Here is a 71,540-nt window from a genome sequence, read left to right as displayed (position 1 = left end):
TTTTTAAAATAGAATTTCATTACCTCCAGAAGGTAGATTGGTGATTTAGAAAGTGTTTTCTAAAATGTTTCATGATAAATGTTTTGAGTTCTCAATGTCAATAATTAACTTTAAAATTATTTAATAAAATTTGGATTATTTCTCAAGCCACTTAGCATAATGTACATATTTACCTAGGCTTTAGAGAAAGTTAAGAAACTAAAAGCCTTTGACATATTTTTAAACAAAGCAAAATTCAAATAAGGTGCTCAAACACAACTTAGAAGAGAAAAAAAACAAAAAACAAAAGCAAACAAACAAAACAACAGGTCTCAGAGGGAGGCTGTGTACCTTGAAAAGAAAATGAGAAAATGTAATTTATCATATTTTCCTTTCCGAAGTCAGATTTAGATCCAAATTTCCTATGGCTCCCATATCTGTATCCTAACTCTATCCTCCACTTTGACCTATCTGCAAAACTTTCCAAGTCTTCATTTAAATTTGTCTGGTATATTGTATGTACCCCATAAAGCATCTCAACTGAGATATAGGTAGGTATAAATAGTGTGTATGTCAGAAGCCTACTTGCATTAGCTTAATATTAAAAATATAGTGAACCCAGGGCCTGCCAAGTGGCTCAAGCATTATCATGTAGGGATTAAGAGCAAGGGCTCTAGAAAATTCCATCAGTTCTGCCACTTACCACATGATGCTAACTACACTTAATCTCAGGGACTCTTTTCTCTAATCCCTCCTTCTTCATCAAGTAAACAAGGTAGATTAAGTAAGAAATTCAAAACACTCAGCACAAAGCCTGGCAGTTTGCTGTGCCAGGCAATAAATGGTGGCTACTATGTAAACATGTTGTTTAATATGGTGGTAATTACTATGTACTAATCAGTTATTTGTAAGACTGTGTGCCATTTAGATGGTTGAAGTGTTCAGGGGATAAAAAAGGGAAGCAGGATAGGCAGCTGGCGGGTCCTGAAGGGTGAATGGTATCTGAGGCTAAGCACAGAGAAGCCAAACCATACAGGTCCCCCAGTGGAGAAGTAACCTCATGAATACAGTCTGAGGAGAGGGCACAAGGGCACAAGGTGGGGAGACTTGGGATATCCATGGCAAGAGAAATTCGACCTGTTCCCTTCCCTCCCCAAATTCTATAACCTAGAAGATATTGTTAATATACAATTATACCCTAAGAGTGCTAGGCAATCTTGTGATACAGGGCCAAAATAAGTGGGTAGATGATGGATGTTCTCCCCACAGGCAGGGGAGGCAGTGTTGGACAGGAATAAACAGAGCTAGGGAGCTGAAGCTGACAGAGGGTGTGCGGGACTCAGATGTTAACGTCTCCCTTGAGAGCAGTGGCAACAAATAGGCAGCAAATGAACACAAACGTTCTCAAACCCAGAGCTGTTATTGCCTCTCACCTGCATACTGAGAAGGAGGTAGAGGGGAGCATATTACTGGCACCACCTTTATCAGAAACTTGTCTCCCATCTTCCCCCAAAGTGAATAGACTCAATCAGCATGATTCACCCATGATGCATGTGGAGATGAACTACCAGGACTTTCCAGAAGCAAAACAAGGGGACTGGGACTCCCTATTTTTAGTCTAGAGCAACGGTTCTCAACCTTCCTAATGCTGCGACCCCTTAATACAGTTCCTCATGTTGTGGTGACCCCCAACCATAAAATTATTTTCGTTGCTACTGTATAACTGTAATTTTGCTACTGTTATGAATCGTAATGTAAATATCTTTTTGTTTTCCAATGGTCTTAGGCGACCCCTGTGAAAGGGTCGTTCGACCCCCAAAGGGGTCGCGACCCACAGGTTGAGAACTGCTGGTCTAGAGAGTACTGATCACAAATCAAACTAGGTAATTTCCTTAACCACCCTGACAGTAATCCCGAGTGTGGCTCGGGGTTAATTTTCACTGCCAGAAGTGATAACCCCGAGCCACACTCAGGATTACACTGCAGTGTCCCAGAGAAGTCCCTTACCTGCTCCCTGCGATCCTGCGGTGTCCTCCTGTGATCGCCGACGAGAACGCCAGCCGATGACAAATTGCAGTGTTTTTATTTGATTAGATTATTGAATAAAATTATATCATTTTTTATAATTATTATATTATAATTTATGATTTTGTGTTTCAAACTTTATCATACCTGAGATGCCTACTAGACTCTTGTTTGGACAGATTTAAGTGAGTAATTCCTAAGAATTACAGGCCTACAATATAAAACAACAAATTTCCATGCAAAACAATGTACCGCTTTGGGTACAAAATTACTGACATAATCAGACCGCCAGGGAAGTTAAACAAAGGTATTAAACAAAGGTATATTCCAGACTCCCCTCCCCCCTAAGATGGGGAAGCTAAATGAGTGAACTTTTGGAGCTGTATTTGGATTGTTTCATTGATAAAAGGGCAACTTAGAATCAATTAGCTAAGAATTTATTAAAATCACATTATGAAAGACTGTGAGGAGGAAAAAAAAAGGAAATCTAGAACAGCCTTTTTATTTTTAATGTTCTTCATCACTTCTGGTATATTTTACCTCTGAAAAGAGGAGGAGACAAAGTGGAAATAACATTCAAACCTTTGCACTGTGTGAGCAACTTTTATAAAGCTTTGTGTGAAGTCTGGTTTTTTTTTTAAAGAAGGACTAAACATGTAAATCTGTTAACACAGAAAAATATCTAGGATATCCACCCATCTTACTAAGTAAGGGCTACCTAGAGATTGTCAACAGTGATTGGTCCCTTCACAAACTCACTCAGCACTATTATGAGTATTTCTACTGCCTGTTCTTTCCGATTTTTACTGAAGTCAGCTTCAAGAGTTGAAGTGTGTTGAAGCACATAGTTTTACAACTTTATAGTTCTTTAATAACGATGCTATTAGTAACAAAGTATCGATTTCCTCGGGGCTCCAAAAACACGGAGTTTCAACATTTTTGCTACCGCGTGTAAAATGATCAAACTTGCTTCAATTAATAAAGCATTTGCCAATACAGATGCATTTATCTACTAGGTGATTTACTTGTTTTATCTTTGGCAAACTGCTTATATTATACAGCCACTAGAACCCGAACACCGGTAGTAACCTTATATTAGCACCATTCATTCATTACACAACTATTTATTGAACACCTTTATTCAGCATTTACAGAGTACAAGATATTAAAATCGAATAGTCTTTAATAGTGGAAAAGCCGTCCTGGAGTTTACAGTTTATAGAGGTAAGTATTTGTCAGCAGGGAGGCACCCCGAACACTTGTTTCAGGACTAGTAGCCACAGAAACTCAACCATAGTGCCAGCTCTCCCACTACCTAGCTGTGTGACCTTGGGGAGGTCTTCACCAATCCCTCTAAGCCTCAGATGCCTGATCCGTAAAACGTAGGTTTGAATCTAGGTAGTCACATCCTTCCCAGCTCTAAACAGTCTGAGCGTGAGCCATTCGTGGTTAGCGACAACAGCATCCCATTCCACTGTGCTGTTTGTTCAGCACCTAGCAAAGTACTGTAGTAAGCTGGATTAATGAAAAGCAGCAGAGGGCCCAAATTCCGCAGCCGAAGATTCCCTGATGTCCCTTCTCACTCTTCTGCTATAGCTGCAGGACATCTTTAGCAGGGCCTGGGCTGGGATACATGCGGTGATGGAGCACAAACTGCGCAGCCCCCAGAGGAACAGCTCAAGGAGGCAGCCCCTGCCCTCCCTCTCCGGCCAGAAAGAACTCAGCGGTCTGCCCAGGGAATTACAGGGAGGGTTGGCTGGCCTCCTTCGCAACCCCGAACTGCGATCCGGTCCACTGCACCTGCCAGCCGGTCACTCGGAACCGCACATCCACGCCCAGCCCGCGTCACATGGCCGCCGGCCAGCCTCCTCCCGCGGGGGCCCGTTTTTTGGCGCGCGGCAGTGACGTAAGTGTCCTGTCACTCGCTACCGCTACCGCCCCCGCCGCTGCCCCAGCGACCTCGCGTTTTAAACTCAGCCCCGCCCCGCCCGCCGCGTCCGCTGGCGCTGCCGGCTCCTGGGCTGCGCCGTTAACCGTCGGGCTGCCCCGCGCCCCGCCCGCCCGCGCCGCTCACCTTGAGGTGGCCGCTGTCCGGGCTGCTCGCTTCCTCCTCGTCCTCACCTCCAGAGGCGGCGGGCGGCGGCGCGCCCCGGCCCCGAAGCCCCGGGTGCTGGGAGGCAGCGGCAGGCAAAGCAGCCGAGGCGGCGCCCCCCGCAACCCCCGGGCTGAGCGTCACATTGTGCGCGTTCTCGCCCCAGCGCCACGGGTATACCATGAAGTCGCTGAAGCCGGGACTAGTGGGGATGAGCGGCGGCGGCGGCTCCGGCTCCCCTCCGCCGCCGCACGTGGGCTTGATCGGGGTCGTCCTGATGACCGACACCAGCACCCGCTTCGGGGAGTCGTGACAGAAGATGACGGGCGGCGGCTGCGGCGGGTTGTCCGCCATCGGCGCCTCCACGCCCCGGATCATCGCCCAGCCCCGATCCGCAGCTCGGGCGGCTGCGGGCAGTAGTCCCTGAGCCCGGGTCTGGCCCTTCGCTCCACTCGCCCGCGCTGCTCCGAGTCGCTGGCTTTCAGTCCCGCGGGCTCATGGCAGGCGGACGTTTCCCGGAATCTTCCTGCGCGGCCGCCAGTGAAGAAGCGGAGTAGCTTGGCGGGCACCGGGCATCCAGGGCCGGACCCCAACCTCTGGTCAAGCCCGCCCTCCGCTCCTTGTACTCCCCAACGCAGGCTGCAGCGGCGGGAAGTAGCGAGTGGCCTGCCTTGCGATGACAGAAAAACAGGACTCACGGCGCTGAACCCCTGAAAGTAACAACCTGCCACCGGGGTCCCTGCTCGGCTTTTCCCGCGTTACATTTCGCGCCTGGGCGGAACCAATCACCGCAAGGCCCCTGCCGGCTGGCCGCAGCGGCGAGTGACAGGCTGCGTGAGCCAATGGCCGGGCCGGGACTTCTTTCTAGCAAAGCGGGGCGGGGCCAGGGCAGCGCGCGGGTCCTTTCTGCTGAGCCATTGGCTGCCGCTCTTGTATTTTTTTCTCCCTGGAGGGCCAGCAGTGTTCGAAACTCCGGGGGAGCGCGCGACTTCTGCACTAGCCCAGACACACTGCCGGGAGCCCCGCCCCCGCTGTCCCTTGGCTCGGGTTGTCAGGAGCGGAGGTGCGCGGGGCAGTTGGGGAGGGGTGTGGGCGGGGAACAGGGGCGGGCGGCAAGAGAGTTGTTGATTGGGCAGGCGTCGGAGGGAGGCCGCTGGGCCCAGCCGGTCGTTGGCCCGCGGGGGTGCGCGCCCGCCCGCGCGTCTGGCCGCCAGGGCCCGCCCGCCTGTGGCTGTTAGGCTGCGGTTCCCGCGCGCCCGGAGTTTAAAGGGCTGGGGCCCCGGGCGCACGCCTGGCGTTTGGCTCCCGCCACCGGTTCGGCAGGTCTGAGGCCTTCCTATTGCACAAATTTCCGGTAGATGCCCAAAGGTGCCCAGTTTCTTAAAAGGCTTTCGTCTGCCCAGCTGTTGAATTCGCTGTGAATTAACTCTGTCCGCGCTCCCCCCAGGCTAAGATGGGCATCATCCTGGACCTTCGCCATCCCGGGCCTTCGTTTCCTATCTGTGTCAAGTGTGTAGTTAAGGAAGCGGTTGCCAAGGTACCCTTGTGCTGCTTGTGGCGCGAAGGGGACACGAATGCAGGCGTGTGTACACTCTCACACCCGGGACCCATGCCCCAAAGTCGCCCCGAGGACCCCCGCCTCCGCCGGCGGCCCGCCCCACATCATACACACGTCCCAGGACCTCCTGTGTCTGCCTGCCCTTGCCTCAGAGACCCCACCCCGCACCACAGGGAGGCTGGACAGTCTGATGAGTCGAAGCCTGTCAGCCAGCCACCAAGGGCTAGCGTGAGTCTGAAGCACCACACAGCCGAGGGTGGGGCAAAATGCACTGTCCAGCCTCAGATTCACTAGAATGGGAAAGAAGTGACTGTTTTGTTCTTGACTGTATTACCAGAGCCTAGCCTGACTCATGGTAGGCCTTAAATATTTGTTGAACGAGTAAAATAAATGGATGAATGAATATCCAGTAGTTAAGAGTTAGAATTGGTCATTAAATTAGAACATGCCAGCTAACACACAATTATACAGGCTATGCCTAAGTTAATTTAGTCATAATTGTTTAAAAACATTTAACTGATATGAACAACTTCTAGGATACATTTTTTAAGTGATAAAAGAAAAACATGAAATAGTATGATTTCTTCATGTTTTTTAAAAAGGCAGGGAACATCTCTAGCAAGATACACAAGAAACTGATATACATCAGCTGACTCCAAGGAGGGGAATTATGTGGCTGGGAAACAAGTGAAAAGACTTCAAATAATACAACAAAATTTTGTATCTCTTGAACTTTGAACAAGTAAAAGCATCTTTTCAATAAAATAGCATATTGCTACCATTTCCTGGAGGCCTACTATAATAATATATATCTACTGATATACAATAATATGAATGGATGCTTCTCTTACAGTCTACTATCAACAATTCTGTGAGGTAGATGTTATTCCCATTTTACAGATAAGAAAACTTGAGGCTTGTCCAAAGTCACATAACTGGATAAATAAATCCTTTGGAAGGATGGCTCTGAAAACTGCCCATGGGTTATACCTCAGATCTGCTGAACAAAAGGAAGAGGCTGAAAAATGAGTCTGAGTCAACATTTCTCATATTGCAAAACATTCAGGTTTTAGGGGTTAAATGCAATTTGATATTTTAATAAGTAATTGATGTGGAAAGCTGAAAGTTCACCTCTCATTTCACTTAATTTAGTTAACATTTATTTTGTTTTTACAATTTAATACCAAATGATTGCACCATATGCTTCTGAATCAGTTGGAAGAGAAATGTAACCCATCTATTTTATGCTTGAAAGAAAGTAAAAACAAAAAAGTGGATACTCAAAAAAAAAAAAAGTGGGTACCCAAATTATGGGTTGAGCAAGATTTAACAGATTAAGCACCAACTGGTGGACACAACATGTCCCAGAGTGCAAGATGAATCATTCAGAACCAGGACACTGACTCTGTTTCTAAAAATTACTCTTCATCAACAGTAACCTGGCAACTCCACTTGCTTTCTGCCACAAAAGAATGAAAGACATGCCAAGAATGTGTGAAGAGGGCAGAGGGTGATTCCAGAAGCAAAGCTGAGATCATGCAAGACCCACTTGTTTGGCTCCATTTTAATGCAACTAGAAACTGTATGATGTGTATGCTTTATCATTTCCCTGGTGTCTTTGTTCTGCCCCAGACATGGTCAATAGCCCATACATAGTGTATACTAACTCTGAAGAATACTAAAACCCATCTCAGAACACTTACTATATTATTACAGTAGTTTTCCAACTGTTAAAAATGTAGGCCTTTTCTGAGAAAACTGTATACCTCAAATCCTCTTTTTTAAGTGTAAAATTTCAAGATAAAATCTGAAAAAGCGAAATTATTTTCACTTTGAAAACAATATCAATAAAAGCATTTGAAGCTGCTTGGTTGCTACAAAATCTTTTATCCTCATTAGTGTGGGAGACTGAACATAGCATAAATCCTTTTCAGTGATTTGTCTTCACAGCTAAAAGTGCAGATAAAACAGCTTTGCAAACAGTTGTAGATGAAATAGGATAAAAATGTCTGAGTACATGTTTTGAGGTTAACAAGAAGATATTTTACCATAGGAATTCACCAAAATAATTTTCTCAGTGTTTTATTTGGCAACCAACTCAAACTTGAATTCCAGAAAATCCCCTTACAAAAGACAGAAATCTAGGGGGAAATTTCCACAGGGTCTTTAAGCTCTGATAATGGGAAAACATCTGCACAGACCAGGTACATTTTTCAACCAAAAGAGCCTTGCCCACAATATTTTCCAAGAACCTTGATGGAGTTTCATCAAGTCAGGAGAATAAGGAAACAATTTTTAGCATCAATTTGTCATATCTACTGTCACAAATACACAAATATCTCATAGTGAGCAATGATGGTATGGCTACTTTTCTTAGAAATAGCTCCTTTGGTTTTAAATGGGAGATCTAACTTGAATTGCAAGGAAAAGTAAGCCTGTCAATCCAGGTTAGAGAACAAAGAACAAAGACAGAATTACTAAAAGGAAACAGGGGTGTCTAATGGACTCAAAAGTCAGGATTAGAACCTGGAATTTATCAGAACTGTCTGGGGACACATGGTTTCTGGCCTCAGTTCCTCTCTCTATAGATATACTTCATTCCACCAATCCCAATATATGTTATCTGATCCTTACCCAATTCTAAGCAAGTCTCTGCATTAGAAAACCTACCTTAAGCCAAACTTCAAATTCTCAATAAGTTTTAACCTGACCTTCCCCTCTTTGAGACACTGCCAAAGCTGTAAGAAGGTGTGGTTCCCCCTTATCAATGTCAGTAATAAACTCAGCCTTGTCTTAGCAACAGATTGTGTTGGTGACATTTAGGAGTCATCACTCAACAGGGCTCGCAAAATACCACTATATCTGTGAGTTGCTTTTAGTAAATAGGACAAGTAGAAATCATGTAGATTGAGAACATATAATAATTTATGTCCTTATAACTAGAAGAACTGAAGTTGCGACCTCCCATCCTCCCTAAACAGAGTATGACCTTGGCCAAGAATTGAATCAACAACTTACAATTACTGATTTTACAGCCTCACCTAGGTCAAGGGAGCAGCCAGAAAAAGGCAGAGTTGATGGAATAACAATAGGATTGCTTTGTTTTCCTAGAAGACCTGAGTGGTCATAAGTTGAAAACAGAGTGGAGAAGAGTGGCGGGGAGGCAAGGGGGAAAAAACCAATAGTGCTTGTATTAGAATGTCCAGTAACTAATGTACAGGACAGATTCCATTGATAGAGAAGTGACATAAATTACGAGTCAGCAGGAAAATACTTCTCTTCCTCCTCATAGGTTTACTGCACTACTTCTGAGAATTAAAATTTGTCCGTAGGAGATGGTACGGTGGACATGATTATGTATTTGTGTGTTTTATTCAGTAGTTAGCCTGGACAATCCAGAGAATAAGACATGTTCAGCTCCTACAGATATAAGAGAAACAGATTGTAAGTGACCCACAGCTACTCTAAACTGCTTCTTGAAACTTGGAGCACTGATGTCTCCCCTCACTCCCATCCCCAACTATTCTGTAGGGGACTTGGAAACCACCAACTCTTATTCTCCAGACTCCCTTCTGTGGGGTGTTATTCTCATCTAGACTGAATAACTCATACTTGAGGACTTCAACTGCTACTAGAGAACTTATTCTCTCTACACATAAAATTGAACATTACTGGTAGACGAAGACATTGTGAGGGCTCCACAAGCTATAAAAATGTTGTTGTATGAAATTGCCCTTTCTACAAACCTACAGAGACAGAAAATAAATCAGTAGTTGCTTTGGGCTTAAGGTGGAAATGGGATTGGCTGCAACTGGGCAGAGGGGTCTTCTGGGGATGAAGGAAAAGCTCTAAAATTGGATTGTGCTGATGAGTGCACAACTTTTTAAATTTATTAAACTGAATTGTGCACTTAAAATAGCTTAATTTTGTGACATGTAATTTATACTTCAATAAAGCTTTTTAACAAAACCCCAAATTGCCCTTTTCAGTAAAAAAACAAAAATACTTATTTAAAACCCTCATATTACCAAAGAAACTCTCATATGAACATGCATCCTAAGTACTGCCTGGCCTTCAATCAGAGAAGAAATTAAGAAAAAAAAAATTCCCAAGCATTCCAGTTGAAGTGCCAAATTGATGACTTAACTGAAAATATTGTAGTATACATCAATTTTTAAATAAATAAATAAAGTCATGCTCACTTTTGCAATTGGTTGTGAAACACCTACTAATACAGAAGATTGTCCTCAACTAAACTGTTAAAGCTCCTATAACATAAACTTATTATCATGATTTCTTTCAAACTTTGGAAAACAGCTAATGCTGATGAAATCTTTGAAGCTATCTCACCTCAATGCTGACTGCAATTGAGTTCAGGAACCCCTTTATCTTCAGACATCATCAGCTGGTCCTCTGAGCTCGTCTGCACCACCATGGCCTTCCTGTCTGTGCCTTGTGTTCAGTGTACATTTCTATTCTGTTTTGTCCAGCACTTTGCATCTTGGTTTTTTCTTATACTCACTTCCCATTCCCATCTCCCTCCATTCAGTCACTTCTCCCATTTTGTTTCTAGTCTTACAACTCTCATAAGACTTGATCTTCAAAGGTCAATGATATCCCAATAGCAAACTCCAACAGTTTTTTTTTAATTCAGTTTCCATGCCCATCTCCAGACATCACCTTTGTTGTTGGTTTAGTAGTATCTTTCCAGACCATTTAAAATGTACCTCAGGGGCCGGCCGAGTGGCTCAGTTGGTTAAGAGCATGAGCTCTGAGCAACAGAGTCACAGGTTCTATTCCCACACAGGCCTGTGAGCTGCTCCCAAGCTGAGCTGCCACTGAGCTGCCAACAGGTGGCAGGATAGCTTAGCTGGTGAGAACACGTGCTCCTAGCAACAAGGTTGCTGGTTTGACTCCCGCATGGGATGGTTGGCTACGCCCACCCACAACTAAGATTGAACATGGCACCTTAGCTGAGCTGTCGCGAGCTGCCAAGGGGCAGTCGGATGGTGACTGAACTTGGGAGCTGAGCTAGCTGCGCCCTCTACAACTAAGATTGAAGAACAACAACTTGGCTGTTTCCCTCCCCCAATTCCCCAATAAAAATCTTTTTAAAATAATAATAAATAAATAAATAAAATGCACTTATAAGCATGCTCATATAAAAATGCATGAGGGGGCAGCCGGTTGGCTCAGTTGGTTAGAGCACAGTGCTCTAAACCAAGGTTACTGGTTTGATCCCCACATGAGCCATTGAGTTGCGTCCTCCACAACTAGATTGAAACAAGTACTTGATTTGGAGCTGATGGGTCCTGGGTAAACACACTGTTCCCCAATAAAATTTTAAAAATAAAAATAATGCATGGTATATTTTGTGACTTTTCCTAAAAACATAAAGATTAAACTGTTTCTTGCTCTGTGGCTTTTTCACTTAGAAAATTATGCCCTGGAGATCTCTCTATGTTTTACACTGAGCTTTGCCTCATTCATTATATTCACTGCCTAGTATTCCACAGTATGTACAGTTCATTTGACAATATCATTCCATATTATTCTTCTACTGATGGACATTTAGCTTGTTTAATTTTTTTCTAATATTTTAGGCAATTGTGCAATGAGCATTCTTAGATGTCCCTTCTTAGGTGCATGTGCAAAAATGATGCTGGATTGGAAAATTAGTGGATTCAAAGATATAGAGATTTTTAACTGCTATAGCCAAATTACGTTTCTAAAATGCTGTGACAATTAATACTCCTGCCAATACTATAAAAGAATTCCTATTTCCTCACATTCACTTTAATCCTGAACATATTTTTATTGCTACAAAACTGATGGTAAAAGTCATATTATTTCAATTTGCATTTCCTTGATTGTTTTGCATTTCAGCACCCTTTTCTATGTTTGCTAGCTATTTGCTTTTTTTTTTAGAAAATTTTCCGTTCACGTCATTGGTGAATTTTTCCGCTGAGTTGTCTTTTGCTCAATGATCTGTATAAGTATTTGTATAGTCTTATTTATATCTATTGTCAATTATATATGATATAAATATTTTCTTCTGATCTGTTCATTTCTTTTACATTGTTTACAGTATCTTTTGTTGTCCTACAGTTAAATCGACAATCTTTTCCTTTATAGCTTCTGGGTTCTATGATTTGTTAAAGGTCTTTCCAACCCAACATAATACAAAAATATTTTGTTCTGATACTTTCATAGATGATTTTGGTGTTTCCTTATTAACCGACCTTAAATTTGTTGTTGTGACTATGATAAGAAGTACAAATCTAGCTTAGTTTTTAAATCCCAATGGATAACTGTTAGGAGCTGGCTGGGATCAGCCAGGGACACTGAGGCTTTAGGTTGGCAAGCTTGGGTCTCCAGGTAGATACAGGTCTGGGGTGAGCGGCCTTGGAGCGGTTTGGTGGGGACCTTTGGGACAGTGCTTCTGCCTTAAACTGCTTCCAGGTAACGCAAGTGTGAAGAGTAAAGATCCCAGCTTGCTGATAGGAAAAGCTTATGGACAAAGGGACTCAGTTGCTCATGGACTATGGATTTGCAGTTTCAATATGCATCACCGCTCTGGGACTTTCCATCATGGACCTGCTTCACATGCTTGGGACTTTCTACTGTGGACTTGTTGACAGTTTCTGTTAGCCTCAGTTTAACCTTGCCTTGCTATATCATTGGTTTATATTGAATATAACATAGCTTGTTGCTGAGGATAAATTGTTTCTCCTCAGCCCATAAGTTTTAGCTTTAGGGAATTGCTACCTAGAATGAGGAAATCGCTTCCCCTTAAAAACTATATATATCCAATAAATGTGGTTCTTAGTCTGTTACCAGCAGGCTGAGGCCCTCCTGATCCCAGCTTATGTCTCTCTTTTCTTTATTTCTTGTCTCCCACCCAATCCTCTCGGGGACCCTATAGCTTCTTGGCGTGTGCAAGCCAGGTGGTCACTGGGACGAGCTGGTCTCATTCAAATGGCGCCCAACGTGGGGCCTGAGCATGAATTGAAGGCAACTGTCGAGTGGAAGATCCCGTTGGAGTCAGCGCGCTGTATTGGTGTCAATAAGGGGAAAATTGGGTTTTGATTGAGCAAGAGACAGGATTGGACATCCTGTAACTGCTAAAATCTGGGTTTCAGCAGGAGTAAAATTCGGGGAAGGCATACATAATTAACTAACAAACTTTGTGTGAAAGCGTCTGAGTGTGTGAGTGATTGATTACGGTTCCACGGCCTTTTTTTGCTACAGAACTTGAGTGGGCTCTGCCCTGCGTTTCCATAATTTGTCATATGGCATAATGGCAATTGGGCTTTTGTCTCTGGACATTTGTCCACCTGGCCAGGGGTTTATACCGGTGGGCCTTTGCCAAGACAAACTCAGTCTGCAAGGGGTGTGGCCAGACGAGCATCTGAGTGATTTTGAGTGAGTGAAAACTTCCTCTTTCCTTATCTCTACTAACACTAGGATTTCAGTGGGGTAACATAGTTAATAGAAATTTTAAAAGGAGGATCAGCCGAGTGGCGCATTGGTTAAGAGCTGGCTTGGGACACCAGAGGGCCCTGGTTCAGATCCCACATATGAGGGCCAGTGACACTGTCCTCTACAGCTAAGATGCTGAACAACAGCTCAACCTGGAGCTGGGCTGCCATAAGTCACCAGCCACGGCGTGGGCTGAAGCTCCTGCTGCAGTGGGTTGCCATGGGCTACCGTGTGTAGCCAGCAGCCAGTGTGAGTGGCCAGCAGCCACCGTGAGCAGCCACCCAGAAGCCGGTGACTGATGTGCCTCGCCCAGGAAGAGTGCAATGATGGTGCCAACTTGGGCCAGTGAAGCAACGTCCTCCATAACTAGACTGAAGAGCAAAAGGACAGCAACTTGTCTGTTCCCCTTCCCCCAATTCCCCAGCGCTGTTCCCATCTCCCAATTACCCAATAAAAAAAAATCTTAAAAAAAAAAGAAAAGAAAAGAAATTTTGAAAGGATAAGTAAAGATAGATTAAAATAGGACAAAATCATGGGACAGTCAGGGTCAAAGGACCATCATCTGTATTTGCATTTGCTAAAAACAACACTCCAGGAGCAAGGCAGATTTGTGGAAAATCGGCAGGTAGAGGAGTTCTTGCTTATGTAAAGGACACCTGCCCTTGGTTCCCCGAGGAAGGCACCCTCGACTTGGAAGTCTGGGAGAGGATCAGAAGGTAGCTTAGAGAAAGGCTAGACGGTGAGGAGGCAGACAAGCCTCCGAACGAAACACTTTTACTTTGGGAAGTGGTACGTAACAGCCTCATTGACAGCTCAGAGGCCCCGTACGCCTGGAGAAACAGGAAGAACAGAAAGAGCAGCTGCCAATAGTAGATAAGTTCAGACAGACAGTTCAGGAGATTCAGGAAACTAGATTTGAGCCTCTGGTCAGGTGGCGGCATAACCCCAGCCCAAAGGACACTTTTGAGGAGGAGGAGGAGGTCCCTGTGGGTGAGGAGTTTGCTCTCACCGACTGGGTAGCATATTGGTCTCGGCACTGGCCCCCCTCTTCCCCATCCCCCCTCCCCAAGGATCCGCCTCCGCCATCTCAGACACCCCTGCAGCCACGTCTGCATGAGCGACAGTTTATTTCCCAACAGCTTGATAAGTCTGCCTTGGGCTCCAAGAGCAGAGCTCTGGAGTCAGGTGTACTCCGGGGACTAAGACAGGCTTTGGAGAGGGGTGAGGATATTGGGGAACTTCAGCAGTTTTGCTTTCCGGTGATAGAACACCTGGACCCCAATCCGGGGCAGATGCTTAAAGATCATGAGCCTATTCCCTTTAAGACACTTAAGGAACTGAAGGCTGCAACAGCCCAGTATGGGCCAACTGCTCCTTTCACTATAGCTTTACTTGAGACCATCTCTGCAAACACTCCCCTTGCTCCTAAAGATTGGATTATGATAACTAAGCCTTCCTTAACTGGAGAGGCTTACTTACTCTGGAAAGCAGAATTTGTTGATCAATGTGAACAACAGGCAGAAAGAAATGCTGCACATCAGATACCTATCACAGTAGCCATGCTTAAGGGTGAAGGAAATTATGTAGGAATACACAATCAGCTAGGGTACCCTCCAGTAGCCTACCAGCAAATTAATTTCTGTGCTATTAGGGCCTGGAGGTCGCTTCCTACTGCAGGAGCTAAAACAGAGGGTTTGTCTAATGTCAGGCAAGGGCCAGACGAGCCTTATCAGGAATTCTTCTCCCGGCTCTTGCAGGCAATAGGTCGGCTCATCAATGGCCCCGGAGCAGCGCAGCTCCTTGCCAAACAGTTAGCATTTGAAAATGCCAATACTACCTGCAAGAATATCATACAGCCTTATAGAAAGAAAGCCAATGTTTCAGATTTTATTCACCTTTGTACAGATGTAGGACCGTCTTACATCCAGTGCAATACACTTGCCATGGCGCTGCAAAAGATTCTCAGTCCAAACCCAAAGCTGCAGCAGAAAAGAAATAAGAACCGGAGAGAGGGAGGATGCTATACTTGTGGGTGGGCAGGCCATTTCTCTAGGGAATGCCCTAATAGAGCTCCCCAGGGAGGCCCTGTGGCCGCTGGACAAGCAGATCTGTCTGGACGCCCAACTCAGATCTGCCCCATGTGTAGGCGTGGAAAGCACTGGGCTAGAGAATGCAGATCCAAATTTGACATCAATGGGCAACCGCTCTCGGGAAACCATGGATGGGGCCAGCCCCAGCCCTGTCAAATAATGGGGGCACTGGCTCTTATATCTCTGGTGCCATAGACAGCCACCAATCATTTACGGCCCCAGTGTCTCAGAACAACCCATTCCACCCCCAGGGAGACAGTCAGTAAGGTGCACCATACAACAATTATGCCATGCCACCCCCAGGAGCACAGGACTGGACCTCAGTCCCTCCTCCAGGTTCATACTAACTCGACAAATGGGTTCACAGGCCATCCCCACTGGAGTTGATGGCCCTCCTCCACCTAACACAGTGGGGCTTCTTCTTGGCCTCAGTAGTTGGACCATGAAAGGACTTCAAATCTTTCCTGGAGTCATAGATTCTGATTATACAGGAGAAATAAAAATTATGGCTGGGGCTGTTAGCGATATCATTCAGGTCCTCTCCACAGATAAAATAGCACAAATAGTACTTATTCCCACTGTAACAGCAGGAGGAACTGCTTCTCAGCAGGCACGAGGGTCCCAAGGTCCTCAGATGCATTTTGGGTACAGAGAGTAGGACAAGAGTGTCCCACTTTACAATTAACCACAGAGGGAAAGCCATTCAAAGGTCTCATTAACACTGGTGCTGATGTATCTGTAATTTCCAAACAACATTAGTCTTCATCCTGGCCGGTACAAGAGGCTTTAACTAGTCTCCAGGGTATAAGGATGCAAACAGGGCCTTTACAAAGTTCCAAAGTATTAACTTGGAGGGACCCGGAGGGGCACTCTGGTACTTTTACTCCATTCGTCCTTGAAGGTCTCCCAGTAAATCTTTGGGGATGGGACATTTTAAGTCAGTGTCTCTTGGTACCTTGCAGCCAATAAGTTCTATAGTTGGTGTTCCCTCTGTTCCAAAGCCATCATCTCACTTCTACCCCCCAACTTGGTGTGTGGGAACTGACCCCCAGGAAGGTTGGTCAGCCAGTGACGGGTAAGGTCCCTGGGTGAGGGACAACCTAAGACAGGCCTAGACAATCTAAGGTCTGTTTCGGACATGGCCTAGTTAATTCAAGGCTCTTAAAAAGCAAAAAAAGGGGGAGATATTGGGAGCTGGCTGGGATCAGCCAGGGACACTGAGGCTTTAGGTTGGCAAGCTTGGGTTTCCAGGTAGATACAGGCCTGGGGTGAGTGGCCTTGGAGCAGTTTGGTGGGGACCTTTGGGACAGTGCTTCTGCCTTAAATTGCTTCCAGGTAACGCAAGTGTGAAGAGTAAAGATCCCAGCTTGCTGATAGGAAAAGCTTATGGACAAAGGGACTCAGTTGCTCATGGACTATGGATTTGCAGTTTCAATATGCATCACCGCTCTGGGACTTTCCATCATGGACCTGCTTCACATGCTTGGGACTTTCTACTGTGGACTTGTTGACAGTTTCTGTTAGCCTCAGTTTAACCTTGCCTTGCTATATCATTGGTTTATATTGAATATAACATAGCTTGTTGCTGAGGATAAATTGTTTCTCCTCAGCCCATAAGTTTTAGCTTTAGGGAATTGCTACCTAGAATGAGGAAATCGCTTCCCCTTAAAAACTATGTATATCCAATAAATGTGGTTCTTAGTCTGTTACCAGCAGGCTGAGGCCCTCCTGCTCCCAGATTTTGTCTCTCTTCTCTTTATTTCTTGTCTCCCACCCAATCCTCTCAGGGACCCTCTAGGTACCTGGCATGTGCAAGCCAGGTGGCCACTGGGACGAGCTGGTCTCGTTCAGATAACTGTGGCAGAGATGGTTAGATGCTCACTAAAAAATGTTTCTTCTTCTTCCTGGGCATACAGCAACCTGCCTTTCTTAGGCTTCTTTGCAGTTAAGAGTGACTATGTGACTAAGCTCTAGGGAGGAAATGTGGGTAGAAATTATGAACCCTCATTTAGGCCTGGCCCATAAACACTTCCTATCTCATCCTCTGTGCTTTTTCCTCTCTAGCTGATGTTGTCGAGCATAACACTCTTGGAAATGATGTTTTGAAATATAACTATCTTAAGATAGAAGAAGTCTTGATCCCTGAATCACTATTTCGAAAAGAACAACCACCAATCAGGAACACACATTTTGGACTTTAAGTGAGAGAGAAATAATCTCCTATCTTATTAAACTACTGAAGTTCCAGCTAGTGTTAACTGATATGAGCCACTTCTTCCAACACAATTTATATTGAAAAGTGTATCCCTTTCCCCACTGACTTGAGATGCTTTTACCTTTATCATAGAACAGTCAAATGGTTAAGAGTACAGCCGTGGCACTGTTTTGTGAAGTTGGACATTGTACTTAACCTCTCTAAGTCTCAGTTTCCCAATAAGTAAAATGGGGTCAATGAGAATATGGTACGTAGTGAGCTCTCCATAGACGTTAGTTCTCAATGTTGTTATAATTATTATATGCTAAATCACATTGACCGTGGGTCTATTCTATTCCATGATATAGTTGTCTATTTCTTGTTCATTTATTGTGTCCTATGTCTTTTTTTGGAATTCAGTTCTCATTTTGTTGAACTTAGTACCACCCTTAGACCTTAGACTTGGGGCCTGGTTTCAAATTCCAACTTTACTACTTGTTACCTCTATGACCTTAGGCAAACCCTTTAGGCTTTTTTACTATAATTTCCTCTTGGATAAAATAGTGATAGTAACACCTATCTTTAAGGATCCTTCTAAGGATTCCCTGGCACAATGTGACTGCTCAGCTGATTAATGGATTGAGGTATTTTTGCAAGAAATGAATACTACAGGGTTAGCTTAAGGCAACGGTTCTCAACCTGTGGGTCGTGACCCCTTTGGGGGTTGAATGTCCCTGTCACAGGGGTCGCCTAAGACCATCGGAAAACAAAAAGATATTTACAGTATGATTCATAACAGTAGCAAAATTACAGTTATAGAGTAACAATGAAAATAATTTTATGGTTGGGGGTCACCACAACATGAGGAACTGTATTAAGGGGTCGCGGCATTAGGAAGGTTGAGAACTGCTGGCTTAAAGGATTTCTAGGTAGAAACTGGGGTTTCAGGGGTGGGGAAAATAGAGGACAAGACTTCCATGCAGTAGACTGATGCTAGAGAGCTTTTATTTCTATTTACAAATATCATTAAGTGTGGAGTCTAATCTAACAAATTTAAAAATATTCCCAAGGAGAATAAGCAAATCTCCTAAGTGTGTGTGTGTGTGGGGGGGGCGAGGAGAGGATGGACTCTTCAGGTGCCAAGTAAAGAAGGAGCGGAAAGAGCTCTGGTTCACACGGTGACCAGGCAGAGGTCTGTTACACTGGGAGAGACCTGAATGGCTCTGAGCTTGGGTTTTGATGACCATTCAGAGGTGGAAGATGAGGCTTGGGCGTACAAAGAGTCCTTAAGTAGAAGTTCTTCCTGGTAGCTACAGTGATTCTTAGAAAAGTGGCTGTGGCCAACACTCGAGGAAGCTCTTGGTCACCTCTGAGTGACCCAGGCAGCTGCTGATTTCCACAGCATTTCCCTAAGCCAACCATGGCTTGACTAACCCAAGAATGGGATATAAATCTCATGTTCATCTCTTCAATTTAAAACTCTCTTCTTATAATCAAGTGTTAGACTATGTATGTCTAGGGTCACACATGCCAGCATTGTTGAAAATGGTGAAACACGGGAAACACCAAAATACGCATTGATAGAAAACTGATTAAGTACACTATAGTGTGTCAGTTATTTATTGTCTCAATTTCCAAATCATCCTTCATTGCCTGCCCTGCAAAAATGGATCTGGGCTCTTTAAATCATTTTCCGTTGCCAGCAGATGTGAAGCTCTGGCCGTAGTGGCTGCTGGAAGGACACTGGAACAAGAAGAGCATTTCACTTTCTAGGTCTGGGGTGGATTGTACCTGGCTACTGCAGAGCATGCGTTTTTCTCCACTGCCTAACTCCAAGTGGTTTATTTCTCTATTGTCTGCCAGGCTCCTGCTGTTTCCAGCTGTCAACATGGGCAGTGGCAGGATAGTCAGAAGCCCCAAAATGCATGGGCGTGTGTCCCAGCCCTGGTGCTGCTCCTGGTACCCTCGCCTTTGCCCCTAGTGTGCACACACCAGGGCCCCATAGGGACTGAGAAACCATCTAGTGGGCCAACCACCTGAACTTTTTTCCATTCGGTGTCTGGAGTCTCCCCAGCCCAAGCCACACACAGAAGTGAACCAGGTTCCTGCAGAGTGGGATCTCCCAGCTTCTGGTTCCAGCAGTGTTGAAAGCGGCCCTGGACTCCCTTTGTGCATCCTCCTTTCCATCAGCCTTGACTTGCCTGAGCCCTGGAGGGCTTCTCCTGCTTGCCCAGTGATTGTGGACCATCTCTGCCCTGACAACCCAGCAAACCTCTCCACCATGCACTCGGCTGCAACCACACCCTCCTCAAAGAAGTCTGAATTCCCTTCTAATTTTGTCCTTCCTTGGGTACCCTCTCTCAGTCCTAGGGTACCCTTCAGGATTTTTTTTCTTTCTTTATAATTACTCTCTTGTCATAGTTTAATAATTCTCTATATTAAGCTTCCCGTTTAAATTACTGTGGGTTTCTGTCTTCTGATTTGACCCAGACTAGCATATAAAGCATTAGCATACAATAGAATATTTTGTGGCCACTAAAATAATGACATAAATGTATTTCTTGACACAGAACTATGTCTATGACATTGTTGAGCCAAGAAAACAGATATGTAGCATTATATGCGTGTCTACATGCATGGAGAAGACTAGAAGGATGCTTAGAAAATTCGTCATTTCTCGGTGGTGAGGTGTCAGATGAGTTTTACTTTCTTTGTGCTTTTTACACTTTTAATTTCTTTCAACGAGTTTGTATAATTCCACCCAGCCTTCCAAAACCTGGGGACACACTCTGGGTTTAAAAGGCAAAGTCTAAACTCCTTGCCATGCCACACAAAGTAATTCAAAGTCTGACTCCAACCTATTGGTGTAGCCCCATATTTTGCCATTCTGCATAGAAATCCTAGCTAATCTCAAACTCCCAATTTCATATCTATGTGCACATGCCATTCTCCTTGCAATGGCTCAGTCATTCATCAAAGCCCTGGTCTGAGCTTTCCTCCTTTCTGGAGGCTGTCCCAATTCATTCCACTTAACCTTGTTTTAAAGCGTGAGTTCATCAGAGGACATGTGGCTAGAGGACTTGGCAGTGGAAGAAGTGGCCTGAGCCCCTGCAATGTAGGATCTCTGTCCTTCCTTGGGAGTCAGGCAGTCTTATTCACTGTGTGCCTTAGTCCTAGGCTGAACACTTCAAGTGCACCAACTGCTAGACAGCCCTAAACATGTCAGTGGCAAAAGACGACCGGGCTTTCCTCAGATGATCCTGACAGATCCAACTGCTGGTTTGTAGTTTTACTTTAGCTCAGTGCTTCTCAAATTTTACTGTGCACAGACATCCCTTAGGGGTGTTGTCAAGGGCAGATTCTGATTCAGTAGCTTGGGACGGGCCTGAGATTGTGCATTTCTAACAAGCTCCAGGGTGATGTGGAGGTGTTGTTCCCAGACCATCCTTAAAGAGGGAGGTGTTAGCTTGTCTTTTTAATACATTTCCAAAATATAATTTAAGCAGAGGAGCAGCCCTATTTCAACATTTTAGTCAATTCAACCTTAGCATGGACACAATATAGCTTTTACCCCTCAAAACAATATGGGGGGGAGGGTGGTCTAAGTATATCATTTCCTCTCACTAGTACCTTAGTGAGCACTCCCGTATATAATTTCTATTAGTGATATAATTAGGGACTCCCACTCAGCTCCCTTGTAGCACTTATCTGCATAATTATATCATCCCCCTGCTTATATATCTCTTTAGTTAAGGAGAGAGGTGATGTCCTGCTCACATTCAAGCTGTTAGCTCAATGCTTAGCAGGAAAGCATAACGGTTAGGAGTGCAGACTGCCTGCATTCATGATCCCAGCTCTACCAGCTCATCTCACTGTAAAATGGAGACAGCAGACACTTCTATCTCCTCAGGTTGTTGTAGGGATTAAATGAACAGAAAATGCTTAGAAAGATAGCTAGCACTGAGTAAACACTGTATAAAATTCAGCTGTGATTATTAGTAAATGTGTAGAATAATGAATCTTTCAGTAAAAAAGAAATGGTATCACATCGATTCGATCATATAACATGTATTAATTAATTTTCACACATTAATCTGTTGCCCTTTAACTTTATTTTTAACATGCAGGAGCACATGTATACAAACAAGAAACTCATTCATTGACACAACAAATATTTCCTGAATGAAAGGTACCTTTCCAGGCACTGGAGATAAGAAAAGAAAAAGGGAAGGATGGGGTACCAAATGAATTAGATACAATCTCTGGCCTTCAGGAGGAGAAATAAGGAGAAAGAATTATAATGCAGAGCACAACAGTCCAATGTCGCAAGAGGTGTACTGATAACATGCTCATGCTAATCAGGAAATTCTGTATGTTACCGGCCCAGCCCTCTATTGGAAAACTTATTTTCCTGGGGAACCACCCCTCTTCTACTCAGTCCCAGTGTTCAGAGGGTTGAACCAATCAGACTACAGCTTGACCTGGTGATCTGGGCCTGGTTGATCAGATAATTAAATACCCCCCACTATAGCAACTAGTTCAAGGTGTACACATGACCCCAGACACACTTGTGATTCAATTCTGGGACACCTGCCAGTGTTGACAGGAAAGTCTTCTTTCTTTTCCTGCTGGGCTTACAACTGCAGGCCTTTAAACATGGCACTACTGGGACCATCTGTGGAGAGAAACTGGTAAATGGGGAGCAAATACAGAACAAAATAAAGTGGGAGGGGAGAGGGTCAGAGAGAGAGAGCAGGTTCTGATGTGATTTATCCCCAATCTGGCAATACCGGATTCATTTTTGGACTTTTTTTTTTTTTTTTAGCTGAGCCATCCTGCCACCTTTTGGCAGCTTAGCAGTGGCTCAGTTCGGGCGGGACTCGAACCGCTGTTGCTCAGAGTTCACACTCTTGAGCGAGTTCTTAACCAACTGAGCCACTCGGCCGGCCCTTGAACTTCTTTCTTGAGCCAACAAAATCCTTTGTTACTTATTCCGGGTGGGTTTTCTGTTGCTCACAACTGGAAGAATCCAGAATAAATGTGGAACTACAAAGTTCTAAATTCCAAATTATTTTATTCAGCCTTGATGAAAGTTATAACCAAGATCAAAGTTTTAATAATAGGAACTTTGAGAGAATAAAAAAACTGTTCTATTGGCACAGTGCTCTGAGGATACGAAGCACTGTGCTAGCCAGTAACATCTCACCACCAGAAGGAAAGTGGAAAAGAACCTCAATGACAAATACTAGTAGGTTGGGTACAAATGTAAATATTCTGTATTTGGTCATCATAAATGGATTTGGGCTAGCTAGAAGTTTTCCTATAGCACCTTGGTTATTAATGATTTATGGTTGTATGACCCCTAACTATGAGATTATGAACTTGCTTTATTCATTTGCTGTGGGAAACTGAATTTGAATTCACTTATCAACCTTGTAATAACTCAACCAGGAACTATATTTTCATTGATCTTGTCACAATTGACTCAGCTGACATAAAGGACAGATGAGATCCTTTTGGATGTAGGAAAAACATATTTGTTTTTGCATATATTATGCAAGTAGAAATAATTGTAAGAAATGAAATTTTAAAAAATGTTTTCAGTTTACTTCTTGGATTTCATCTTCCCATCAAACATATGAGGAGCCCAGGACAAATTATAATCATCTAATTTTATGGAGGAGAAAATGTAAGTAAAGAGAGAACAGTAATCCAGTTGCAAAATACAGTATATGGAATGCAACTCTAGTGATTCACAAAAACTCACAACTTTTACATGTAATTAAAAGTAGTAGAGCTACATGTTTTTAACTCTCAACAAATCTGTGTATTTAAGTCCATCTAGAAGATTTCAGTGTATTTTATTATTCCTAATGGAATTTATATATTAAGTAATTCAAGGTAACATACTTACATTTTTTATGTAGTTACACTTCGCTGCATTTCTACTGGTGCCAATAAATAACAGCTGTGGAAGGGCTGGTGGTATTATCCAGCATCCACACCTCACTGCTTTTTTGGTATGCCTTACTGTATAAGCTATATGGATGTGCATGTGTGGTTTTCATTTTTTCCTGTTTGGTATTATAATTACTCAAGATAATTTTATATCTTGGACTATTAGAAAGATCTATTAAACTGACCACTTTAATCATAATGTTGCAAGTAATTTATGCTAACATGGTGAAGTTATATTTTAGGAATGCACTTATGGATGCAATCTCCCAGCAGAAAAATGGTCAGGAAAAAAATGCGAGGCTGCTTAATAAGTTACCATTAGTAAGTTCGACATTAATCAATAGCCCCATAAGAGCTAATACCTGCTAGAGGCTACTCATCTCTATTCCAGTGGTTCTAAAAGTGTTCTTAATCCTGAAGCAACCAGGATTGATTGATTTACAACTGTTTCAGGCAGTTTTATTGGAAATTAGGATGCAGTGCTCACAGGGCATGCCTTAAGAACTTGCTGTGGTTGGCTGTCAGAAGGGATAGGAGGAAAATGGGGCAGTGAGAAGTCTCTAGATGTCCAGTATGGAGATGACACATCTTTCTCAAGTGGTAATGGTTCCTTGGTGTTGTGGTTTGGTGACGGGCAGCTTAAAGACGCTAAGGACAACTTTGGCTTGAAGCAGTGCTTCTCAGATTATGGTCTTAGGTGCCATAACCTGGTGATTCTGATGCATGAAGAGTAGTTGAAACTTTCATTCACATCATAATGATGAGGGGTTGTTATAATTCCACTTAGGCCTGATTCAAAATGATGGTGTTTATCATCTTACATAATAATAAGTCTGAGGTAGGGAGGTTACCAAGGGCAGTAAGTCAGCAGCTCAACATCAAGAAACTAGGTTTTCTCCATCCCTCTGCTCTGTCATCCTCATAGTCACATTAAGCAACAGTAACTCTAAGCGTCAGGTCCTCCTCAGATAAAAAGGACCAAAGAAGAGAAATGGAAAGATGGCAGAGTCCTTCCCAATCCCTTTTTAGGTACAAGAAAAACGTTCCCAGAAATCCTCCAGAATACTTCCCCTGGGATCTGTTCTGCCAGATTTGCACCACAAACCTATTCCTACACCAACCACTGGCAAGGAAATGGAATTACAATGCATCATTTAAGATTAATCACCTTTGAGGCTGGAAGGGGGCCCAGATTCCCCTGGGGCATACAGACACCTGATGCCCTAACAAAATACAGGTTCTCAGGGAACAAGTTCTGAGCTCTAGACCTCAATTGAATATCTCAAAAGAAAAACAAAACCCCAAACCTCAACATATCCAAGACTGAACTCATGATTCTCATCAAAGCTGTCTCTTCTAGTGCTCTAATTCTCTATGAATAGCACCAGCATTCCATCTGCACCAGCCAGAAAAATAGGAGTTCTCATAACCCTCCTTCTTTTCCTCCTCCTCATCCATATCTAGTGCATCACCAAGTCCTGTTGATAAAACCTGAAAAATAGCTCTTGAATCTACTATCTCTTCACCTCCACGGCCACCATTCTTGACCAAGTCAGACAGTAGCTCTTCCCTGGAGCTCTGCAACAATCTTCCGCTGGTCTCCCTGCATCCCTTTTAACCTCCCTCCAAGTCCTTCACATCGCAGCCAGAGTTGCCTTTTCAAATACATGCTCATGTTTAAAGTTTTCTTCCCACTTCTCCTAGAATAAAGGCCAAATAAGGCCCTCTCCCAACTCTTTGCAATCCAGTACACTGGTTTTCTTGGAGCCTGTGAATGGGTTGTGCTACATCCCACCTTAAGACTTCTGCCTTACCATTGCTCCTGCTCCTTGTCATCCTTCAGATCTCAGCTTTTTAACCATCACTTCCTAGGGAAAGCTTTCTAATTAGGTCAGGTCCCTTTGCTATCTCATAAAGAAGTCTGCCTTTCCTTCAGGACTGTTTTCTGTAAGATTCATAAAAACATGGAGCAACATGCCGGCACATAGTAAGTGTTCAATATATAGTTATTCAATGGCTAAATGAATATATAAACTTCAAAGAGGAGTGGCCATAATGAACGTGGATCCAGTCCCAGAGAAAACACAGATAATCGCTGTGACCTGCCGGCACTGGGCAACCAGCCTGGACCACAGGACTCAACTGCTTCTCCCAGTAAGTAGCTCCGCCCCTTGGGCTCCGCCCCTCCTTGTGAGTCGGGGGAGGGGCATAGAGGTCGGGTGACGTGACAGCAGACGGCAGCTAATTGGGCTTCCAGACGTGCCGGCTAGGAAAAGAGGCGTGTCCGCATGCTCTGATTGGCTGTCGGACGGCGGCGGGGGCTGGCGCCAGGAGGGTGGGGAGCCGGCAGGGCAGGGAGGGCTGAGACCGCAGGCGGGATGAGGTCTCGCTGCCGGCTTAGCTGAGACTCGCTCGCGTGGGCTCCCGCCGCGGGCCCGCAGTGGCCGCGGCGGCATGAAGGGCGCTCTGGGGAGCCCCGTGGGCGCCGCGATGCAGGAGAGTTTCGGCTGCGTCGTGGCCAACCGCTTCCACCAGCTGCTGGACGACGAGTCTGACCCGTTCGACATCCTGCGCGAGGCCGAGCGCCGGCGCCAGCAGCAGCTGCAGCGCAAGAGGCGCGATGAAGCGGCGGCGGCGGCTGGGGTTGGCAATCGCGGCGGCAGAAGCCCCGCCGGGGCCTCGGGCCACAGACCCGGCGCGAGCGGCGGCCGGAGGGAGTCCCAGAAGGAACGCAAGGGCCTCCCGGCCCCCGGCGCGCAGCCGCCGGACAGCCCTGGGGGCGTCCCGCAGCCACCCGGTACGCGCGCCCCACCTGGCACCTGGGCGCCCCTGGGTGGGCGTGGTGGGCGGGAGGGGAAGGAAATGGGGTCACGGAGGTCACCCATCCTCGGCCGCCCCACGACTCCCCCGGTGAGACGGATCACTGGAACCTGTTCCAGAAAGGGCAGGGGGCTCTGTGAAGAGTTGGGTTGAGTTCAAGGTCCTTCGGGCGGAAGAAGGTAGGAAAAGAGGATGAGGATTGGAGGGGTGGGAGTTCACGTCCCTTTTGGCCTTTATCAGTCTTTTCTGGGAGAGTGGATGTGCACACTTGGAGTAGGGGTATCCAAACTGAGTGAGCCCTTACAAGTTGGGCAGAGTTGAGGCATATTGCTGGGTGGTGTGTGGGGCAAAAACTGGGGTCACTACTTCGGGGACTCTCCAATCTAGAGCTAGCGGGGACCGTCTCCATTCTCCAGCCTAACCTCTGCAAGATTCAAGCCGGGAGCAAAAAGAGAGGCGTGATGGGAGGAGAACCCCTTTTAGGGAGAGTGGGGGAGGTAGGGCGCACCTGTCCCTTGGCGAGAGCCCGGGATGTGAAGAATCACAGGGGTGAGAGGTTGGGGCCTCTGTGATGGAGGGAAGGCCTGGGTGACCACGGAGTCGGGCTCTGACGTCGGCCGCGTGCGGAATGCGGCAGGGTGAACGCGGGGTCCCTGGCGCCTTCCAAGCTCTGTGCCTTCACCGGATCCCCATATCGTAGCTTCCAGTAGAATGCCGGCATCATTTTCAATACCGCATCTAGTGCTGATGGGACGTGTAACTTGTCATGAACTCAGGCTGCGTTCTTTAACCTTTTTAACAAGGTTATGCAAAGTTTCTCACTCCTTGTTTAGTCAGAACGGCCAGCGTAAACTTGGTGTACTATTTTATTTGCATATAGGGACGGAGGGTGCTTAAGAGTTCGTTTCTCACCTGAACTGAATGAGTGGTAGAGTCGGGAAGACTCCACTTTTTTTTCCTGTTTTTCTAAAGGCTGTACTCCAAAGGTTTGCCTAAGAAGAGTGTTAAGATTAAGCTGTGCAGTTCCACCACTGCAGCCAGTGTTGGCCAGTGCATTCGACTAGGCTTTCTGGGCTAGTTCCTTGCTTGGTAGAAATTGTGCATCACACAAATTGGCAGTTAGAAAGTAGTGAGGGGGATGTTAAAGTACATTATAGGGAACACAGTCAATAATATTGTAATAACTATGTATGGTGCCAGGTGGGTACTTGGCTTATGGGGGGAATAAGTTATATAAATGTCTAACCCCTATGCTGTATACCTAAAACTAGTACTGAATGTCAACTGAAATTGAAAAAATAATTATTTAAAAAAAAATGGTGAGGGCCGGCCGAGTGGCGCGATGGTTAAGAACTGGCTTGGGACGCCAGAGGGCCCCGGTTTGGATCCCATATATGAGGGCCAGTGACACTGCCCTCCACAGCTAAGATGCTGAACAACAGCTCAACCTGGAGCTGGGCTGCTGTGAGTCGCCGGTGACAGCGTAGGCTGCAGCCCCTGTGGCAGTGGGTTGCCATGGGCTACCATGTGTAACCAGCAGCCAGCGTGAGTGGCCAGCAGCCGCAGTGAGCGGCTGTCCAGAAGCTGGCGACTGATGTGCCTTGGCCGGGAAGAGCGCAATGATGGTGCCAACTTGGGCCAGTGAAGCAACATCCTCCACAACTAGACTGAAGAACAAAAGGACAGCAACTTGTCTGTTCCCCTTCCCCCAATTCCCCAGCTCTGTTCCCATCCCCCCAAATCCCCAATTTAAAAAAAAAAATGTGCCTCCCAACCCTGAGAGAACAAATTATTTAAGTATTAGAGCTTTGACTCCTGCAACTAGGTAATGTTTACCTTTATCTGTGAAAAGTTTAGTCTAGCAATATCACTTGAGAATCGGAAAATCAAATCACTATAATACAGATGTTGAAAATTACTTAAAATGCTATCTCAAGACCCCTTGGTAGACCAGTAAGTTTATGAGCCTATGTAAATGTGAGTGAGACTTGAAATGTGATGTACATTTTGTATTTTCTATTTTTTCCTCTTAAATCTATTTAGATACATATAGTAATAAGAGAATTGAGTAGGGCTAAGCTTTCCCTCTCCCTTTATTTTTTTATCAAATGAAAATATGTATTTTATCCTTTAGAATAGTGTGAAACTACATTTAGTGCTGTTACTATCACTTTTTAATCTTTTTAAAATTAAAAATATCATGCATTTTTGTTATAAAGATTTGAAACAACTTAGAAATGATGTAAAGTGAAAATCCCTTATTTTCCTACTGTTAACATCTTGCATTTATATACATAAATGCACAGAGCTATTTCTTTTTTTCTAAATTTAAGCAATATAAGTTAGGTTGCAGTCTGCTTTGTTCACTTAGTGTTTTAATCTAGGAAGTTTGTAACTTTTTCTGTCAATTGTTCATGGTACAGGTGACCTGGCTTTTGAGATCTATATTAAAGATCTTTAGTTATCTTGTAGTTTGAATGGAAAATTTGTCATTATAATTCTTTTTCAAGTATGTGTTATTTCAGGAGCAAACAGCTCAGTAATTTCCACTTATGTGGTTACTGTACTAAACTATAATGGGTGTTAGGGAGCTGCTCTCTCGAGGTTTTGTAGCCCTGATTAATATGGACTGTACTAAATGGACTAACACTAAAAATCTTTAATTTAGTTAGAATACTGTGAGTGAATGCTTAGTGTAGACAAGACTCAAAGTCAAAACATATTTAACATATAATGGAAACATTTATAAACCTCAAAATGATGTGGCAATCATAAGATTTTCCCATGGAAACAGAGGTTTTTAATGTTCCTCACTATTTAACAACATACAGTTGACCCTTGAATAATGTGGGTTTGAACTTCGCAGGTCCACTTATATGTGGAGTTTTCAATTCACCAGAGTTGTTTAAGAGTTAACTGAAAGTAGAGTCTTGCTCAATAAATTCATTCTTGATGTCTTCAGAGGCTGTTTCATCTTCACTTTTCCTAGGAAATCTCACTGTAAATTTTACTGTATTCTGTCCTTTCATGGGGGTGCGGTGAACAGACTGAGTACGCCAGCCTTTTATTGGAAAGGGCTAGAGAAATTCAGTGTTTGCCTTATCCACTTGGAGCTGCTGATCCAGCACAGAAAAACAAAATTTCAGTTGCAATCTTGATTTCTTAATACTAAATTGTGGGGAAACAATTGTACTCCTATTATCTTTGCTTTTTGGATTTTGGAGGGAGAATAAAATGTTTGCAGGGTATTAATAATTATTGTAATAAGCAGCCAGTCATATTAAATGGTTTTCAATTTATACACAGAAACTTTGGAAGAAGTTTTAATATAAAGTATGCAGTAAGTGGCATTTTAAGTTTTGAATGGCGAATTCCAAATTTAATTGATACAATTTAAAAATAACTTTGAGAAAGGAGAAGGCGGGATAAGCTCCTAAGTAATTCTGTAGTTGAGTAGAGATATTAAGATTTTTTTTAAAAATTATAGATTATAAATATATTAAAATAACTTTTTACAAAATATTGTTATAGTTGACATATTTGCTCATGACTATTACAGTGGTCTGTTATAGTTTTCATTTTGTTAGATAATTAACTTTCATACCCTGTTCCCCAAAAAATAAGGCCTAGCCGGAAAATAAGCCTTAGCGTGATTTTAGGTGCCAAAATATGGCACCTTGGCATACTGAATATTTTAAGCTGAAGGAGTTTGTGGAAAAGGCACCTTTCTCCCTGAAACAAGTCATAAACCCCTCATGTGAGGGGTGCGTGCCCTCCATATCCTGGAGGAATCATGCTAGGGCTTTTTCTCTAGCTAGGTCTTATTTTGGGGAAAACACGGTAATGACATTTTCTACCTTACATTTCAAATACCTCTTCCAGTCTGATCTCTGTTAGAATGTATGTGCCTTCAGATCTGGCATCTCATACTCCTGGGCAACTGGGCATGAATGTCAGCCTCTGTTTTGTTTTTCAGTAAAAGCATAATGCTGTATTTATAACATTTTTCCTGTACTCTAAACATGTCACAAGCTCAGTACAGGATGTAAATCTGATTTAAGCATTTCCAGGTTATGGGACATTAACTTAAGGTTGAACTTAGATCTGTTGTGCAGCTTTTTACAATTGAAAAAAATACTTTATGTTAACTAACAAGTAATAAATTGCACAATTTTGTTAGTGCTGTCACAGACATGACTTTTCCTTTAAAATGAGATCAGTAATGTATTGAAACTATGTTAACATTTACATATGCCCAATTTATAAAGTTTAGATAGAAAATATTAAGTAGGAAAATAGAAAAATATGTATAAACATATTCCTTAAGTCATATTTATTTGTCTAAGTAGGAATGGAAACCAGCAATTATAAAGGTACCCATTAATTCAAATATATTTAATATTTTTATGGCCACACAACCAACATGAAGGGTGATTTATAACAGGAAAAGTTAAAGCTAGTCCAATAAAAATTGTACGTAGTGTTTGAGATGGAGACCTTTTAAATGTGTACAAAGAAAAGATAAACATTTTTGGAAAATTATTTAAGAAGTGACAAAGATTTTCACAACATATTTACCAAGTATTAGATGCCTTCAGACATAGACTCTGCTTAAAATTTTTAAACCCTCAGAACTGGAGTGGGGAGTAAAGTAAGGTGAGAGGAGAGAGGAAAAGACTGGAATGGCCGGGTCCCTGCCCCAGCTGAGTGCTGGCTCCATGGATAAGAGATGCCCCTTCACATGCTGACTGGCCCTTGTATGACATGGCCATACCAATTTGGCCCCATATTTGAGAAGTATGATCATAAATGCATAATCCCATCAAAAAGCAGGAAAACCTGTTTCCAAATGAAAATAATAGAGGTATAAGCTGTATTTAAAAACAAAAACCTTAATAGCCAATGATAAACCATAGCTGGGGATCTAAAAGGGCAATCTAAAGTATAGAGTATCCTAAAATTTTCTGCATGTAGGTTGGCTGCCATGTTTTGATAAAGCTGCTTTTGTGAAATGTAGTTGATAGAGCCATTATATATATCCACAGCTGTCACAGAGTCACTGTGAGATACCTGTAATTATAAGTTAGTTGGCATATTTGTTTACCTTAATCATACTTTCTAGGGCATAAGGAAAAGCGTGTGATTCAATAGTAACTTAAAAGTTTTGTTAAAAAGTAGTTTATGCTGAGCAGTAGTAGGTACCAGCAACTTTTGTCTTATCTGCACGTTTCCAAACTATTGTACTTGAATTTTCCTATGACATTGATTTCTAGAAAAGTGAATTTTAAAAGTGCCTGTAAATAATGTGCTGTCGCAGACCTTATGTTCCAGCTCTCACCTTTGATTTTTCGTGGGCAGGTCAGAAGCGAACTCCTAGAAGAGGGGAGCAGCAAGGATGGAATGAGAGCCGGGGGACAGAGGTGACGCTGGATAGAGCAGAACGGAGATCCTACAGGGAATATCAACTCTGTGAGACCGAGAGGCAGGCAGACTTTACACCTGAGAAGTTTACAGATGAAAAGTAAGTACTACAGACAGACCTCGTAAGAACAAATGGGTACCCAGAAGAACGGGGGAGCAGCTGTGTGCAGAGCACCAAATGTTCGCTGAAAAAGGCATGGTGCAAAATTGTTCCCTTTACATGACTCCAGAAGTGCCTGCCTCTGAGAAGTGGGAAAAAGCGGCCGAGGAGCAAGGGGAGATTTGAAGTTTAACCATTTTTTTTATTGTACAAAACATTCCAAATTTAAGTTTTTAGTATTAGAACTGGAATGGACCTTAGAGTTTCTTTATCTAACCTCCTCATTTTATAAATGAGAAAACGAGATCCAGAAGAGAAAGGGATGCCCCTCTACAAATTAGTTGAAGTCATACCCAGGACCTGCGTTTTCTCACTGGCTCCCCCACTTAGCAGCCGTATGACCTTGGGCAAGTCACCTGCCTCCTCTGTGCCTCAGTTTCCTCACCTATAGGCAATAGTTGTATATTACAGATTTGTTCGTGAGAACTAAATGACTGTATGTGAAGTGCTCAGAACAATGCCAGGGATAGTATGTGTTCAGTACAAGTTAACTATTCATTATTCAAGCTACCGTCTTTCTCATATATTATAGCCATAATGTCCTTCTAGAATTTTTTTATCTCAAAAAAAAGCCTTAGCTCTTAATCTAACTCACCGTGTTTTATTACACCCATCTTTTCTTAGACCAGTTGACAGGTTTGATCGAGACAGACCACTGAGAGGACGTGGAGGCCCAAGAGGAGGCCTGCGGAGCAGAGGCAGAGGTGGTCTGGGGAACAGAGCTTTCGATGGTTTTGACCAGAGAGGGAAACGGGAGTATGACAGATATGGCGGGAATGATAAAACGTAAGTTTCTTTGTAAATGCTATTTTCACTTTAAGATATTAGTTATACATAGTATCAATCTGTTATGTGTCTACATTTAGTTGACTTTATATTAGTATGCTGTTAACTCCTGAGGGAGCTGATCCTGGGACAGCTTTTCATGATTTTTTTTTTTTTTAATTGGGGAATCAGGGGGATGGGAACAGTGCTGGGGAATTGGGGGAAGGGGAACAGACAAGTTGCTGTCGTTTTTTTTGTTCTTCAGTCTAGCTGTGGAGGACATTGCTTCACTGGCCCAAGTAGGCACCATGATTACGCTCTTCCCGGGCAAGGCAGATCAGTCGCCGGCTTCTGGACGGCTGCTCACTGCGGCTGCTGGCCGCTCACGCTGGCTGCTGGCTACATACGGTAGCCCATGGCAACCCACTGCCACAGGGGCTGCAGCCTACGCCGTCGCCGGCGACTCACAGCAGCCCAGCTCCAGGTCGAGCTGTTGTTCAGCATCTTAGCTGTAGAGGGCAGTGTCACTGGCCCTCATATGTGGGATCCGAACCGGGGCCCTCTGGCGTCCCAAGCCAGTTCTTAACCATCGTGCCACTCGTCCGGCCCTGGGACAGCTTTCATGATCAACTTTTCTGAGTTGGAGAGTTTAAGGGAATATTTTTTTCTTTCTCCAGAGCATTGAGAACTGAAGACAACAACAAGGGTGGATATGGAGTTCGCACCTGGGGAGCAGGTAAAGAAACCAGGTATGGTGTGAATGTGTGCCTTCTGTAAACCTACAATTAAGTGGACATTTCTGGATCTTTATTTGTCTTTTGTGAAATTGCGTTGTCTGTGTTATGCTTGCAGTGTCTTTATACTTGTATGCCTTAAGTAGAGATTGATTTTAGGCTTTTGTTTAGTGAGATAACTTTTTAAAAATGGGTTTGCTGTGTTGCAATTAGATTTGAAAACTGCTTTTAAAATCTCATTTTTATCTTATTTTAGCTGAACAAATTTGTGTATTTGCTGACACCCCACGCACATGACACTATATTTGCATATGCCTCGGAATACTTTTTAAATTCCTGGATATTCTATGCTTTTTTTTTTTTTTTTGTGACCATCCAAAGTTCTTGTATACGTGGCATCTTGATTGCCTGAAATCATTTGCAGATGGAAGCTCACCTGACAAGTTTCGCCTGAGGTTCAAATTTGACATTTCTCCGAGGTGCTAGGGTGTCTCAGATCTGTGCCAGTTTTGCCCCTTAGAGGAGGTGATTGGTTCTGCTGTTCCTGTCATTTCACGGCTCCAGGGACAATGCCCTCCTGTTGCCTGCAAAGGAGCAGGCACAAAATACTTCAGGGCAGTGCCGGGTGAGGAATGGGTCACCCCAGGACATGCTGCAGGGCAGGCTTTCCACAAATAGGCATGCTTGAGCGGAACCGAGACTTCTACTGCACATCTGAGTTGTCCTTGAAAGGAAGAGAAGCTTGTTGAATGTTCTCAGTCTGGGGTTCCATAGGACCTCGATTACAAATCTTTTCATTTTGTTTTATTTTGCTGTGATAATATATTGGGTTGTCGGAAAAGCCATGATGCATCTTTGCAATGGAAAACATAGAAAAAATACGTCACAACTTTTCCACCAACCCAATATTTTAAAAAGGTAATATAGGCACCTTCTGAATCATCTGATTTACTACTTATCTAATATGACCACTACTTTTCAGTTTGCTTTTGGACTTAAAATCGCTTTGGCTCCAAGTGATTACTTACCCCAAGGGGTCAGTATTGGCCTTCTGACATGGAAAAGGTGACAGCATGTGTTCCTGGTACACTCGCGTGTCTGGTGTGAAGATTACAGGTCCCCCAGGGCATTCATTTTGGATTGGTTTGAGAGTTAATAAAGTCAGAGCTCTCAGGTGGTAATAATCTGTAATTGAAAGATTTTTGTAGAGAAAGATCTTAATTGCTTATTTAATAAGTTGAGATTTTGATTTGCCATCATGAAAACCATGTAGTAGAGTTATGTGTTACTTTATTTGTGTGTGTATGTTACTTTTGATTAATGAGAAAAGAATAGAGGTGAGCCTACCACAGTAAGTGACATGTCCATGGCTGGTGAGGCCAGATACAGCCCAGTGCAATGCAAGTGTGAGGGTTTGCTATACAAGAGGCTTAGTAGTCCTGTTTGAAGACACTGGCAGTATAACTAGATCTGTGGACAAGCTGCTTTCAAAATGGCATGACTGAGCCATTTCCGGTGTTATTGGTTTTCAGAACAGTTTGACTCAGAGAGCCTGTACTGAAAACAGAATTTTCTCCATCGGCAGTAATTTTAAAAGTATAGTGTCCCATATTATTTTCTTGTTATCAGTTGGAATAGATACCTACGAATGCAGTTTTCAGTAATTCTGCCTTCCAATTTCTATTGTGAAGAGCAAGACAGTTTTATGTGTTAGGTTGTCGGAAAAGTCATGACGCATTTTTGCAAAGAAAAGCAGAAAAAAAGTCATGACTTTTCCGACAACCCAATAGTAATTAAGCAACATTTGGTTAAAATCTGTTCACTGTCAAGGCTGATTAAGTGTGAAGTCCAATTGAATTTGAACTAGAAAACAAAGGCTTGTGTTCCACATCATTTTGTGGAACAGACTTGCCATTTTCTGTGTTAGAGTAACTGAAGTCAAAACGTAGATTGGGCCCTGGAGCTATAGCTTCCTTCAAACTAATCCAACATTGGTGATTTACTTTAAACAAAATAACAAAACCTGGGCAGCTGGTTAGCTCAGGTGGTTAGAGGGCAGTGCTCATAATACCAAGGTTGCCAGTTCAATCCCCACATGGACCACTGAGCTGTGCCCTCCACAACTAGATTGAAACAACTACTTGACTTGGAGCTGATGGGTCCTGGAAAAATACACTGTTACCCAATAAAATTTCTTTTAAAAAAAGTGATAATAAAAAAATAACAAAATCTGCCAAAATAAATTGTAGCTAATTTTGAAATTTCATTGTTTTGTAGTTTTGGTCACATGGGTCTATGAGAACTGTAAGTACATTAGTTTTATGTTTATTCATAAAATTTAGGTCAATACAGGGGGGAGATCTGTGATTTTTCTTTAAAATCAATTGATCAGATTTTTAAAATCCTGATTTTTTTACATAATCTCTGTTTTGTATTCTTTTTTCCTTCCCCTATTGTTGTAGCCCTTTTATGAATTTTAATTGTTGAAAGCTATGAACTATCAGTACACTTATGTTTTTATCCCCTTGGTTTATTACATGGCTAGGGGAATACAGAGAAAATTGGAATAATTCAGTGTTGCAGCTGCTGCTGGATGCTAAAAATTCCTGGGACCCCACCAGGTCAGGCTGATGTGCAGAGGTGGCCTTTTTGTAGGGGCCTCTGCTGGGCAGAGCAGCGATGTCCTTCTAAACATGAGTGCGTTTGATTTAGTACCTTTTTATTATTATTATTGGGGAATTTTTTCCAGGACCCATCAGCTCCAAGTCAAGTAGTTGTTTTCAATCGAGTTGGGGAGGGCACAGCTCAGTGGCACATGTGGGGATTGAACCAGCAATCTTGGTGTTATGAGTACTGTGTTCTAACCAACCTAGCTAACTGGCCGTCCCTAGGACCTTTTTTAAAAGTAAAATGTAATTATTCAAATTTTGTGTTGAAAAACTGATAAATACCAGGAAGTGCGATTACTTCTTTGTCTCTTGTTATATCCTTTGTCTTAAAATCTATTTTGTCTAGTATAAGTATTGCTACCCCAACTATTTTTGGGGTTTTTTTTTGTTTCCACTTTGATGAAATATCTTCTTCCATCCCTTTTCTTTCCCTCTGTGTGTCTTTTAGTCTGACGTCTCTTGTAGGCAGCATATTGTAGGGGTTTTCTTTTCTTATCTATTCAGCCCTCCTATGTCTTTTGATTGGAATATTTAATCCATTTACATTGAAATGGATTGTTGATAGATATGTAGCTATTGCCATTTTATTATTCATAATTTTGATCTTTTTTTTTTTTCCATCTTAAAGAAGTCCCTCTAACATTCCTTGTAATACTGGTTTGGTGGTGATGAACTCCTTTAGCTTTTTCTTATCTGGGAAGCTCTTTATCCACCCTTCAATTTTAAATGATAGCCTTGCTGGGTAGAGTACTCTTGGTTGTAGGTCCTGCTTTATATCACATTGAATATTTTGTGCCAATCCTTTTTGGCCTGAAAAGTTTCTGTTGAGAGAAATTAGCTGACAATCTTATGGGAGCACCCTTATAAATTACTAGTTACCTTTCTCTTGCTGCTTTTAGGATTATCTCTTTGTCTTTAACATTTGCCATTTTAATTATAATGTGTCTTGATGCAGGCTTGTTTGGATTCATTTTGTTTGGGATTCTCTGTTTCCTGGACTTGTATGTCTGTTTCCTTTGCCAGGTTAGGAAAGTTTTCAGTCATTATTTCTTCAAATAGGTTCTCAATCACTTGCTTTCTCTCTTCTCCTTCTGACACCCCTATGATGCGAATGTTGTTATGCTTGATGTTGTCCCAAAAGTCTCTTAAACTATTCTCTTTTTTTTATTATTCTTTTTTCTTTTGCTGTTCTGATTGGGTGTTTTCTGCTACCTTATCTTCCAAATCATTGATTCAATTCTCTGTTTCATCTAGTCTGCTGGCAATTTCTTCTAGTGCATTCTTCATTTGAGTTATTGTATTATTCACTTCTGATTGTTTTTTGTGGTTTTTTTTTATGGTTTCTATGTCCTTTTTTAAGCTTACTATCTCTTTGTTGAAGTTCTCAATAAGTTCCTTGAGTACCTTGTAACCATTGTTTTAACTCTCTATCTGGTAGGTTGCTTACCTCCATTTTGTTTAGTTGTTTTTCTGGAGTTTTTTCCTGTTGTTTTATTTGGGACACATTTCTTTGTTTCCTCATTTGGGCTGCCTCTCTGTGTTTATTTCTATGTATTAGGTGGATCTGCTATGTCTCTCAGTCTTGGCTGCACCTTATGTAGTAGGTGCCCTGTGGGGCTCTGGCATAGTCTCCCTGGTCACCTGTTCCAGGTAGTCCAGGAGTGTCCCTTGTGTGCGTTGTGTGTGCCCTCCTGTTAAAGTTGAACCTTGATTGTTATTGGCACGTCAGTGGGTGGGATTGACCCTCAGGCTGATTGGTGGTGGGGTTTGGCCATGTCCACAGCTTATGGGCTGCTGTGTGGAGGCTAACTCCCCAGAGTGGGATTCACTTCAGTGAGCTCTGGTGTCTGTTGAGACCACCCTTTGTGTGTGCTGTTTGTGGGGCTAATTGGGTGGTGCTCTGCTGTGGTCTGAAGCCAACCTCCAAGTATGTTGGTTCTGAAGCCTGTTGGGATGGGCTCCGGTACAGGTCCAGGTCACCCATTACCTATGACCGCTCAGAGACTATCTGGTAAGAGCTACAAAGTGATCTGCTGTTGTTCGCTGCCTTTGCTAAACCTGGAGGTGCATGAAAGAGGCCACACTGAACTGAGTACATCTGCCACCAGTACCGGGCCTGGAGTAGCTCTGCAAAAAGTCAGGACACCCCAAGAGCTGCTGCCACCTGCAGGCTCCCTTATGGATCAGCTGCTGATAAAGCCTCGTGCCATTCACAAGTTGGGTGAGGTGGGGTCTCAGGAGTCACTAGCAAGCCGAGCTCACCAGACCAATTCAGATTCAGATTTGGTCATGGGCATGGGGCTGGGATGGGAGCCCAACGCAGGAAAGATTACACAGGCCTGCTGGCTGCATGGGAGGAGGACCCCACACAAGGAAAATGGCAACTGTCCTTCTAGTCCTCACCCCAAACTTAGTCTCTCCCATATGTCTGTCTCATCCATGCCTCCCGAGTCACTGCCCCTCTGCCAGACCCCAGGGTGAGGGCCTGCAAGTGAGTCTGTGTGGGCCCTTTAAGAGGACGTCTGGGTTTCCCACAGCCTTCCATCCCACCTAGACAGTCAGAATCCCCACCGTTTTTCACAGCCAGATGTTGTGGGGGCTTCTCTTTCTGGTATCAGTACTCTGGGCTGGGAGCCTAGTGTAGAGCTGGGATCCCTCACTCCTCAGAGGGGAACCTCTGAAGCTGAGATATCTCCCCATTCTGTATCACCACACAGAGGTTTGGAGCCGGCCTGTTCGGCGTCTCTACCCCTCCTAGCAATCTCCACATGCCTTCTTCTTTATATTCTTAGTTATAAAACTTCTGCTCAGCCAAACTTCAGATGGTTCTCCAGATTGATTGTTCTATAATTTAGTTGTAATTTTAATGTTTTCACGGGGTGAGGCAAAGAGAGCATTTATCTACTCTGCCATCTTGCATCTGGCCTGCTGGGATTTTTTTTTTAAGCAAATTCAGATAGGATTAATATTAACATAAAAAGAAAGAATTAAGATCATATATACATATTAAAATTCAAATTGTTCATTGTGTTCTTTTCTAATCTGTAGATTATAATCTGTAGGTATATCAATTGATGTTTTAAAGCCTTATTTTTCTGATACAGTTTGTTTGTAATTCTACACACTTTTTTATGGAATGTTTTTACTTATTTTCTAAAAGTTTGTTATTACATATTCTTATCTATTATAAGTCATTTAACACTTGTAGGTTGAGATTTTTTATGGCCCCTTTTAATATTGGGAATTTCCTAAGATAATAGTTTCGAATAATTCTTCTGGTCTTTTACAATCTATTTTTTATTTTAGGGCATTCATGGAAACTTATTTCTCAAAGTATTTTTTACATTTGTGGAACTAATTTATATGGACTAGCAACTAAGAGCATTTTCTCTTTTTCATTTTGATGTGGATTACCTATATGTGTATATAATTCCTTGAAGGATATTTACTTAACAAAAAGGACATTGAAATATGTTTTTTTGTATCTTGAATATCTAAGAGAATTGATGTGAATGAGTTTATGTGACTAGAGTGGTTCTCATTGCTTTTCAGTGATGTGGAGCCAGCTGTGCTGATGGAGGAGACTTCGGTGGTGGAAGAGCCCCCAGGTCCCCTCGAGGAGGGGTCTCCAGCCAAGTAGGTGTTTCATTCATTTTCTCCATTGGGTAGGTCTTTTCCTTACCAATTTCTAAGAGTCCTTCACAGAGTAGGAAGTTCAGCCTTTTGTCATATCACAGACTTTGATCTACTTAATGTATTAATGAATAATCAAACTAATTAATAATTCAAATAATCTAATGAATGATTATTAATTATAATTAATAGGTTAAATTGAAGTCTTTGGTCCTGTGCCCACAACCTGTTTTCTATCAGCAACCTGTACTGTGACTATTCTCTCTCTTGTTGGGACCTCCTTCTCTTGTCCCTTTATTCTCTCCCAGTATCTCCTCCCTCTTTTCTTTGTGGCGCTAACATCCCTGCTCCATCTCTAGCACTTTTTTTTTTTTTTAAGATTTTATTGGGGAATTGAGGGAGGGAACAGCGTTGAAAATTGGGGAAGGGGAACAGACAAGTTGCTGTCATTTTGTTCTTCAGTCTAGTTGTGGAGGACGTTGCTTTCACTGGCCCAAGTTGGCACCATCATTGCACTCTTCCTGGGTGAGGCAGATCAGTCACCGGCTTCTGGACGGCCGCTCACAGCGGCTGCTGGTCACTCATGCTGGCTGCTGGCTACACCCGGTAGCCTATGGCAACCCACTGTAACAGGGGCTGCAGCCTACACGGTCGCAAGCGACTCACGGCAGCCCAGCTCCAGGTTGAGCTGTTGTTCAGCATCTTAGCTGTAGAGGGCAGTGTCACTGGCCCTCATATGTGGGATCCGAACTGGGGCCCTCTGGCGTCCCAAGCCAGCTCTTAACCATCGCACCACTCAGCTGGCCCTCCATCTCTAGCACTCTTGCCAAGTCTTTAAACTTCCTTACTGCTTGGATTTTTGTTGTACCTTGCTAGCAGTTAGCCTCCTGGATGACGACTAGCTATCTGCATTCTCTCTACCTGCACACACAAGCTGAGCACTGAAAGTCACACAGTGAGGCCGATGGGAACCCCTATAATTGCCTGATCATCAGCATTCTGAAATGGGCCCTCAACACTGCCCGGCAGTCCCCATTTCTTGGGTTCACTCTTTCTCTCCCCCACTACAATGACTGATTTAATCCTTCTTGTCTCTTCAAAGCCCTGACACTGCCCCTCCCCACCCACATACACACACACATTTGCCCACACCTCCTTTCATTTTCTAGATACAGCTTTTCTCCCTGTATCACAGAGAAATTAGTACCATACATGGGAACTTCATCACCTTCCCACTTCCAAAGGGTCAAACCTGCCTTCACCTGTGTGCCTCCCAGCCTCCTTCCCTTGTAGTAAATGGAGGTACCATCTCCCCTTCCACCTCTTCAGGCCTTGGATCCTGTTTCCTGCTGACTTCATAGAACCTTCACACTGTACTTAGCTCCTCCCTTTTTAGGTATACTCACCTCCTTCTTTCTAACTCTGGTCTTCCAATCAACATGTTAAACATGCTCAATTTCTACCATTTTAAATCTTCTCCCCTTGCCCCACATTCTTAATTAGCTACCTTTTTCAGAGTTGTGTACCCTTTCTGCCTTTCCTCCCCTTTCATTTAATACTCACTTCATTCTAGGTCTGGCTCTGTCCTTATTGCCCGTCTGAAACAGGCAGCACATGTCTCCAGGCCTAATGGATGTTTGGTCCATGTCATTCTTGACCTCTCAGAGCATCTATCTTATTGATTTCTTCTTAAGCGTACCCTACCATTGGCTTCTGTTTTCCTGCACTCTTCTGGCTTTCTTTCTGCCTCCCAGCTACTTCTGCAGACTCATCCTTGTCTTTCTGGTCTTTTAAAATATTGAGTTCTTCAGAGCGCTGCCTTAGGCTTTCTTCTCTTTTTCTAGCATCTCTTTATAGGATCTCATGCACCATGCAGCTTGAGTTGTCATTTATACGCTGACTCCAGCCTTTGGCTCCAAACTTCAGCACGGACCCCAGGCCCATGTATCCACCTGCCTGCTGGCCACCTGCCCTTGGACATCCCAAATGCTCTCCCCGCACAGCATCTGCAGAACTGAGTCCAACACCTGCCGTCCTCATTAGGTGTTTCCAGCTTGTGGAACAGCCTTACCATCCATCCAGCTGCACGAGCCAGAAACCTAGGAGTCATCCCTGAAACCTCCTTCTTCTTTGACCCCCTCTCTTCCCCAAATCCAGTCTGTTACTCTGCCCTGGTGATTTGTACCTTCTAATATCCACCGCCTCAACTCACCACCATAGTCTCAGCAGTGTCATCTGATCTGTCACCATAGCTCCTAACAGGGCTCCCTGCATTTTTACCGTAACCCGCTCGTTGCCATAACAAAGTAGCTTTCACACTGGCAATCTGATTGCCATGCCCCGATGCCTTGGGTTAGACCTTGGGTGGCTTCCTTTTTCTGTTCCTTGTACTGACCTACATGGTCCTACGTGATCTGGCCCCTGCAGAGCTCTTGTGCCTTCTGTGGTTCACCAGGTGGCCCTTATTTTATGTTTCCAAATACCTTTCTTCTGCCCCTACCTCCACACCTGCCATAGAGCTTTTGCAAGTACTATTTCCTCTTGTTTCTGTACCTCTTCTCCAAACCCCCTTCCACCCTTCATCTATCTAACTCTTACTCATCCTTCAGCTGCCAAGAGGCAGGTTGTCTGGTGGTTAAAAGCATAGATGCCAAGCCAGTATGCTGGGTTCAAATCTCAGCTCTGCAAGTTAGTAGTTTGGGCAAGTTATCTAATCTCTTTGTTCCTCGGTTTTCTTCATCTGTAAAATGTGAATAATAATAGGACCTACATCAGAGGGTTGTAAGGATTGTTTGGGTGTGTGTATGTGTGTCATGTAGAGTGGGGCCTGGCATGGAGTTAGTGCTATGTAAACATCTGCTGTCATTATTGTTACTTGTTGCAAGAGTAAAATGCTACAATGATTGATGATTATTAAAGCTGTTAATTTATCATTCAAAACAACTAAGAAATGCATTTAATTAAAGAAATAGATTAATAGTTAATATGAATATGTAGACAGTGTGTTAACTAAGGAAATGGGTTAACAGTGTATATGAATGTTGAGAAAGTGAGTTAATAGATACTTTCAGGAAAAATTATATCCTTTTTAAGCCAATAAACCATTTGTACAAATTCAGATAACATAAGGCAGAATAATAGAGCATAAATTATAGCATTATTCTAATCTATAGAATTGATCGAGGTACTCTAGCATTGATAATATTAGACAAAATCATTCTTTCAATTATCAGTTACTCTAAAAGACAAAATAATAATTATTGGTGGCAATCTCACTGTCTGTAATATCCTAGCAGAGCCGGCCAGCAAATCCTCTCTTTTCTGCTGACAGTGAGCATCTGGTTAGGATAGCTGGAGCTGCCCCATAGAGCAGCTGAGTGGCAGACTGTGCTGAGAAATTCTTATTTCTGCACTGCCTTGTCAAATGTTAAAATTATTAGTAAAATTTCTAATAATGCAGTTATAATTTTTTGGTGATTTCAAAATTAGGCTTGTATGTGAGAAGTACATTGGAGAATGGTGATGCTTTCTCATCTTGGCTTTGTCTGATGTATATTCAGTGCACCTCTTGGTTTAGAACTTCTTGATAGATTAATTTAATGTATAAGTTGTATAATTGGGGTTTTATACTTAGGTCTATGACCTATCTTTTTTAAAGTAATATGTATTTATTTGATCCATTTTGAGCTGATTGTTAAATATGGTGTGAGATATGGATAGACATTCCCCCCTTTTGTATATGCATATCCAGTTATTCTAGCACATTCAACACCATTGTTGAAAATCAGTTGTCCATGTATGTGTGAACCTAGTTCTGTACTGTCTACTTTGTTCTAGTGTTCTTTCTATATTTCACTAATGTCACATTATCTTGATTACCCCTGTATTTTTTTTTTTTTTTTAAGATTTTTATTGGGGAATTGGGGGAAGGGGAACAGACAAGTTGCTGTCGTTTTGTTCTTCAGTCTAGTTGTGGAGGACGTTGCTTCACTGACCCAAGTTGGCACCATCATTGCACTCTTCCCAGGCGAGGCAGATCAATCACCAGCTTCTGGACGGCCGCTTACTGCGGCTGCTGGCCGCTCACGCTGGCTGCTGGCTACACATGGTGGCCCATGGCAATCCACTGCCACAGGGGCTGCAGCCTATGCCATCGCTGGCAACTCACGGCAGCCCAGCTCCAGGTTGAGCTGTTGTTCACCATCTTAGCTGTAGAGGGCGCAGCATCACTGGCCCTCATGTGGGATCTGAACCGGGGCCCTGCTGCCCAGAGCTGGGGTCCCAAGCCAACTCCTAACCGACGTGCCACTCGGCCGGCTCTCCTCATTCCTTTTTAAAACTGTCTAATATCTGTAATTTTACACCAAAATACCCTCTAGGTGATCTTGGGTTGTTTCCAGTATTTTACTATTACAAGTTTTAATGTCTTTTCAGATTTTTGCCAATATTAGTTTGGGATATGTTTTAGTATTAGTATTTTCCAACATTTCCTTATGAAAAATTTCAAAAACAGCAAAATTTAAAGAATTTTACAATAAACACTTATACTCACCAGCTAAACTGATAATTTATTTATTGTGAAATGTACAAAGCTAAGTGTACAGTCATTGTTTTGACAGATACATATATTTTTGGGACACAAACTCCTGTCCAGATATAGAATGTTATTATTATCCTAGAAAGTTCCCTCATGATTGTTCTGAGGCAACCACTGCTTTGATGTTTTTTCTGCCATCGGTTTGGTATTTTAAAGTCACTTTACAAATGTGTCTATTTCGGGGCCGGCCGAGTGGCTCAGTTGGTTAAGAGCTCGCTCAAGAGTGTGAGCTCTGAGCAACAGCGGTTCGATGCCAGCCGGAGCTGAGCAGCTGCTAAGCTACCAATAGGTAGCAGGATGGCTCAGCTAAAAAAAAAAAGAAACAAATGTGTCTATTTCGGATCCTCTGTGATTAGGTTTCTCTCCTGATGGTGCTTATATTTTTCATATTGTTAACTGGTAATCTAGAATCTTAAATTACACCAGCTCTTCAGTGAAGGGATTCTAGACTTGATTCCCTTCCTGCTCCCCATCTAATGATTTCTTTCTTTTAGACCTTATTGAGATATAATTCCTGTACTATACAATTCAGCCATTTAAACTACAGTTCAATGGTTTGGGATATATTATTGAGTTTTTAAAAATTGTGGTAAAGTATATACAACATAAAAATTGCCATTTTAACCATTCTCAAATGTCCAGTGTAGTGGCATTAACTGCATTCCCATTGTCTGTAACCACCACCACCATCCATCTCCAGACTTTTTCATCGTTGCAAACAGAAAGTCTGTACCCATGAAATAATAACTTCCCATTCCCCTCCCCTCATTCCCCGGCTATCATTAATCTGCTTTATGTCTCTATGAATTCACCCTTCCTGGATAGTTCATATAAATAGAATCATACATAAGCTTTTTGTACCTGACTTATTTTACTTAACATAATATTTTTAAGGTTATTCATATTGTAACATGTATCAGTACTTCATTTCTTCCCATAGCCAAATAATATTCTATAATATAGGTATACCATATTTTACTTACCATTTATCAGCTGATAGACATTTAGGCTGTTTCTACTTTTTGGCTAGTATAAATAATGCTGCTATAAACAGCATCATTGAATGCTTATGTGATTCTTGTTTGAGTTTTCACGTGGACACATGTTTTCATTTCTCTTGGGTATATACTGAGGAATGACATTGCTAGGTCAGATGGTAACTTTATGTTTAAATTTCTGAGGAACTGTCAGATTGTTTTCCAGAATGGACACACCATTTCATTTTCCCACAGCAATGTATGAGGTTCTAATTTCTTCACATTCTCACCAACACTTTTTATATGACCCCTTGATTCTAACCATCCCAGTGAGTGTGGAGTGGTGTAAGTTGTTGTGGTTTTGATTTGCATTTCCCTAGATAGCTAATGATGTTGAGCATCTTATTGGCTATTTATAGACTTTTTTTTTGGGGCGGGGGAGTGCTCAGAACCTTGCCTGTTGTTTGGTTGGGTCATTCTTTTTATTGAATTGTAAGAGTCCTTTATGTATTCTACAATAGATGTAAGTCCCTTAACAGATATATGATTTGCAAATATTTTCTACCATTGTGTGGGTTGTCTTTTTACTTTTCTGATGGTATCCTTTGCAGCACCAAAGTTTTCACTTTGGTGATTTCCAGTTTATTTGCTTTTTCTATTGTTGCTTGTGCTTTTGGTGTCATATGTAAGAAACTACTACCTAATCCAAAGTCACGAAGGTTTATGACTATGTTTTCTACAGTTTTATACTTGCTGCTCTTATATTTATGGTGTGAAGTAGGGGTCCAGCTTCATTCTTTTGCACATGGATATCTTGTTTCCCCAGCACCATTTCTTGAAAAGACTGTTCTTTCTCCTTTTGTCTTTGGCACTCTGGTCCAAAAAAAATCAATTGACCATAAATGTAAGGGTTTATTTATGGACTTTGGATTCTATTCCATTGATCTATATGTCTACCTTCTGTTTTCTTTTTAAAACTTATGAATTTAAAGAGGATATTTACTAAAGTATTTATTTGTGGCCCACTGTTTTATAACCTCTGTTCATGGTTTCCTGTATTTGTTCTGTCTCGGTAGCTTCTCCCATGTTCTTCTGCAATTATCTCATTTTATGTGTAATGCCACCTGGGAAGGGAGTGCTGGTGATAAAGTGCAATGTCAATGTCATTGGGATGGTGATGTTCCTGTTTTTTGAAGACTGCTTTGAACACAGATAGGAAGTATCTTTGATTAGCAGTGATGGCATAAAATGATAATAAAATAAAGAAGCTTATACCTTATTTTCATACCTTATTTAGATTTGAGATTCAGTGCCATGAAAGTATGTCAAACTAATGGTTATGACTTTTTATTTGAGAAAATAGATATTTCAGACCCATCAAAAATTATTCTTTGTGATTATACTTTATAGAGTTCCTGAGTTGGAGGTAGAAGAAGAAACTCAAGTTCAAGAGATGACCCTAGATGAGTGGAAAAATCTTCAAGAACAGACCAGACCAAAGCCGGAATTTAACATCCGGAAACCTGAGTCCACTGTCCCTTCCAGAGCAGTGGTGATACACAAATCTAAATATAGAGATGATGTAAGCATGATGTTTTGTATCTGGAGGTAATCTTCACTGTTACATTATTGGAAACAAAATGGGTCTTCCCACTTGTATTTTGAAAATGGAACGTTAGTAGTTGGCATTCTAATTTCTACCTAGAGTAATTGAGATGATGTGTGCCTAATTTTACTGTATCTTTATTGTGAAATAATTGAATCTTGACCTGTTGACACAATACAAAGCAGTAATAGTGACTGAATTTTCTGCTCACCCCAGAACTGGGTGGAGAGTGTACAAATACTGTATGTTAATTGCAGTTCATTTTTTGTCTCAAAAGAGAGGTACAGAATGTTTTGTGAATGATGCCATTTCAAAGGATGACTACTGTGCATTCCATGATTAGATTACCTTCAACTCTAATTCTTAGTAAGAGCATTTGATTGGGAGGGATTGATCATTTTAAACCAACTGTGCTCTGAGATGCCTTTCTTGTGTTACTGCAGCAGCTTTGCCCCCTTTGGGAAACTACTGCTGAAACTCAGAGGAGGATCCCGGAAGAGACTGGCGGCATAGGCAGGCGCCGCTAGAGCAGCCTCCTGTCCAGTCATGACGGCTAACAGCGCCTCTCATGAGGGCCTTACTCTTCATGGTTCATGTTCTCTTTATTGGATGCCTCAGCTCTGAAAATATCTGCCAGCATATATTGACAGGGATGGTCAGAAGTCATTTAATTACATTCTGTTGGAAGTTACTGAATTTAAGGGTACATTGAAGCATTCTAATTTTAAAATTTGTAATTTGCATCATTCGGTCACAGCTGTTTATCTTGATACTAGTCTCTGTGTCAGTTGTGGTGATGAGCAAATTCTTCCTCTCCACTAGATATTATTCATTGATTTTCTGTTTGAAACTCAGGAATTTTGTACTATGTAGATTTGTCTATATTCCCACTTACACTTTGGTTAGTTGCATTCTTTGAATGAACACTCTCATCAGAGTTTCATTTATGATACAGGATGCCCTCCCACCTCCCTGTTTTGGTCACTCCAAGTTCTTAGAGGCCTTACAAGTCAGCTTTGAGTTGTTCCACTGGAAATGGCTTTTTGTACACAGGGGATGCCAGAGCCTTATTCTCCTGGAAATCTCTGAGAAGTTTTTTGGTTTTTGTACAAGTCCATCAGTTAGCTGGCTGAGTTGGTTCTTTTCCTATCCACTTTCTTTATTCTTTTTTGTTCTGGGCAACTGTAAAAAAGCCTTGCTGAAAACAAATGTGCTGTCAGGATGGGAAATGTGCAGCTGACATATTAGGTAAAAATAGAAACTGCTCTTCCTTAATCCACACCAGATTCATCTTCCCTGGCCCCCGGAGAGCGGTCTCCTGGAGTATTTGGAGCAACTGGGGCAGCTGAGTCATCGAGCTTAGTCTCAGTAAAGCACACATCTTTGGTCCTTGTTAATCTTATAGCATTGAAGATTTTAGCCAGGATTGGTCTGAAAGCAAAATAAGCCAAATCTTGGGGTGACTAGTTTACATTGTTCTGGGCACCCTAAGAGACAGAAGCTCTAGAATAATACCTCTCGTTTGCTTGGACTGCCGTTGTTTGCCAAGTTCAGACCTCACAGTAGCCTATGCATAGAGCTGGGCCCTTAAAGCACTTTGGCCCCTGACAGCTCACTCAGCATCCATTGCCCTCTGCCCCTCCTTACTGGGAAGGCACCACCTCTGTCCTGCTGCCCGTTGTTTTCTAAACCAGGAGACTGTGGTTTGTTATTTTGCCTCTTACTATTTTTTTACAGGCATCTTCACTAGAGTGCCAGAGCTCCTGAATTGTCCTCTCCTTCACCTTTTTAGCTTCAAGAGTCTATCTACCTAAAGCCTCTGCTTTATTTTAATCTGAAACTTTGAAGGGGACACGAGTGTTAAACATAAAACCTGTAATGAACATAAAGGGGTTGATGCTCCGGGAAGTTTGATTCCATTTCCTGGATAAGTTGTAGGAACATTTAACCTTACAGCACTTTGGAGATTATCATCCAAGATCACTGGCATATTTTCTGTAGGTTTATATTTTACTTAAAAGTGAGGGTTTTGTTCAATTCAGAATTGAAGCTAAACCTAATTTGGAGATTTTTTAAAATATAGTTTTAATAAGAGACAGAATTTGACATCTTACAATAAAATGTACTTTCTCAAAAAATTTTAAAGCAGGACCGGCCGAGTGGCGTGATGGTTAAGAACTGGTTTGGGATGCCAGAGGGCCCCAGTTCGGATCCCACATATGAGGGCCGGTGACACTGCCCTCTACAGCTAAGATGCTGAACAACAGCTCAACCTGGAGCTGGGCTGTGGTGAGTCACCGGCAACGGCGTAGGCTGCAGCCCCTGCTGCAGTGCATTGCCATGAGCTACTGTGTATAGCCAGCAGCCGCTGTGAGTGGCTGTCTAGAAGCCGGCGACTGATTTGCCTCTCCCGGGAAGAGCACAATGATGGTGCCAACTTGGGCCAGTGAAGCAACGTCCTCCACAACTAGACTAAAGAACAAAAGGACAGCAACTTGTCTGTTTCCCTTCTCCCAATTCCCCAGCGCTGTTCCCATCCCCCAATTCCCCAATAAAAACCTAAAAAAAAAAAAAGTGTTTAAAAAAAAAATTTTAAAGCAATTCTTAAAAAGCAGTTGCGTCCAGAAGCCGGCGACTCATTTGCCTCGCCCGGGAAGAGCGCAATGATGGTGCCAACTTGGGCCAGTGAAGCAACGTCCTCCACAACTAGACTAAAGAACAAAAGGACAGCAACTTGTCTGTTTCCCTTCTCCCAATTCCCCAGCGCTGTTCCCATCCCCCAATTCCCCAATAAAACTAAAAAAAAAAAAAAAAAAAGCAGTTGGGAGTTCTTTCCGTGGCGTTGGTAGCAACCCTTAGATAATCACATTCTGTTGTTTTACCATTTCTATATATTTTGAGTCAGAATTGTTTATTGAAAATCATGCAGTTTTTAACATATGGTATTTGTACAGTCTACCCACATTGACAGGAGTTTCTCCATCAAGTTCTATTCTAGGAAGGGGATGTTTCCTTATTTATCAAAGTAGCACTTGTGAACAAATAAAACAAAAGGTAGAAATTAGAACTTTTTAATCTCAGCAGAATACACTCAGATATAAAACACTTATCAAAATTACTATTAGTCATGTCAAGTCTTACATCTTAACCTGATAAGACAGTTCGTCTCACTTGAAGTAATAGTAAGGTCAAAGATGTTTGGATTCATTCAGACAGTGAATGCGAGAATTCGTGGCGTGAAATGTGCAGAACCCCTGCACTGGAACCAGAGCAGCACTGCCATCTTCTTGTGCCCAGCCCTGGAGCCAGTGCCAGTGACACGTCAGGGGGGCCACTCTCCCGCTGTGACACCATCTTAGCTCCCTCGCAGCACACAGCTAGCACACTGAGCGGAATAAGTGTCCGTGGAGATGGCTGTGTGTGTTTGATGCTGTGACTGTGTTTCAGATGGTAAAGGATGACTATGAGGATGATGCCCACGTATTCCGGAAAGCAGCCAATGACATCACATCCCAGCTGGAGATTAATTTTGGTAACCTCCCTCGTCCCGGGCGCGGAGCCAGAGGTGGCCCACGGGGAGGCCGGGGAAGGATCAGACGGGCAGAGAACTATGGACCCAGAGCAGAAGTGGTGGTAAGTGTTTGTATTCTAAATCCTGGATGGTTTTCTGAAGGATGTGAGAGGGTGCCCTGGGCCTACACTCTAATTTTGGAGGGTCACCAGTTCCTGTCGTGGATTTCTCCTCTCATGTGGGTCTGATGTTGAGGCATTTGGAACAGTGAGGTCTGCATCATGGACATCAGCTGGATACAGACCATTCTGTAACTCTGGCCTCAGGATCTCCAGGGAGGGCCATTGTCTGCCCTGAAGATGCACTTGGAGCCAGAGAAAACTCACTCACCTGCATCAGACGCGATACCCAGGCTTGCGATAGAGTCAGATCACCTGAAGGCTGCTTACTCAGCATGGTCTGCTTGTATGCCCTGTACACGTATGGTGCTTTCAGCACAGACAGAACCCTCCATGCTCACTTCTCCCCTCACACTGTTCTTCCCCGCTTCCTCAGCAGCGCTGCTGTACCTCGCGTTCTGCAGACAAGCTGCTGCTTGGCCCAGGGGCCCTGCCTGCTGCCCTAGTACAGCTCCTCCAACTGTCCCTGCTCACAAAAGGCTTCTTTGATCCCATTTCCTTCCAGACCAGGTCAGAGTCGGAGAGCACGGAATTTTACTTCTCTTTGAAGCATTATCTCCATTTGTAATTGTTCTCACTGGTGTGATTATTGATCATGTCTGCCATCTGCGGTGGACGACAGCAGTCACGGCTGCTTTTGCTCATTATACATTTCCTCAGGGCCTACCTAGCACAATGTAAGCATGTAGTGTCTTTTCCTGAGTGTCTTTTTTTTTTTTTAAAGGTTTTATTGGGGAATCGGGGGAGGGGAACAGACAAGTTGCTATCCTTTTGTTCTTTAGTCTAGTTGTGGGGGACGTTGCTTCACTGGCCCATGTTGCTATTATCATTGCGCTCTTCCCCGGGTGAGGCAGTCGCTCACCGGCCATTGGATGGCCGCTCATGGAGGCTCACGCCAGCTGCCGGCCAGCCCCACTGCAGCCTACACCGTCGCCAGTGACTCATGGCAGCCCAGCTCCAGGTCGAGCTGTTGTTCACCATTTTAGCTGTAAAGGGTGCAGCATCACTGGCCCTCATGTGGGATCCGAACCAGGGCCCTGCTGCCCAGAACTGGCGTCCCAAGCTAACTCTTAACCAACACGCCACTCGGCCGGCCCCCTGAGTGTTATGAACAAATACATGAAAACCTGTTTCGTGGGAATTGAACACCAGACCCTGTGGCCAGTGTGGGCTGCTGCGGAGTCCCTTTGCCGATGGAGCAGGAGCAGCCCTTCTCTGTGGTTGGCCTTGGCAGTGTCCCTTTTGCTGCCTGATTCCCTCGCTCTCAGGAGCAGCCCCTGGGGTGGGGTTGGGGGTGGGGTGGGGGGGCTACAGACTGCTGTACTTAAGCAAGAGCAAAAGCCCGCCTGCACTCTTCCAGCTCAGAGCTGCCCTCAGGCCCCCACCCCCTCCATGGTCAAGTTGCACTGTTTCAGAATCTGTGTTCTTTCCTCATTCACTGACACTTATCTCTGGGAGAACCCACTCTTCCAGAAAAACCTTCCCTGACTGAAATGTGTATTTTGCCACCACATTGCTTTGGAAACCCATACCTTGGGCCCCATTCCCAGGGCATCTGTTACTGAAGTCACCACTCTGTAACTTTCTCGGTGTTTCTTCCCGTCACCGTGAGCTCCTCGAATTTGAAGCTGTAACCATCCTTATATCTCCATATAGTAGACATTCTATCATGTTTATTGGGTGCAGGAAGTCCAGATACAAAAAGGGTCACTCAGAAGGGGTTTGTGGGAGAAGGCAGAGGCACCGCTCCGCATTGCAGCTGAGGCAACTCCTCAGCTCCGTGATCCTGTAACTTTCCTCTTCCACTGGGGCCCTGTCTGTCCCTCAGTGTTTGGGCTACCCTCCCCTAGGTGGGAGCAGACACCACATCTCACACTGTGCTCTGCCCAAGTAGGAATGGGTAAAATGACACTTGATTTCAAAACTTTTGTTTTTCAGACGCAAGACGTTGCTCCAAACCCGGATGACCCTGAAGACTTTCCTGCTCTGGCTTGAGCCCTATTTCCCTGGCAACCTAGAACAGCATTGCCTTCCCGATAGAAAGACTTCTTGCTGTGGGGAAGAGATTCAGACTCTAAGAACAATAGATGTTGCTTTTCCCCCCATGTAGTGTGAATCCATTGTATTTTTTTGGCCTTGGTGGGAGAGCAGTTTCTCCAGATACTCAGAGCAGCAGTTTCAGTCAGGGGTTAGTCTGGCACTTTCCCAGGAAGGTGGAGAATGGAGATTATTTTTTTATTTAAGAAATTCCAGATGAAGTTCAGAAATAATGTTTAAAATGTGTACATAGAGATTGTAAACTAGAATCTATTGTCTACTTAGTAAGTTGTACAGATATTAATAGGAAGTCTGTCCTTTAGTGTTAGAGGAAACACATGTAACTCAGACCATTAATGTAGAGTCATAGCCCAGTTTTCAGAGACCAAGAAATTAAAATATAATTTTATTTACTGTTTACTGTAATTGTTATACTCTCCTGGGATTTTTTTAAATTCTGCTTTTCATTTAACCAATTATTTTAATTATTAATTAATTAATTTATTTATTTATTTAATTTTAAGGAGGGCACAGCTCACAGTGACCCATGCGGGGATCAAACCAGCAACCTTGGTGTTATCAGCACCATGTTCTAACCAACTGAGCTAACCAGCCACCCCATAACCAATAATTTTAAAGAGCTATTATGTAGCCACTGGTTACCACTCTGACAGAGAATTAGGGAAAGTTTTTATTTATTTTTTTAATGGTGACTTAAACTACCTCGTGGTTTCTGTGTATGTACACACACACATACACACACGATTAGTATCAGTGTGCATACCTAGTGTTTGAGTGGTTTTTAGGATATTACGTATATGATTTTTAAAATCACATTATTTAACCCATCAATCAAATAAAAAGGGGTCCAGGTGAAAGAGCGTTGCAGCTCAACACCATATCCTTTTCTCCATCGAAAACAAGTGTGGGAATTCAGAGCCTGTGTACAAAGGCCTTCTGTCCTTGTCCTGGGCAAGACTTGTAAATAACTAATATTTATTGAACACCTACGTGCAGTTTTTCTCCCTCAGTCTTTGCACTAGTTTGAGTTCCTATTTCTTGCCTTTGGTGAATGTTTGGGGTTAGGGGCTGCCTCAGAGGCTCAGTAATTCTCCGAGTCCAACCCTAACCAGCAGAGCCCACGCTCTCTCTCAGCCGGAAAGTTTTAGTGCTGGAGTGGGGGCTGGGCAGAGGTAGCTATAGCAGCTGCTGGAAGCTGGGGTAATGCTTTCCCCACTTGACTGATGAAACTGCTGGTAACATTTGCCTGTTGTCAGTTGTTAATATGCTTGTTAGAATTTGAACTTTGGTCCCAGGATCTGTACTTTTTCCCACTTCACTATACTGTCTAAGATGGCTCTGAACTTGAACCCAAGTGTAAATAAAGGTTGGTATTTCCTCCTAACTTTGTGTATATAAAGCTGAATCGTGTTGGTCACACCCAGGTCCAGAGATAAGAATGTGGGAAAAGGCCCCAGGTTGAGTCACATTTTGTTGAAAAACCAGAACCCTAGCCATGGGACTTTCACTGAGTGACAGCCTAATTTTGGTCTTATTATTAATATCCAATATTAACTGATTGTTTTATTCTCTCTCTGTGGAAAAGATAATGGAGTACCCTAATCTAAGTGAAGAAGTCTTGGGAGGGTGAATGTCAGGTTCAGCCATAATAATCAGCTGCTGCAACACGAAGCTGTATCTTTACTCAGCAGGCGTGAAGCTGTCATACTAAGTCATTTTGCCTTGTCTTGGCTTTGAGGATTGGCTAAACTGAGATCCCTTTCAAGAAAAAGCCGTGTTGTGAATAACACTTGAAAAGCCCATAGCGCTAAGTTTAATGTTATGTTTGCCAGCCAACACTGCAGCCTTCCCAAACACACTGAAGATTCCTGAATCCTGGAGCAGTATTGAGTCCTGGGGCTGAAGTTTTGGGGGACAAGGTAGTTCCTGAGCCTGTAGAGGGCTTCGTTTGTGCACAAGCGCTACTTCACCAGTGTGGGTTTTTGTCACGTGGTTGTCGGCAGTCCAGTTCTCCAGGAAGACAGAGCAGAAGCAACGGGTTAACGTGCTGTAGGGAAAATGAGGAGGCAGGAGGATTATGTCCTTGGACCTACACAGAAGGCAAGACCGTCCCCACCATTGCAGGGAGAGTGGGGAGGTTTCCTCCCAGACTCCTTTGAGGGGCTTGTGTGTAGACATGTTGTCATGAGGCAGGGCACGGTTCTGGCTGGTAACAATACTAAGGAAATTAACCCCACAAAAGAAAAACTTGGCGGCCTGAAATACTCTTGGAAAGCAGAGGTCAAGCATGTTTGAATTCCAAGGGCAGGTGTGCCAGCCCCAAGCCTGATTTGGATCCCTGTTCCACCAGCTCACTGCTGGATCTCAGGCTGCCAGGGCAGCAGCCAAAGACAGAGCAGGGCTGAGATGTCCCCGAGCCTGCAGCTGGGAGAGTCCCATAAACAGGAAGGTGTGACCCCTGACAGCTGTCATCTCTGCATATCTAACAAGGTCTGGGAAGAGGCGCACTTGTTCCAGAAGCTGCTGCCAGTTGGGATGGCGTCAGGAAGGCTAACCCCACGCACTGGGTGGTGGTCATGTCAGGCCAGGCATCTTTAGCCTAATGATAAGCATTTGACATTTTCATCCCATGCAAGGCAGGCCCCTTAGAGGCCGAGAAGCCATAATAGGCACCCCCTTTTCTAGTGTTCGTCACTGGTTCAGGATCTTTCTCTTCTGTTCACTAGCTTCTGCATGCCATCCCAGTGCACAGGTGTTTCCGAGGTGAAGGCATTGCTTTTCCTGTGAAACCACACCATGTTGGCAAGTCCTATGGAGCACCTGGACCTGGGTCTGGGTCTGAGCTGGAAAGGGTCAACCCCTAGAAATAGGAACTGTCCTCTCCACAAAGAGCCACGCTGCCAGCAGTGGGCCCGTCTGCCCTCCCTCTCAGCATCACCCAGCCAGGTAAGCAGAGTCTCACTTTGAGAAAAGATCACATTTTCCTTTTGCTGCTGCTGTTGCTGTCTCCCCTCAGCCTCTGTGAGGATCACGCTGTGTGAACAGCCACCCAGGGGCTGGTCCCCCTCTCCAGGTCCTCCCTGACAGCAGCCAGGCCAGCCCTTGGGCAGCTGGTACCACTGCCTCCAGACGTGCCAAATGTGTGAGGTTTTGCCTGGCTCTCTGTCCCAGACAGGCCTGTATTTATGTGGTAAAGGGAACAAGGAAGGAAAAAAGCAGGCACTTAAAACAACTCTTTATTATAAAATACAATACGGGTAAAAGTGCAAAACTTCTTATAACCACCACCTAAGTCAGGAAACCGATGTCCCCAGAAGCCTGTCCGTTGTGACCGAGCCCACCACAGCCTCCCCTCCCTCTGAAGGGAGCCACTGCCCCAGGGTACACCCCTAACATCACAGCTTTGCCCTTTTATCTGGACATCTTTCTAAGTGTGAAGGACGCCCCTCTGCCCTTACTGTAGAAACTGAGTAACTTGCGGAAACGAGCATTTCTTGAGTGGCTGCTGTGTACTGGCTTGTAATTGTCTCATCACTTCAGTCAGGGAACAGGGAAGGACATCTGTCTTCCCACAAAGAAGCTCCCCAGATAGTATTTGGGCAGGGATGGGATGAGGAGATCAGGCAGAAAGAAGATTCAGTGCCCCGGCCTCATGTTCTTTCTACACATGCCTGAAATTTCCAATCCCTTGGGCAAATCTGCTAGGAGACGGACAGGGAAAAACCAGAGGACATGTACCCCAGGGACCAAAGGAGCCACACAATATGTGCTGCTGTGCTCGGCCACTCCCTGTGGAAAAGCAGCGAATTATGGTGACCCTGCAACACCAGGACCACTGGCAGTGGCAGCCTGAGTGAGTCTGTCCCAAAGCATGATGGGAATAGCAGTGTTCTCGGAAAGCTTTATGAAGTCTCCTGCACAGGTGGAGATGGCAAGACTCGAGAGGCCACGGAGACTATCTTCAAGGTCGTCAGCAAGGCACTGGTGGAGACAAGAACATATGCTTTGCTCTCCTGGGGCCTCACGGGGGCTTAAGGGCAGCGCGCTCCTGATGATCCCCAGGCCCTTGTCCTTGGCCACAGGGTTTCCTGTGACTCAAGGCAATAGGACTTGCCCCAACCAAACCACAATGGCTCTCGAAGCCATCGCAGCTCTACTATGGCCAAAGCAGGCCCCATGTGTGGTGAGCAGGTTGAGCCAGTGGAGCACAGAACAAACTGCCTACTAAGCATTATTTCTTTGCAAAAATGTGGCCCAATTTCAGAGAGCTGACTTAGGAGCACAGAATCATGTGCAAGGTAGGAAGTGCCTGTCATGTGATGCCTGTCATGTGAAAATGGAGAGGCATCACTTGCATGTAAGCCCCTCAGGAGACTCAGAGTTCTCAAAAGTTCCAAGACACCGAGGCAGAGAAAACTATTTCCTGGCGAACAGCCACCTTGCCAGAGGCCATGAGGATACTCCCCCCCACCCCCATACTGCCAGCATTAGAGCAACAGGAAGGAAAACTTTTAAAGTGTCGGCAGTAAGACCTAAATTCTCAGCAATGCAAAATGGTCAGAACTTGTGGGTTCTGGTGGTGAGGGAAAGCGAGAGGGAACAGCACGAGCGGGGACACTGAAGGTGGTCAGTAAGAGGGAAAGCAAGGTGGGCAGAAAGCAAGCCGAGGGAAAGCGAGAGGGAACAGCACGAGCGGGGACACTGAAGGTGGTCAGTAAGAGGGAAAGCAAGGTGGGCAGAAAGCAAGCCGGAGAAATACAGAGGTGGGGTTGGAGCGGGCAGGAGGGCAGTGGTAACCTCTTCCCGGCTCCATCCTGCCCCAGGGAAATGTGACCAGGGTGGAAAGGCACTGCTCAGGGGTTTTCACTGAGGACCCGCAAATGCCCTGGGCGGGGGAGGGGGGGGGCGGGCTTGGGCCTGACTGTCAGATAGGCGCCTTCACGGCACACCTCCAGGGGGCGCCCTTTACACGGCATGTGCGTGAACACCACCCACGGAGCTGGACAGTGAGCAGTGAGGCCATGGAGACCGGTTGTATGAACTCTTCAAAAATTATGCATGAACTTTTCTGGGGAGATAGGCTCCAGCTTCTACCAGATGGTCACAGGGGCCACTAACACAAAAAGTTCAAGAAACGCTGTCTACTGGGGCTTGGGACTGAACTGCTACCAAAGAGGTGCCTGCCTGGTCCCTTCCCCAACCCAGTCATCCCCCCAGGTCACCTACAGGAAGGCTCTGCTCCAGCCCTGGGCTGAAAACTCAATACCAACTGGAAGAACGAGGCGAAAAATTCTTGCTGAGGGGCTGAGGCATAGGTCTGAGGAAACAGGCTTAAATTATACCTTGAGAGAAGTTCTGCTGGTGAAGCTGTGCTGTCCAGGAGAGACCTTCTTTGGAAGTCTAGTCCCTGCGGAGCCCGACCCAGGTTAAAAGCTGGTTTAGAGAGGTGACAGCCCACGACAGCCAGCCATCGCTGGAAAAGGGAGGAGGCAGGCAGAGTTGTATTTACAATGCCAGAACCTGTCTTAGGGAGTGACTGGGGATGGCAAGAACTAGTTTAAGATGCTGGCTGGAGAAAAGACCCCAAGGTGTATGATATAAACTCTGGGTTAACTGCAAGGCAAATCTGGGGTTGGCCACCGCAGAATCACTCTGAATGAGAGTGGGCCAGGACAGCCACCAGGTGGCCCACCTGTCTTGTCCTGCCCAACAATGCTGAGTGAACACTCTACTGCTACTTAAGGATGTGCCAATCACTAGCCTCCCTGTGACGCTCCTGTGAATGGCCCAGCAGTCACTCCCAGGGATGGAGACAACAGACCTGGCAACCTCTCTGTTGACAGCTACACTGCAGGGAACCAGCCAGGGCCAGGCAGAAAGGCAGTTCGCTCCACCCCCAAGGCCCAATCTTAAGTCTCAGGGCACACCCCCGCCCCCCTCCCCAGTCTCAAGAATACTCTTGAGCACTGTTTTCAGTATTGAGCTCCACTGCTACCCCATCTATAACTGAAATCTTTCCCCCCCCACCCCCCCTCCACCCCCTGGGGCTGGGGCCAGAGCAGAACAAGGCAGGAGAACAATATTCACTTCTGCAGGGTCCCAGGAGCATCTGTTACTGTTTTCGTGACACTCACTGTATTGGAAGCTCATCAGCAGTTCCCAACCTGAAGGTGGCTGAAAATGTGTGTGGGTGTTTGGATTGTCCAATGGCTGGGAACATGACTGGCATTTAGTAGGTGGGGGCATGGGGTGGGGTGTGGGGTGGGGTTGCCAGACTGGCTGCATTCTCCCAGAGCCCTACACAAGGCAGTATTGTCCCACCCGAAAAGTCATGTTTCACGCAGAGCAGCACATTGTGTTGAGAAGAAACCATTGTCTTTCTCCAAGTAAAACAAAGCACAAACCATACCACTCCCTCTGCCCTTTCTTTTCCCACAAAGCCTCTCCCTGCTTAGATGTATTTGGTCATAAAGAATCCGAGGGGCCAAGGCCAGCACCCTGGTGGTAGCCAGCCCATGTGGGCCTGGCCCTGCTGAGCAGGCGGCCTTCTTACCTGGACGTGTGTGTGTGTGTGTGTGTGTGTGTGTGTGTGTGTGTGTGTGTGTGTGTGTGTGTGTGTGTGTGTGTGTGTGGCACCCAATATCAGGCGGCCTTCTTACCTGGACGTGTGTGTGTGTGTGTGTGTGTGTNCGTGTGTGTGTGTGTGTGTGTGTGTGTGTGTGTACAGAGCACCCAATATCAGGCGGCCTTCTTACCTGGACGTGTGTGTGTGTGTGTGTGTGTGTGTGTGTGTGTACAGAGCACCCAATATCCAGAAACATGTCAAAGCCACCAGCCTTGCTAGCAAAGGGATCAGACAGTTAAGACACACGGCAAGGAGGGCAGACATACTAGAGGGGTGGTGTGCAGGGTTCTCCATGGGCTGGGCCAGCATCCCAGAGAGGGAGCTGGAAAAAATGGTGAGACTGTAACATAGGGGTATACTGTGCCAACCACTTGACACAATGCCCCAAATCTGAATAACGGGGCAGCTAAAAGATAAGGATATATATATAGGAGGGAGTGACATTGGGGCCAGTGTCCTGCTATTAATTAACCAGCTCAGCAATGTCACGGCAGCTGCTGATGGGGGAGGGAGGGACTACGGGGGACTAGACACTGTCACAGTCCTTTTGGAGAGCATTAAGGCAATGTTTTTTATTTTTTCATTAAACAATACATATAGCTCTTAGTAATGTGCAAGGCACTTGTTCTAAGCAATTAATAAATATTAACTCATACAGCCATCTTAGGTATTGTCACCCTGCCCAAAGAACACAGCTAGTAAGAGGCAGAGCAAAGGTTTGCACCCACACAGTCTGGGTCCAGAATCCATACTCTGAACAATAACCCCAAGTTGCTTTTTGATGTGGTAGCTAACAAAAACTTTAAAATTCTGGATATCTTTGACCTAGAACTGTCTTCTGTAAGAATAGGTCTTAAGGCAATAACCAGCATTACCCAGGAAGAATTCATAGATGAGAACGGTAAAAGCTGGGAACCACCATAAACGGAGAATGATTTAGACATCATGACACACTACGGAGCAGGCAAAAAACGTTTGTGAATTCCTCCTACCATGCCACCTTCCAACATACCCGCAACTGCACTCAGGCATGCAGGAGAAAAATGCTGCAGGCTGGCACCAGGACTGTGCTAAGGCACATTCATATCCTTAGATCTTTAAACCCAAACATTATGTACTTACTAGTCCCATTTCATAGATGAACAAAGTAAGGGCCAGAAGGCAGATAAAGAATCCCCCCAGTCAGAGTAAGTGGCAAATTTCATTTTAGAATCCTCATCACTGATGGCTCTTTCCATATTAATTCACTACCTCAATAAACTCATGAAGGGGCCTTTTCTACTTAAGCGTGCCCCACCCTGCCTCTGAGCAAACCACTATCAAGACTTGCCTTCAGTACATGAATTTCTCCCTTCAAAAGTCAAAATAATTTTACCTCTTTTAAAACACTTCTATGATACTATGCTGCAGGTACCAAAAATATCAGATACTGAGGGACCATAATCTGCTATGAAAATCAGCCCTTACTTGTCAACTGTAATTTTATATATATATATATATATATATATATATATATATATATATATATATATATATATATATATATATAGTCACAGGATGTCGGTACAGCATAGAGACTAATCAGTGGAATCGTTAACAGCTATATACAATGTCAGAGGGGCGGTAGATTGGGGGAGGGGAGTTATCGCTTTGTGAGGGGTGAGATGTCTAACTATTACATTGTTTTGGACACCTGAAACTAATAAAAAAATATCAGCCTTTACCTAATTATCTAAAAAAAGTTCTTAAACGTATGAAAAAATTAACTTATTGAAAGGTTATGTGCCAGATACTGTTTTAATCCCTTTACATGTATTATCTAATTTAATTCTTATACTTATTAAGATAGGATTTTTTTAAAGGTTTTATTGGAGAATTGGGGCGGGGAACAGCATTGGGGAATCGGGAACAGACAAGTTGCTGTCCTTTTGTTCTTCAGTCTAGTTGTAGAGGACATCGCTTCACTGGCCCATGTTGGTATTATCATTGAGCTCTTCCTGGGTGAGGCAGTCGCTTGCTGGCCATTGGATGGCGGCTCATGAAAGCGCACCCCAGCTGCCAGCCAGCCCCACTGCAGCCTACGCCCAGGTCAGCGACTCACGGCAGCCCAGCTCCAGGACGAGCTGTTGATCACCATCTTGGCTGTAGAGGGTGCAGTGTCACTGGCCCTAATGTGGGATCCGAGCCGGGGCCCTATTGCTCAGAGCTAGCATCCCAAGCCAACTCTTAAATCATGCACCACTCGGCCGGCCCAGGAATTTTTTTTATTCCCATTTTAATTGAAAAAAGAGGGGTTTAGGAACTGTCCATGTGACAGATGGGCATTGGACAGTGTGGGAGACAAAACAGGAAAGCAAGTATCTATAGGGCCAGGGGCCTCAGAGGCTTGTCACCCCCACTGCACAGCCCTGGAAGGCATAGCTTTTCCCAGGGGAAACACACACCTCACGAATTTCATCCAAAGCCTGGTAAGCTTCAGGGCCTTGCTGCCAAGCCTGCCCCCTTCACAGGACTCATGTACTTCGAGCTGCTTGGCCCACACCAACCAACCGAGCTCCTGTTGGTCCCAGGAGGGTACACTAGCCAGCCAGCACTGGCCTCATGGTAAACCATGGAGGGGCAGGTAGATGCCGCAGCTTTCAACAAGGCCCGCAAATCCCAATCTGGTGGTATAAGTTTGGACATGGGTGAAAAGACAGGTCCCTTTGGTTTTAGAAAACTCGTATCTGAGCATGAATCAAAGCTAAGTTCCTTGAGGGACAGGACAGCATGTCTTAAGAACAAGCTCCTGTCCTAGACACAACCTCTGCGTGATGGCTTGGGCCTTGGGTCTTCAGAATTTTGCCCTGAGACCATCAAGAGGGATGGCAGGTAAACAGCACTGCGGATAGCATCCTGAGTTCAGGGCTCGAGCACCTGTCCTTTCACCCAGCACTTTGATCTTGGCTTTGGCAGGTAAAATGAAGGGATTACAGTCTCTGACCTACAAGACTCCAAGGGCCTGATTGATGTGTCTTTGCTTCCAGAAAGTCAAACCTTTGCATCATTGAAGCTGGTGGTGGGTGTGTACGGAATGACTTCATAACAGTGGCCCCCTCACTCGCTTGTCGTCTTATCCTGGGGAAAGTGTTATGGACTGACCTGTATCCCCCCGATTCTTAAATTCAACCCCTAATGCCCAATACCTCAGCATGTGACTGTATTTGGAAGTGGGGCCTTTAAAGAGGTGACTAAGTTAAAATGAGGGCACTAAGTGGGTGGGCCCTGTCAATTTGACTGGTCTGACAATTAAGTGTGAGAACTTGTTGCAATGATGTTGCTAACCTTTTTTAATATTAGAGGGATTATTCATTATGAATTTGTACCAACTGGACAACAGTTAACCAAGTTTACTATTTGGAAGTGCTGAAAGGCTTGAAAAGTGCTGAAAAAGTTAAATGACCTGAACTTTTCACCAACAATTCATGGCTCTTGCATCACAATGTACCAGCTCACAAGGCACTGTCTGTGAGGGAGTTTTTAGCCAGTAAACAAGTAACTATTGGAACACCCTCCGTACTCACCTGATCTGGCACCCAGTGACTTATTTCTTTACCCAAAGATAAAAGAAATATTGAAAGGAAGACATTTTGATGACATTCAGGACATCAAGGGTAATAGACGACAGCTCTAATGAGCATTCCAGAAAGAGTTCCAAAATTGCTTTGAAGGGTGGACTGGGCACTGGCATCGGTGCATAGCTTCCCAAGGGGAGTACTTCGAAGGTGACTGTAGTAATATTCAACAATGAGGTATGTAGCACTTTTTTTAGGACGAGTTCACGAACTTAATTGTCAGACTGCGTAAGAAAAGGAGCTGAGGGTGCACAGAGGGAACACCAGGGACTGGAGGGTACAGACAAAAGGCCAAGAGAGGCAAAAGAAACCAACCCCGCTGACAACTTCATCCGGGACTTCCAGCCCCAAAACTGTCAGAAAATAATTTTTTTTAAGTCTCCCAGTCTGAAATATTTTGCTTTTGCAACCCTGGCAAATGAATACTGAAGATTACATCTGCTTTATATTTTAACTACTGCCTCCCACGATTCAGAATGGACAGTCAGTGAACAGAGTCATTTGGTTAATACTTTTAATTACATGAGAGTAATTATACAATTTCCATTATTCAGTATTTTGTATAAAACCAGGTACAACGCACACGATTTTCGAATGCAACAATAAGTATCAAACTACATACATATGCAAAGTTTACAGGCCATTGTGAAACTTTATCTTAAAAATACCTTCAGGAAAATAAACATTCATTCAATCAGTTCTCTCAGCTTTATAAAATATGATTAGAAATATACATTTTAATTTAAAAAAATCAAGACAATGATCAAAAACTGATTAATCAGTTACATTTAAAAACTTAATCTGTACATGAGTGCAGGTTAGATAAAAGTCTGCAAATTATTAATATAAAACTGCAGTACTATAATCAGATGAACATATCTGCTGACATTTACTCCCACTAAGCAATTAAAGAGGTAATTTCCTACACAGTATAGGTGAACTGTTCAGTCTTCTAAATACATCTGTAGTATTTCCACGGAGCGACACGGAGAATACTCAGATTTAGGAGAAATAGAAGAGCAGCAGCTAGCCTCTCAAGGACAGTTTCAGTGGGGGATAGCTATTAAAGAATTAAAATACGTTTTTAAAGTTGTTTGTGATGAACACTGCTTTCCAAAATGCAGTAATTACTTTTAAAAATGCATGAAGAGAAGCTGTTAAACTACTTTTAGAACCAACATCAGAAGGGTGCATCACTCATGTGTCAGAAACAGTTGATTCAAGCTAAGGAAAGGTTCCCGGAGCTCTTGGCACACTGCCCAGACGCCAGAGGGTCCGCGCGGCTCTCCAAGCCCGGGGATCAGGCTCCCAAGGGAAACACCTTCACTGGGTGACAACACTGGGGAACTCCTCTAAAACTTGTCTGGGCACAAGAAGAGAGGTAGAAATCACCCCTGAGAGGGGGAGGAGGGCAGAGGAGGAAGTGGGTGGGTGATGAGCTGAGGGAGTCAAGTTTGGAACAGAGCAATTGCAGAGACTAGGACAGCTGCGTGTCAATGGGAAGCAGCGGACACTTGACAAGTAAGGCTACTTGCTTCAGTGAGGCACTGCTCAGGGTTGGCCCCATTCGCTGATTGGTCAGAGATTCCTAGCTTTTCTTCAGCAACACAACGCACAAGTCTGTCTACACCTCTAGGTACCCAGTTGTGCAGACACCCTTCCTTTGAACTATCCCTAACTCTTAACCTGAGTCCCCACAAAGCTTCAAGGGCACCCAAAAATATTCATTTCTAACTTTAATTCCAATGGAAACTGTCACGGTGTATTTTCAAAGCTATTTAAGGATCTTAAGTTAAAGGAATCTCTCCATCTGACGTGCCCTATTTCATATTCCACAGCAATGAGGTCTTCTGTGACAAAGACTCGAAATTAGAATCTCAGAAGATTCTGGGTGTGTTGAAGGTTTAGCCAAGGGGTGGTGGTGGTGAGGTCCCTCTTATTCATAGCAGGAAGAACTTTCCATCAGTTTGACCCAGAGACTTCCTGGATTCTAGATATGTCCCCCATAAGTTTAACACTGTGCTGTGTCCTTTGTGTGTTTCCAAGAAATGATTCTTTATGAAATCACTAATTTCCTATGACTAATTTCAGGAACAAGCCTGGTGTATACCGGGATGCTTAGAAAAAGCCACAGTGATAGCAATTCTAGCTGGAAATGTGAGCATCCAACACAGAAAGGCAATTTGTAAAATAAAAAGCACTATGGTTAACACACTGAAGCCTCAATTTTTCGCTCTTGGCCAAGACACCCAATCAATGGCTTATTTGCTGGGAGGGGAGAGCATATTTACTTGTTCTGACATAATAAAAAGCCAAAGCAAGGACGGTTCAGATGGAAATCTGATTTTCACAGCTACCTGAATTACTTATGCAGGAGATGGCCTTTAAGAGTCTAAAGGGAGGAAGAGCTGTCCTGAGAATTCTACACTTTATGCCTGGGCAGTGTGAATATTTAATACTGTCTCCCAACACAATGCAGCAAATGGAATGTTTCTCCTCCCACCCAAAGCTTATTGAAAAGCGGTCTTCCAAACAGGAAGTCTGTCCTTGCGCCTATGAACTCCCAGGGACAGAAAAGCAATGGTTTTCTGAGACCTAGTCCCCAATATATAGAAGCTGGCATGGCCCCAACCCTCAGTGCCTGATGGGGAAAGCTGCTCATTTGGCCAAAACAATGGCATCTTCCATCTCCCCTCAAAGCTGGTCAAACTTACAATTACTCCAAGAGAGTAAATACCAAAATGGAGCCAAGGCTTCCAATTATTTTTGCATTAACAGACCTTAATCTGTTTATTCCAAGCGCTTCTTATTCCTCAATTTTGCTTCAAAAGCAGCTTTTCAAAGTGGAATTGCATACTGACCCCATTCATCGATCCTGTAATGTAAAGGCTTTCTGCCTTTCAACACTGTATCCCCCCCCTTCTCCAAACCAGGATAGGCCAACACTGCTTAGCAATAACTAAAACCATTCACTTCTTACAGAAATCACCAAGATGATTGCAAAATAGTCTTTATTTTGGGCCCCACTTTTTTTTTTTTTTAGCAGCAAATAAACTGTTTTTATGATTGCTTTACATCACAGACATACTCTGCTATGTTTCTGTAGGGGGGAGGGGAGAAGGCACTCTACAAAGAGTTTATTCCCTAACCAAAGGCAACAGTGAGTGTCTTATTTACAAACAGCTGAAATCCAGAGGTGAATAACCGTCACTGAAGTTAACAGTGACTTTTTAAAAAAAGTCCACAACGCTACAAAGAAAGACCCTAAAAAAACAGTAAGTGTTTTTTATAAGCCACCATTATTTGGAACCACTGTTTCCAAGGGGAAACACCAAAAGTGTGGGGTTTTTTTCAGCATGGAAGGAAATAGGAATTCGTCAGTCCTGAAGTGACACAGAAAGGAATGACTTCCAACCATCGCCCAACTCTGAAGTCAGTCCTCCTCCTGAGTCTTCGAAAGCTACTAGTGATACTCTCCTGCAAGCTGTAGGTTACCAGCGTACCTACCACTTTTTGTCACAAAATCCAAGTCTCCAAAGGTGGTTTTCACAGAGTCATGTTAATAAAGCACTCTTTGGTGGAAGACAAACAGCTTGGGTACTTAACAGAGTTAACGTTACAACAATATTACAAATATTAAAGTGAAGATGGTTACACCAAATAGTATCAAATTACAGAAAGTACCATTTCAGTAATGCCTGTTTTAGCTTTATAAATTTTGACACAGGGCAAACAGAAAATAAATAGGTAAAAAACCTCCATCAGATCCTCAATTCTTCTGAAGGCCAGCAGCTAAAATGATTGCCACCACAGGGACACACATGCACCACACAGAGTGGCCAGCCCTCCTGAGAACAAAGGGCTTTGATATTTACACCTGAGACTAAATTTACAACAGCTCTTTTGTTGTTCAACTTGAGACACTTCTACAAAAGGAGAGTTGGGCCATCTTCCAAGTCCTCACTGGTACCCAAACTCGTGTAGTTACTTAAACTCCAGTGGACATTTTCTTCATCGAATAAACTTCTTAGGTGGAAAGCAGCTAAGGCTTTTGCAATTTTGTTTTGTTTCCAAATAAACTGTGCTAAGTCCTGTTGTAGTTTTCTGTTCCTAGAGTCTTCCTTCAGTGCTGGTCACAGTTTTTACTTAAAGCAAGACTGTTTTAGTCCTTGAAATGGAGGGACTACGGGGGAAAAGAAAAAGGATTTTACCACGAAGGCTTTCAAGTGTCCCATATGTAGTTATCAAAGACAAGGAAGGCAACATAATAAAAAATACTGACATGCTAAAAAGTATACATTTTGTGTAATTCTTTAATGACAAATACTTGGGAAAGGACAGTACATAGTCAACCATAAAGACAAACAGGAGAGAAAGACAGAGCAGAAAAAGGTTCAGTTCTGCAAAAAATAAAAATAAATAAAAATAAAAAACAATAAAAAAAAGGAGGGAGGGTAGAGAAGCAGCCGAGCAATGAGAATACCATAATGCCATTAAGGGCATTTGCTGCAAAGCATTCCTTTTCCTTCTTTCCCTCTGAGGAACCAGGCTGTGGGAAAAGTGGAAAGAATGAAAAGATAAAGAAGTGTTACTTGATTATTTCCAAAGCCAGAAGTCGGTCACAGAAAAAGCTCTGGCACCTCAAGCAGTTTCCAGTTTAGCAGCGTGCAAATGTCACCTGCGCCTGGTCGCCTGGCTCCACACTCGCTGAGCAGCCACAAGGGGCCGCCTGCTGCCAACACCCAACCCGGGAGGAGGGCGGGCAGCACCCAGGGAAGAGGCCCCAAGAACACCTGTTCGTTCCTAAGTAACCGCCCTTGACTAATCCTCACCCCAACGCCCTTGTTTCCTTCATTACATTCCACTTTTAACTACACAGCAACTTTCAGAGAAAAACCAAAGCCAAAGAAAAGGGTCAGAAAAACCAATTCCAATCTGGAAGTGGCCCTGACTTGGATGAGGATGATGACGCTCTATCAGAGCAGCTCATCTAACTTCATCATGTAGTTTTCGGAGACCTCAACAGAGTATGGAGTTTAAAGGTCCAAGTCAGTAGGCAAGTGGGGAAATATCTGGAATTTCAAAGGGGGATTAATATTTTAAAGATCCAAGGTAACCAGCATTAAAAAAAAAAAGAAATTTAGATACAACATTCTGAGGTTTCTACAGACTGATATCCTTTTGGAGATAATGACAATAACAAAAAAACCCCAGAGGTGATGGAACAGACACTGAGATCTGAGACTAAGGGACAAGAAGCAGTGACAGAGATGATGATGACAAGAATCACAAATGAGAAGAACTTAAAAAGTCCTAAATGTAGCTACTCCCAACTGAAGGGCTCGTGAAGAGACTCAGGGTTTCAGAGGCTGAGGAATGAGCCTCACGATACGAATAATTAGCCCAAAGCGATGAACCCTGGGCTGCTTTGCCAGGCGGAGCAGATGGGTCCCAACAATGCAACTTGGAATGAAAGTCTCTTGTGCATGACAGTTTTCTTAGAAAATGGATGAAGTTATAATTAAAAAAAAAAAGACTGCCACAAAGAAAGAGCAGAAGCTGACAGAACTCGTACTCAATGGGTGAGCTGTGTACAGACAGGAACAGAATGATATCAAAGAGGTAGGTGGCTGAATGTTCTCAATCGGAGGAACAATGATGACATTTTCAAGACTCGTTCTAAGAGAGCTCTTCAGAGAGAACACTGAAAAACAGGCCGATTCTTCACTGAATTTACTAATTCTTAACAGAGAAAAACAGGTCTCTAGCTCTAACAGAAAGTGGGAAGTGTAGAAGCCCGTTAATTTGCTTCTGCCAAATTAACGGGAAAGGGGATGTAGAAAGTACCACATGAATCGTCCTGGCACTGAGGGTCAGCTGTGTCCCATCCACCACGACACACTCCACAGCCTGAACTGCTGCAGCTGCTAGTCTTATGTGAGACTGTCACACAAGACTGAGGTTTATGTGGCTTACATTCAATGGATACATGAGGGAATAACCATCTGCCATGAGAGAAAAATGGTGGCATTTTTTCCCAATAAATGCTTATGAGAATACTCATATTTTTTCAGTCGCCAAATATTTGCTCTTTTAACGTGTATGTGAAAAAATTCTCCAAAGCTGCAAAGCCTTTCAGTAAACTGTCAAAAATCAAAAGAGCCGTACCAGTGGAAAGTGAGGTGTAGGTGAGGTCTTCATCCCGGAAGCCTCTAAGAATAGAACAGAGCATGGAAATGAAAGGTCAAGTTCCTACAGCACGACAGAGATGACGACGAGGACGTGTGAACAACATAAACCTGCAAAAGAGAAGGCTTCACACATAGGAAGCAGCAGACTGGCAACTCAGGCACCCTGAAAGTACTTACAAACATCCACTGAAAGGATGTACTTTCTTTCTGTATTGTTGTATAAAGAAAAGAGTTCTAGTCAATACTTTAAAATTACTCAATAATCTCAGTTCATATTGTTTGGTACTGAATGAGATTATGCACAAATGTGTTAATTCCTTCATCACTCTCCAACCAAAAATGAGTACTTTTCAGTAAGAGAAAAGCTTTAGACTACAGCTTGGCTGCCCTGACTCCCATTATCTCCCAGAAGCAGGGAGTGGGACATATACATAACGTATTTGTCTTTCTTTTGTGAGCGATAGGTGGCTCACCAGCTGACGGGAACACAGGGCAAAGCCCGGGAAGGCGAAGGAGACCTTCATGGAGTGGGGTGGAGGCGGGTAAATACACGGTAAAACCCAGTTAACTATCACTAGTTTATTTCTTTGCCCCTCCCAATCTCTGAAAGTCTATTTTGGAAATTTAAAAGGAGCGTTTTTGCTATTCAGCCCATCCCCAATGCCTGGAAACTGCTTTGGGCCGTTTTAGTATTTAGTCAACATATTCAGTCTGAACTCGACTTTAGACCCCTCAGAGCGTCTGGTCCAGGGAGGGACCTCAGGCAGATGCACACTGCCATCAGGAATCACCTCGGCCAAGAAGCACAAGTTTAGATCACTAGACAAGACCTAGATGGAAAAACTGTCGCACAGTCACACCCCTCAGAGGAACAGGGCATGACTGGGCATACCCAGCCCAGTTCCTGGACTCTACTCCTCTGAAACCTGAAGAGCACAATCCAAAAAAGCAGAAAGCAGGTTAGATGTGCAAGACACACTCGACTGTAATGGAAGCCTGATCGAGTTATACCTAAAAAGAATATCTCAATTCAAAATATGTCTATCACTAACAGCATTTTTTGAATTTTTAATTCACCCAAAAGTGTGAAAATTCAAATACTCCCATTTTGTCCCTTTAATTGTAGAAAATTTGGGGCAAAAAAGAAAATGAGAGGGCCGGCCGAGTGGCTCAGTTGGTTAAGAGCTCACTCAAGAGTGCAAGTTCTGAGCAACAGGGTTGCCAGTTCGATTCATGGCCTGAGCTGAGCTGCCAGGCAGGATGGCTCAGCTAAAAGAAAATGATAATAAAAAGAGAAATCCCCATCTGCCCTACCAATCAGCACTGTTAATATTATGGCATATTTTCCTTTAATTTATTTCTATACATATATGGAAATATATACATCTATAAATATTTATAAGGATAAATATTTATATATCTACACATTTCTACACACATATATAAAGTATATTGTACATTTTAAAAAATTCTAGTAATACTTCATTATTTTATATGTAGTTCTTTTCATTTATTGCTTCATGAACATTTATCCAGATCATTAAAGTATCTTTAAAAACATGACTGGATTCATTTGGCATAATTCATCAATCTTCAGACCATTTCCTCTTTCTCACTGTTATAAATACCATTCTGGTTTTATGTTACAATATACTTAAATCTTTGCTTTCGGTAGGTATTTCTCTGTCATTCTTCTCAAGTAAAATTAGTATGAATATTTGATACCTTTCTAATGAAAAATTTTAAATCCTAAAATCCTAAGTCAGTACCCAATTCTCAAATACTTGTGCTGGGGCACGGTCACATTCTCATACAAGTAAAAGTTATGCAGTAAAATTGTGCAAAAGAATCAGCAAAAAGGAAAAACTGCAGAGCCGAACGATTCCTTAAAAAAGCAAAACACACGGGGTTCTCCAATTTGTCAGTCTCAGGACACAGGCTGCAGTGGGACTGCACCAGACTCACTCAACCCTGAAGATGGGCGCCTCGGGCCCCAACCTCAAAGATATGCGGGCAGGAGAATTAAAAATAAGGAAGGAAATTTGTGAAGGACGTTTTAAGGTCTAGGTGGGGTTATCCTCAGGCATTTGTGGTCCACTGTAACAGATACGCTATGCCTGAGTGCAGTACCGCCTATGGGACTGCACGGGTTGCCACCTCCATGCAAAGACACACAAACATGAATAGGGGGCCTTCCTTCAACTCCTGAGATGACAGCATGTGGGGTTATCTGCTCTTCCCTCAAAAGGGATCTGTTATTAGAATACAGACCGTGTGCCTGCAGTTCATGACAAACATCCAAAGACAATAGTGAGTAAAGGATTTGGTCATAGAACGTGTCCATTTCTTGTCAAAGCCTGTATTAATGAAGGAAGTGAAAGGTGCTGGGCTCAGAGTCAAAGAATGAGCCCCTTGGGTGTGGGCTGTGGCTGAGAACACAGTGCCTAGGTAAAGAAGGATGGCAAACTCACTGAAGTTTGCATATTTCCACCATTACACTTATTTGCAGCGAATTCTCCAACAATTATGCTGTATCTGATACACAGAAAAGTTTCCTCCAACTCCTGATAGCTTTGGAAATTCTTAATTAAGAACTTATATA

The 71,540-nt window shown here is 43.7% G+C and overlaps 3 protein-coding genes across 11 annotated transcripts in view; 1 reads left to right on the top strand and 2 right to left on the bottom strand.

Annotated features, from left to right (window-relative positions):
* The window catches only part of ZNF367 (zinc finger protein 367), an 18,994-nt gene extending 14,145 nt beyond the window's left edge, over positions 1-4,849 (bottom strand). The window contains exon 1 of the mRNA XM_019624667.1: positions 4,079-4,849. Coding sequence (XP_019480212.1) covers positions 4,079-4,474 — 396 coding nt within the window. The 5' untranslated portion in view covers positions 4,475-4,849. The remainder of the gene's footprint in view (positions 1-4,078) is intronic.
* A 20,872-nt stretch (positions 4,850-25,721) lies between these two features.
* HABP4 (hyaluronan binding protein 4) lies at positions 25,722-53,004 on the top strand. Of its 2 annotated transcripts, XM_019624665.1 has the most exons (8): positions 25,722-26,175; positions 31,557-31,719; positions 32,404-32,565; positions 33,222-33,293; positions 39,500-39,583; positions 46,565-46,736; positions 50,208-50,393; positions 52,389-53,004. In XM_019624665.1, exons 1-8 carry the CDS (start codon positions 25,833-25,835, stop codon positions 52,443-52,445), a joined length of 1,239 nt encoding a protein of 412 aa, XP_019480210.1. In that variant the 5' UTR covers positions 25,722-25,832; the 3' UTR covers positions 52,446-53,004. The 2 variants fall into 2 exon arrangements, with proteins under 2 accessions (XP_019480210.1, XP_019480211.1); XM_019624666.1 differs by lacking the exon at positions 52,389-53,004 and having other exon boundaries at positions 46,565-46,762; positions 50,208-50,299.
* Positions 53,005-63,247: 10,243 nt separating this feature from the next.
* Positions 63,248-71,540, bottom strand: part of CDC14B (cell division cycle 14B) — a 93,745-nt gene continuing 85,452 nt past the window's right edge. For 4 of the 8 annotated variants that reach the window (XM_019624675.1, XM_019624673.1, XM_019624679.1 and 1 more), the window contains one exon: positions 63,248-66,930. Coding sequence is in view for 6 of the 8 variants with exons in the window: in XM_019624673.1 (XP_019480218.1) it covers positions 66,894-66,930 (37 nt within the window). In the remaining 2 variants the exon portion in view is untranslated. Of the gene's footprint in view, positions 66,931-67,230; positions 67,297-71,540 lie in introns of those variants that run through there. The other 4 variants (XM_019624672.1, XM_019624671.1, XM_019624677.1 and 1 more) reach the window with 2 other exon arrangements.

The sequence above is a fragment of the Hipposideros armiger genome, unplaced genomic scaffold (genome assembly GCF_001890085.2).
Source record: "Hipposideros armiger isolate ML-2016 unplaced genomic scaffold, ASM189008v1 scaffold_599, whole genome shotgun sequence".
NCBI classification, from domain to species: Eukaryota; Metazoa; Chordata; class Mammalia; order Chiroptera; family Hipposideridae; genus Hipposideros; species Hipposideros armiger.
The sequence above is the reverse complement of the archived record's forward strand: the minus strand, read 5'-3'. Positions and strand labels throughout refer to the sequence as shown.

Excerpts from the sequence above, each read along its gene's own strand:
- HABP4 (XM_019624665.1), top strand. The coding sequence starts at position 25,833 with ATGAAGGGCGCTCTGGGGAGCCCCGTGGGCGCCGCGATGCAGGAGAGT. Across the intron at positions 39,584-46,564 it reads GAGGAGGGGTCTCCAGCCAA|AGTTCCTGAGTTGGAGGTAG; the intron begins GTAGGTGTTTCA and ends TATACTTTATAG. Across the intron at positions 46,737-50,207 it reads AATCTAAATATAGAGATGAT|ATGGTAAAGGATGACTATGA; the intron begins GTAAGCATGATG and ends ACTGTGTTTCAG.